At 45.6% G+C, this 72,089-nt stretch overlaps 2 protein-coding genes and 2 long non-coding RNA genes across 5 annotated transcripts; 3 read left to right on the top strand and 1 right to left on the bottom strand.

The window, feature by feature from the left end:
* Positions 1–37,183: 37,183 nt before the first annotated feature.
* On the top strand, positions 37,184–38,838 carry LOC125553518 (uncharacterized). The gene is made up of 3 exons (XR_015603396.1): positions 37,184–37,369; positions 37,475–37,758; positions 37,835–38,838. It is a non-coding gene; the product is annotated as an uncharacterized LOC125553518 (long non-coding RNA).
* Positions 38,839–41,328: 2,490 nt separating this feature from the next.
* On the top strand, positions 41,329–48,643 carry LOC125550609 (uncharacterized). 2 transcript variants are annotated; one of them, XR_007301713.2, is made up of 5 exons: positions 41,329–41,600; positions 41,705–41,762; positions 43,304–43,363; positions 43,451–45,871; positions 48,343–48,643. It is a non-coding gene; the product is annotated as an uncharacterized LOC125550609 (long non-coding RNA). The 2 variants fall into 2 exon arrangements; XR_007301712.2 differs by lacking the exon at positions 48,343–48,643 and adding an exon at positions 46,950–48,329.
* A 704-nt stretch (positions 48,644–49,347) lies between these two features.
* LOC125556397 (dirigent protein 1) lies at positions 49,348–50,179 on the top strand. Its single transcript, XM_048719140.2, has one exon. The coding sequence runs from the start codon at positions 49,542–49,544 to the stop codon at positions 50,070–50,072; it is 531 nt and encodes a 176-aa protein (XP_048575097.1). The 5' UTR covers positions 49,348–49,541; the 3' UTR covers positions 50,073–50,179.
* Positions 50,180–55,273: 5,094 nt separating this feature from the next.
* On the bottom strand, positions 55,274–57,762 carry LOC125556396 (uncharacterized). The gene has a single exon (XM_048719139.2). The coding sequence runs from the start codon at positions 57,662–57,664 to the stop codon at positions 55,559–55,561; it is 2,106 nt and encodes a 701-aa protein (XP_048575096.2). The 5' UTR covers positions 57,665–57,762; the 3' UTR covers positions 55,274–55,558.
* Positions 57,763–72,089: the final 14,327 nt, after the last annotated feature.

Raw genomic sequence — 72,089 nt, 5'->3', positions numbered from 1 at the left:
GGAAAGTCAGCTTTTCGTGACGGAAGTTATCGGCAGAGCCGAAAATAACCTCGAGCCGGAGAAAACCCATGCAATGGGTGTCCGGACCTGGCGTTACTCCTTGAAAGGAGGTTTTGTTGTGGCGAATTCTTTTTGGGTCGATCCCCATGTGGCGGATTGAGTCCTGATATATCAGGTTGAGTCCGCTGCCACCATCCATAAGGACTTTTGAAAACTGGAGTCCGCCAATTATTGGATCGAGTACCAGGGCAGTCCAGTCTGGGTTCCTGATACTTCTAGAATAATCTAGATGATCGAAGATGATTGGTTTTGACAACCAGTGGCGGGATTTCTTTGGGATAGACCGTGGGGCGCGTACCTTTATGGGCGCCGCACATTTTGTTATGTGGAGTAAGTTTACTGTTTTTACTTCTTGTGGGAAATTCTTTTGTTTCCCAGTACTCTGCTTTTGGGGTTCGTCCTCATCTTCGCTTGGTGTATCGAGCCCCTTGTGTTCGGCGTTGAGTCTGCCGGATTGTTTGAAAACCCAACAATCTCTGTGGGTATGGTTAGCAGGCTTTCCGGGAGTACTGTTTATTTGACATATCCTATCCAGGATTTTGTTTAGGTTGGATAGGTCGTCCCTGTTATCTTGGAGGGGCGGCTTTTTCTGATTCTATCGTGAGCTTTTGAATCCGGCGTTAACTGCCGTGCTCTTCGGACTTTTTTCCTTAGTCCGGCGACGATCCTTATTGCGTCGCGGTTTTCCGTTTCCATCCCTAGTTTCGGATGTACTTGGGTCGCTGGTGCTGCATCTTGCCAACCAGCTATCCTCTCCTGCGCAAAAGCAGGTCATGATGCTTGTTAGTGCGGCCATTGTTCTTGGCTTTTCTTGGCCGAGGTGTCTGGCGAGCCATTCATCTCGGACATTATGCCTGAAAGCTGCTAAGGCTTCAGCGTCCGGACAGTCAACTATCTGATTCTTTTTAGTAAGAAATCTATTCCAGAATTGCCGAGCTGACTCTCCGGGCTATTGAGTTATGTGACTAAGATCGTCTGCATCCGGAGGGCGGACATAGGTCCCTTGAAAATTTGCTCAGAAAGCGTCCTCGAGCTCTTCCCAACTTCCGATTGTGTTTTCAGGAAGGCTTTTAAGCCAATGCCGGGCTGGCCCTTTAAGCTTGAGGGGTAAGTATTTTATGGCGTGGAGGTCATCTCCTCGAGCCATATGTATGTGGAGGATATAATCCTCGATCCAGACTCCAGGGTCTGTTGTTCCATCATATGCCTCTATGTTTACGGGTTTGAATCCCGCTGGAAATTCATAATCCAGGACCTCATCGGTGAAACATACGGGGTGTGTGGCACCCCTGTATTTGGGTGTGCCGTATTCTGATAATGGCTTTATTGCATTGCTTACGAGAGCTTGCTTTCTTGGCCCGTAAATGGACCTGGCTGGGCCATGATGTGAATCCTTAAGTGGGTCGCATACCGGCTTAAGTGCGGCGCTGCTTGCCGCTTTAAGCTGGCCCTGGGGTCTTCTATCCGACCGTGTGGCTTTCTTACTTTTTGAATGCGAGGGCTCTAAGGCCTCCTTGTCGAATTCAGGCAGTAGTTTTCTCCTTGGATAGCTTTTAGTGCGGCGGCCGCCGCCGTATTTGTCTGCGGTATTGATTACTTTACTCCATATGATCCTGAGTGCATCTTCCGCAGTCTTTAGCTTCCGCTTTGGCTTTTTCAGGTTGCGTGCAGTTGCAATGAGCCGTTTGTGGAGGTTCTTCTGCTTCATGGGCTTGTCCGGCGTAGGGTCGTCCGGAATGCCATTTTCGCCGGGGGAGGAATGTTCGGTTTCTCTATCCGGGTTGTCTTGTTGGGACGGTTGCTCTAAGGCATGCTCGTCGTCTACTGGCTCATCCTGCTCTATGGCTGGGTCTTTATCGAGGTGGGGCTTAGGTCGGCGTTTACGCCGACGCTTTGATTGTTTTTCGAGAGATCGATCCCCCTCCCCGTTTTCCTCGTTGTTGCTTCCTTTAGGGGTATCCACCATGTACACATCGTGAGATGAGGTGGCTGTCCAATGCCCTATAGGCGTTGGTTCTTGGTTGTCTCCTGCATCGTCGTCCATACCGTCGATGTCTTCGGAGTCAAAGTCGAGCATGTCGGTTAAGTCATCGACAGTGGCTACGAAGTGGGTGGTGGGTGGGTTTTGAATTTCTTCATCGTCCGTATCCCAACCTTGCTGACCATAGTCCGGCCAGGGCTCTCCTGATAAAGAGAGAGACTTTAGAGAATTCAGGATGTCGCCGAAGGGTGAGTGCTGAAAGATGTCTGCGGCGGCGAACTCCATTATCGGCGCCCAATCGGATTTGATCGGCGGGGGCGCGGGTGGCTCGGAGTTCGGAGAGGAATCCGGCTCCTCGGAGTCACGGGCCATGCGGAGTGCGGGGCTGGAGTTCGGCTCGATCGCCTCTGAGATCGCAGCCCCTGAGGCAGCGTCCAACCGCTGATCCTCGATTGGCGCAGTGGGCTCTGAATCAATGGTCGGAACCGATGCGTGTGCGGCCTCCAAGGCGCTGTTCGGCGGCAGAGCTATATCATGCCCATCAAGACAGTGCGGCACGCTTGGCTGTGGCTCGAATCCGTCTAAGATCAAGTCCCCGCGGATGTCAGCCGTGTAGTTTAGGCTTCCAAACCCGACCTGATGGCCAGGGGCATAACTTTCGATCTGCTCAAGGTGACCAAGCGAGTTGGCCCGCAGTGCGAAGCCGCCGAAGACGAAGATCTGTCTAGGGAGAAAAGTCTCATCCTGGACTGCATCGTGGTTGATGATCGAAGAAGCCATCGGGCCTGAAAGCGACGACACAGAGGAACTCTCAATGAAAGCACCAATGTCGGTGTCAAAACCGGCGGATCTTGGGTAGGGGGTCCCGAACTGTGCGTCTAGGCCGGATGGTAACAGGAGACAAGGGACACAATGTTTTACCCAGGTTCGGGCCCTCTTAATGGAGGTAAAACCCTACGTCCTGCTTGATTAATATTGATGATATGGGTAGTACAAGAGTAGATCTACCATGAGATCAAGGAGGCTAAACCCTAAAAGCTAGCCTAAGGTATGATTGTTGTATGATGAAGTTGTCCTACGGACTAAAACCCTCCGGTTTATATAGACACCAGAGTGGGTTAGGGTTACACAAAGTCGGTTACAATGGTAGGAGATCTCGAATATCCGCATCACCAAGCTTGCCTTCCACGCCAAGGAATGTCCCATCCGGACACGGGACGGAGTCTTCAATCTTGTATCTTCATAGTCCTGGAGTCCGGCTGAAGGTATAGTCCGGCTACCCGAACACCCCCTAATCCAGGACTCCCTCATCCATGGTCAGGAAACCGTAACCATCTATTAATCAACGAGCTAGTCAACTAGAGGCTTACTAGGGACATGGTGTTGTCTATGTATCCACACATGTATCTGAGTTTCCTATCAATACAATTCTAGCATGGATAATAAACGATTATCATGAACAATGAAATATAATACTATAATAACTAATTTATTATTGCCTCTAGGGCATATTTCCAATAGTCTGCCACTTGCACTAGAGTCAATAATCTAGTTCACATCGCCATGTGATTAACACTCACATGTCACATCGCCATGTGACCCACATCCAAAGAGTTTACTAGAGTCAATAATCTAGCTCACATCACTATGTGATTAACACTCAATGAGTTCTGGGTTTGATCATGTTATGCTTGTGAGAGAGGTTGTAGTCAACGGGTCTGCAATATTCAGATCCCTATGTATTTTGCAAAACTTTATGTCATATCATAGATGCTGCTACCACGTTCCACTCGGAGCTATTCCAAATTGTTGCTCCATTATACGTATATGGTATCTCTACTCAGAGCTATCCGGATAGGTGTTAAGCTTGCATCGACGTAACTCTTTACGTCAAACTCTTTATCACCTCCATAACCGAGAAACATTTCCTTATTCCCCTAAGGATAATTTTGACCGCTATCTGGTGATCCACTCCTAGATCACCTTTGCACCCTCTTGCCAGACATGTGGCAAGGCACACATCAGGTGCAGTACTCAGCATGGCATACCGTATAGAGCCTATGACAAAAGCATAGGGGACGATCTTCGTCCTTCCTCTTTCTTCTGCCGTGGTCAAGCTTTGAGTCTTACTCAACTTCACACCTTACAACTCAGGTAAGAATCCCTTCTTTGACTGATCTATTTTGAACTCCTTCAAAATCATGTCAAGGTGTGCGTTCTGTGAAAGTATCATCAGGCGTCCTGATCTATCTATATAGATCTTGATGCCCAATATGTAAGCAGCTTTGTCCAGGTCTTCCTTTGAAAATCACTCTTCAAACAACCGTTTATGCTTTCCAGAAATTCTACATTATTTCGGATCAACAATATGTCATCCACATATACTTATCAGAAATGTTGTAGTGCTCCCACTCACTTTGTTGTAAATACAAGTTTCTAGCAAACATTGTATAAACCTAAAAGCTTTGATCACTTCATCAAAGAATATATTCTGACTCCGAGATGCTTGCTCTAGTCCATAGAAGGATCGCTGGAGCCAGCATACCTTTTAGCATCCTTAGGATCGACAAAACTTTGATTGTATCACATACAACTCTTTCTTACGAAAACTGGTAAGAAAACTTGTTTTTGACATCCATCTGTCAGATTTCATAATCAAAAAATACAGCTAATGCTAACATGATTCCGACAGACTTAAGCATCGCTACGGGTGAGAAATTCTCATTGTAGTCAACTCCTTGAACTTGTGAAAAGACTCTTTCCCACAAGTCGAGCTTCATAGACGGTAACATTACCGCCCACGTCTGTCTTCTTCTTAAAGATCCATTTATCTCAATGGCTTGACGATCATCGGGAAAGTCCACCAAAGTCCATACTTTGTTCCCCTGTTCAAGAATTCATCCGATTAACCAGTTAACTTGCCGATTAATCCCTACTCATAGGGTCACCGAGTAGCCGATAAACTAAAAAATCATCCGATTAATTGATTAAATGGCCGATTAACTTGCCGATTAGCCGATTAATCCCCTACTTGCTAGCCAACCGAGCAGCTACCAGTTAATGATTTCCTCAACAATGCTTTGTTCTGGTACATGGATCCTATCTCGGATTTCATGGCTTCTAACCATTTGTCGGAATACGGGCCCACCATCGCTTCTCCATAGCTCGCAGGTTCATTGTTCTCTAACAACATGATATCTAAGACAGGATTACCGTACCACTCAGGAGTAGTACATATCCTTGTCGACCTACGAGGTTCGATAGCAACTTGATCCGAAGCTTCATGATCACTATCATTAACTTCCTATTCAACAGACGTAGGCGCCACAGAAAACATCTTTCTGTGTTCCATCACTCTCTGGTTGAAGTAAAGGTTCGACAACCTCATCAAGTTCTATCTTCCTCCCACTCAATTCTTTCGAGAGAAACTTCTTCTCGAGAAAGGACCCGTTCTTAGCGACAAACAATTTTCCCTCGGATCTGAGATAGAAGGTATACCCAACTGTCACCTTTGGGTATCCTATGAAGATGTGTTTGTCCGCTTTTGGGTTCGAGCTTCTCCGGCTGAAGCCTTAAGCATCGCAACCCCAAACATTAAGAAACAACAACTTTGGTTTCTTGCCAAACCATATTCATACGACGTCGTCTCAACGGACTTAGATGGTGTCCTATCTAAAGTGAATGCAGCTATCTCTAACGCATATCCTCAAAATGAAAACGGTAGATTGGTAAGAGACATCATAGATCGCACCATATCTCATAAGGTTCGATTACGACGTCCGGACACACCATTACCCTATGGTGTTCCAGGTGGCTTCAACTGTGAAACAATTCCACAATGTCTTAAGTGATTGCCAAACTCATAACTCAGAAATTCTCATCGATCAGATCGTAGGAATTTGATCTTCTTGTTATGATGGTTCTTAACTTCACTCTGAAATCGCTTAAACTTTTCAAATGTTTCAGACTTGTGCTTCATTAAGTAAATATACCTATATCTACTCAAATCGTCAGTGAAGATGAGGAAATAGCAATATCCACCGCACGCTTCAATTCTCATTGGATCACACGCATCAACATGTATGATTTCCAACAAGTCACTTGCTCGTTTCATTGTACTTGAAAACGGGATCTTAGTCATCCTGCCCATGAGGCATGGCTGGCATGTGTCAAGCGATTCAAAATCAAGTGACTCCAAACATCCATCGACATGGAGTTTCTTCATGCATCTTATGCCAATATGACCTAAGCGGCAGTGCCACAAGAAAGTGGTACTATCTACATCTTTTGGCGTGAACGTGTGTATTACCACGACCGAGATTCACTGAACCATTCACATAGGGTGCATGACCATGAAAGGTATTATTCATGTAAACAGAATAACCATTATTATCTAACTTAAATGAATAACCGTATTGCAATGAACATGATCTAATCATATGCATGCTCAACGTAGACACTTGATAACATTTATCTAGGTTCAATACTAATCCCGAAGGTAGATGGAGCGTGCGATGGTGATCTCATCAACTTTGGAAACACTTCCAACACACATCGTCACCTCGCCCTTAGCCAGTCTCCGTTTAGTCCGTAGCTTTTGCTTCAAGTCGCCAATGATAGCAACTGAACTGGTATCCAATACCCAGGTGCTACCAGGAGTACTAGTGAGGTACACATTAATAATGTTGGAAATATGCCCTAGAGGCAATAATAAAAGCATTATTATTATATTTCCTTATTCATGATAATTGTCTTTATTCATGCTATAATTGTGTTATCCGGAAATCATAATACATGTGTGAATAACAGACACCAACATGTCCCTAGTAAGCCTCTAGTTGACTAGCTCGTTGATCAACAGATAGTCATGGTTTCCTGACTATGGACATTGGATGTCATTGATAACGAGATCACATCATTAGGAGAATGATGTGATGGACAAGACCCAATCCTAAACATAGCATAAGATCGTATAGTTCGTTTGCTGGAGTTTTTCCAATGTCAAGTATCTTTTCCTTAGACCCAGTTACGTTGTGACGTTTGGCACACCCAAAGCACTCCTACGGTATCCGGGAGTTGCACAATCTCATGGTTTAAGGAAATGATGTTGGGGAACGTAGCAGAATTTTAAATTTTTCTACGCATCACCAAGATCAATCTATGGAGTCATCTAGCAACGAGGGAGAGAGGAGTGCATCTACATACCCTTGTAGATCGCGCGCGGAAGCGTTCAAGAGAACGGGGTTGATGGAGTCGTACTCGTCGTGATCCAAATCACCGATGACCTAGCGCCGAACGGACGGCACCTCCGCATTCAACACACGTACGGTTGGGAAGACGTCTCCTCCAACTTGATCCAGCAAGGGGGAAGGAGAGGTTGATGAAGATCCAGCAGCACGACGGCGTGGTGGTGGAAGCAACGGTGATCTCGGCAGGGCTTCGCCAAGCTCAGGGAGAGGGAGGAGTGTCACGGGAGGGAGAGGGAGGCGCCAGGGGATAGGGTGCGGCTTACCTCCCTCCCCCCACTATATATAGGGTCCCTAGGGGGGGCGCCGGCCCTAGGAGATCCAATCTCCAAGGGGGGGCGGCGGCCAAGGGGGTGGCTTGCCCCCCAAGCCAAGTGGGGCGCCCCCACCCCTAGCGTTTCCAACCCTAGGCGCAGGGGGAGGCCCAAGGGGGGCGCACCAGCCCACTAGGGGCTGGTTCCCCTCCCACTTCAGCCCATGGGGCCCTCCGGGATAGGTGGCCCCATCCGGTGGACCCTCGGGACCCTTCCGGTGGTCCGGGTACAATACCGATTACCCCCGAAACTTTCCCGATGGCCGAAACTTGACTTCCTATATATAAATCTTCACCTCCGGACCATTCCGGAACTCCTTGTGACGTACGGGATCTCATCCGATACTCCAAACAACTTTCGGGTTACCGTATACTAATATCTCAACAACCCTAGCATCACCGAACCTTAAGTGTGTAGACCCTACGGGTTCGGGAGACACGCAGACATGACCGAGACGACTCTCCGGTCAATAACCAACAGCGGGATCTGGATACCCATGTTGTCTCCCACATGCTCCTCGATGATATCATCGGATGAACCACGATGTCGAGGATTCAATCAATCCGTATACAATTCCCTTTGTCAATCGGTACGTTACTTGCCCGAGACTCGATCATTGGTATCCCAATACCTCATTCAATCTCGTTACCATCAAGTCACTTTACTCGTACCGTAATGCATGATCCCGTGATCAACCACTTGGTCACATTGATCTCATTATGATGATGCATTACCGAGTGGGCCTAGAGATACCTCTCCGTCATACGGAGTGACAAATCCCAGTCTCGATTCGTGCCAACCCAACAGACACTTTCGGAGTTACCTGTAGTGTACCTTTATAGTCACCCAGTTACGTTGTGACATTTGGCACACCCAAAGCACCCCTACGGTATCCGGGAGTTGCACAATCTCATGGTCTAAGGAAATGATACTTGACATTCGGAAAAGCTATAGCAAACGAACTACACGATCTTTGAGCTATGCTAAGGATTGGGTCTTGTCCATCACATCATTCTCCTAATGATGTGATCCCATTATCAATGACATCCAATGTCCATAGTCAGGAAACCATGACTATCTTTTGATCAACGAGCTAGTAAACTAGAGGCTCACTAGGGACGTGTTGTGGTCTATGTATTCACACATGTATTACGATTTCCGGATAACACAATTATAGCATGAACAATAGACAATTATCATGAACAAAGAAATATAATAATAACCATTTTATTATTGCCTCTAGGGCATATTTCCAACAGTCTCCCACTTGCACTAGAGTCAATAGTCTAGTTACATTGTGATGAATCGAACACCCATGCAGTTCTGGTGTTGATCATGTTTTGCTCTAGGGAGAGGTTTAGTCAACGGATCTGCTATATTCAGGTCCGTATGTACTTTACAAATATCTATGTCTCCATTTTGAACACTTTCACGAATGGAGTTGAAGCGACACTTGATATGTCTGGTCTTCCTGTGAAACCTGGGCTCCTTGGCAAGGGCAATAGCTCCAGTGTTGTCACAGAAGAGAGTCATCGGGCCCGACGCATTGGGTATGACTCCTAGGTCGGTAATGAACTCCTTCACCTAGATTGCCTCTTGTGCTGCCTCCGAGGCTGCCATGTACTCCGCTTCACATGTAGATCCTGCCACAACGCTTTGCTTACAACTGCACCAGCTTACTGCCCCACCATTCAAAATATACACGTATCCGGTTTGTGACTTAGAGTCATCCAGATCTGTGTCGAAGCTAGCATCGACGTAACCCTTTACGACGAGCTCTTCGTCACCTCCATAAATGAGAAACATATCCTTAGTCCTCTTCAGTTACTTCAGGATATTCTTGACCGTTGTCCAGTGTTCCATGCCGGGATTACTTTGGTACCTTCCTACCAAACTTATGGCAAGGTTTACATCAGGTCTGGTACACAGCATAGCATACATGATAGACCCTATGGCCGAGGCATAGGGGACGACACTCATCTTTTCTCTATCTTCTGCCGTGGTCGGGCATTGAGCCATGCTCAATCTCGTACCTTGCAATACAGGCGAGAACCCCTTCTTTGACTGATCCATTTTGAACTTCTTCAATATCTTGTCAAGGTACGTACTCTGTGAAAGACCATTGAGGCGTCTCGATCTATCTCTATAGATCTTGATGCCTAATATATAAGCAGCTTCTCCAAGATCCTTCATTGAAAAACACTTGTTCAAGTAGGTCTTTATGCTTTCCAAGAATTCTATATCATTTCCCATCAACAGTATGTCATCCACATACAATATGAGAAATGCTACAGAGCTCCCACTCACTTTCTTGTAAATGCAGGCTTCTCCATAAGTCTGCGTAAACCCAAACACTTTGATCATCTCATCAAAACGAATGTTCCAACTCCGAGATGCTTGCACCAGCCCATAAATTGAGCGTTGGAGCTTGCACACCTTGTCAGCATTCTTAGGATCGACAAAACCTTCCGGTTGCATCATATACAATTCTTCCTTAAGGAAACCATTAAGGAATGCCGTTTTGACGTCCATTTGCCATATCTCATAATCATAGAATGCGGCAATTGCTAACATGATTCGGACAGACTTCAGCTTCGCTACGGGTGAGAAAGTCTCATCGTAGTCAACCCCTTGAACTTGTCGATAACCCTTAGCGACAAGCCGAGCTTTATAGATGGTTACATTACCATCCGCGTCTGTCTTCTTCTTAAAGATCCATTTATTTTCTATGGCTCGCCGATCATCGGGCAAGTCAGTCAAAGTCCATACTTCATTTTCATACATGGATCCTATCTCGGATTTCATGGCTTCCAGCCATTTGTCGGAATCCGGGCCCGCCATCGCTTCTTCATAGTTCGAAGGTTCACCATTGTCTAACAACATGATTTCTAAGACAGGGTTGCCGTACCACTCTGGTGCGGAACGTGTCCTCGTGGACCTACGAAGTTCAGTAGCAACTTGATCTGAAGTTTCATGATCATCATCATTAACTTCCTCTCTAGTCGGTGCAGGCACCTCAGGAACATTTTCTTGAGCTGCGCCACTTACCGGTTCAAGAGGTAATACTTCATCAAGTTCTACTTTCCTCCCACTTATTTCTTTCGAGAGAAACTCTTTCTCTAGAAAGGATCCATTCTTGGCAACAAAGATATTGCCTTCCGATCTGAGGTAGAAGGTATACCCAATAGTTTCTTTAGGGTATCCTATGAAGACACATTTTTCCGACTTGGGTTCGAGCTTTTCAAGTTGAAGTTTCTTGACATAAGCATCGCATCCCCAAACTTTTAGAAACGACAGCTTAGGTTTCTTCTCAAACCATAATTCACTCGGTGTTGTCTCAACGGATTTTGACGGAGCCCTATTTAAAGTGAATGCGGCAGTCTCTAAAGCATAGCCCCAAAATGACAGTGGTAGATCGGTAAGAGACATCATAGATCGCACCATATCCAATAGAGTGCGATTACGACGTTCGGACACACCATTACGCTGAGGTGTTCCAGGCGGCGTGAGTTGTGAAACTATTCCACATTTCCTTAAGTGTGTGCCAAATTCGTGAGTCAAGTATTCTCCCCCACGATCTGATTGCAAGAACTTGATGTTCCTGTCACATTGATTCTTGACCTCACTCTGAAATTCCTTGAACTTTTCAAAGGTCTCAGACTTGTGTTTCATTAAGTAGACATATCCATATCTACTCAAGTCATCAGTGAGGGTGAGAACATAACGATAGCCACCACGAGCCTCAACACTCATTGGACCGCACACATCAGTATGTATGATTTCCAATAAGTTGGTTGCTCGCTCCATTGTTCCTGAGAACGGAGTCTTGGTCATTTTACCCATGAGGCATGGTTCGCACGTGTCAAATGATTCGTAATCAAGAGACTCCAAAAGTTCATCTGCATGGAGCTTCTTCATGCGTTTGACACCTATGTGACCAAGACGGCAGTGCCACAAGTATGTGGGACTATCATTATCAACCTTACATCTTTTGGTATTCACACTATGAATATGTGTAACATTACGCTCGAGATTCATTAAGAATAAACCATTCACCAGCGGAGCATGACCATAAAACATATCTCTCATATAAATAGAACAACCATTATTCTCGGATTTAAATGAGTAGCCATCTCGAATTAAACGAGATCCTGATACAATGTTCATGCTCAAAGCTGGCACTAAATAACAATTATTGAGGTTTAAAACTAATCCCGTAGGTAAATGTAGAGGTAGCGTGCCGACGGCGATCACATCGACCTTGGAACCATTCCCGACGCGCATCGTCACCTTGTCCTTCGTCAGTCTCCGCTTATTCCGCAGCTCCTGCTTTGAGTTACAAATGTGAGCAACCGCACCGGTATCAAATACCCAGGAGCTACTACGAGTACTGGTAAGGTACACATCAATTACATGTATATCACATATACCTTTAGTGTTGCCGGCCTTCTTGTCTGCTAAGTATTTGGGGCAGTTCCGCTTCCAGTGACCACTTCCCTTGCAATAAAAACACTCAGTCTCGGGCTTGGGTCCATTCTTTGGCTTCTTCCCGGTAGCTTGCTTACCGGGCGCGGCAACTCCCTTGCCGTCCTTCTTGAAGTTCTTTTTACCCTTGCCTTTCTTGAACTTAGTGGTTTTATTCACCATCAACACTTGATGTTCCTTTTTGATTTCCACCCCCGCTGATTTCAGCATTGAATATACCTCAGGAATGGTCTTTTCCATCCCCTACATATTGAAGTTCATCACAAAGCTCTTGTAGCTTGGTTGAAGTGACTGAAGGATTCTATCAATGACCGCGTCATCCGGGAGATTAACTCCCAGCTGAGTCAAGCGGTTATGCAACCCAGACATTTTGAGTATGTGCTCACTGACAGAACTATTTTCCTCCATCTTACAACTGAAGAACTTGTCGGAGACTTCATATCTCTCGACCCGGGCATGAGCTTGGAAAACCATCTTCAGCTCTTCGAACATCTCATATGCTCCGTGTCGCTCAAAACGCTTTTGGAGCCCCGGTTCTAAGCTGTAAAGCATGCCGCACTGAACGAGGGAGTAATCATCAGCACGTGACTGCCAAGCATTCATAACGTCTTGGTTCTCTGGGATGGGTGCGTCACCTAGCGGTGCTTCTAGGACATAATCTTTCTTGGCAGCTATGAGGATGATCCTCAGATTCCGGACCCAGTCCGTATAGTTGTTGCCATCATCATTCAGCTTGGTTTTCTCTAGGAACGCGTTGAAGTTGAGGGCAACATTAGCGTGGGCCATTTGATCTACAAGACATAGTGTAAAGATTTTAGACTAAGTTCATGATAATTAAGTTCATTTAATCAAATTATTCAATGAACTCCCACTCAGATAGACATCCCTCTAGTCATCTAAGCGAAACATGATCCGAGTCAACTAGGCCGTGTCTGATCATCACGTGAGACGGACTAGTCAACATCGGTGAACATCTTCATATTGATCGTATCTTCTATACGACTCATGCTCGACCTTTCGGTCTTCCGTGTTCCGAGGCCATGTCTGTACATGCTAGGCTCGTCAAGTCAACCTAAGTGTATTGCATGTGTAAATCTGGCTTACACCCGTTGTATTCGAACGTTAGAATCTATCACACCCGATCATCACGTGGTGCTTCGAAACAACGAACCTTCGCAACGGTGCACAGTTAGGGGGAACACTTTCTTGAAATTATTACGAGGGATCATCTTATTTAAGCTACCGTCGTTCTAAGCAAATAAGATGTAAAACATGATAAACATCACATGCAATCAAATAGTGACATGATATGGCCAATATCATTTGCTCCTTTTGATCTCCATCTTCGGGGCTCCATGATCATCGTTGTCACCGGCATATGACACCATGATCTCCATCATCATGATCTCCATCATCGTGTCTTCTTGAAGTTATCTCGTCATCTATTACTTCTACTACTATGGCTAACGCTTTAGCAATAAAGTAAAGTAATTACATGACATTTATGTTGACACGCGGGTCATAAAAAAATAAAGACAACTCCTATGGCTCCTGCCGGTTGTCATACTCATCGACATGCAAGTCGTGATTCCTATTACAAGAACATGATCAATCTCATACATCACATATATCATTCATCACATACTTTTGGCCATATCACATCACACGGCACATGCTGCAAAAACAAGTTAGACGTCCTCTAATTGTTGTTGCAAATTTTTACGTGGCTGCTATAGGTTTCTAGCAAGAACGTTTCTTACCTACGCCAAAACCACAATGTGATATGCCAATTTCTATTTACCCTTCATAAGGACCGTTTTCATCGAATCCGATCCGACTAAAGTGGGAGAGACAGACACCCGCCAGCCACCTTATGCAACTAGTGCATGTCAGTCAGTGGAACTAGTCTCATGTAAGCGTATGTGTAAGGTCGGTCCGGGCCGCTTCATCCCACGGTGCCGCTGAATCAAGATAAGACTAGTAACGGCAAGCAAATTGACAATATCCACGCCCACAACTGCTTTGTGTTCTACTCGTGCATAGAAAGTATGCATAGACCTAGCTCTGATACCACTTTTGGGGAACGTAGCAGAATTTTAAAATTTTCTACGCATCACCAAGATCAATCTATGGAGTCATATAGCAACGAGGGAGAGAGGAGTGCATCTACATACCCTTGTAGATCGCACGCGGAAGCGTTCAAGAGAACAGGGTTGATGGAGTCGTACTCGTCGTGATCCAAATCACCGATGACCTAGCGCCGAACGGACGGCACCTCCGCGTTCAACACACGTACGGTTGGGAAGACGTCTCCTCCAACTTGATCCAGCAAGGGGGAAGGAGAGGTTGATGAAGATCCAGCAGCACGGCGGCGTTGTGGTGGAAGCAACGGTGATCTCGGCAGGGCTTCGCCAAGCTTAGGGAGAGGGAGGAGTGTCACGGGAGGGAGAGGGAGGCGCCAGGGGCTAGGGTGCGGCTGCCCTCCCTCCCCCCACTATATATAGGGTCCCTAGGGGGGCGCCGACCCTAGGAGATCCAATCTCCAAGGGGGGCGGCGGCCAAGGGGGTGGCTTGCCCCCCAAGCCAAGTGGGGCGCCCCCCACCCCTAGGGTTTCCAACCCTAGGCGCAGGGAGAGGCCCAAGGGGGGCGCACCAGCCCACTAGGGGCTGGTTCCCCTCCCACTTCAGCCCATGGGGCCCTTCGGGATAGGTGGCCCCACACGGTGGACCCCCGGGACCCTTTCGGTGGTCCCGGTACAATACCGATTACCCCCGAAACTTTCCCGATGGCCGAAACTTGACTTCCTATATATAAATCTTCACCTCGGACCATTCCGGAACTCCTTGTGATGTCCGGGATCTCATCCGGGACTCCGAACAACTTTCGGGTTACCGTATACTAATATCTCAACAACCCTAGCGTCACCGAACCTTAAGTGTGTAGACCCTACGGGTTCGGGAGACACGCAGACATTACCGAGACGACTCTCCAGTCAATAACCAATAGCGGGATCTGGATACCCATGTTGGCTCCCACATGCTCCTCGATGATTTAATCGGATGAACCACGATATCGAGGATTCAATCAATCCGTATAAAATTCCCTTTGTCAATCGGTACGTTACTTGCCCGAGACTCGATCGTTGGTATCCCAATACCTCGTTCAATCTCGTTACCGGCAAGTCACTTTACTCGTACCGTAATGCATGATCCCGTGATCAACCACTTGGTCACATTGAGCTCATTATGATGATGCATTACCGAGTGGGCCCAGAGATACCTCTCCGTCATACGAAGTGACAAATCCCAGTCTCGATTCGTGCCAACCCAACAGACACTTTCAGAGTTACCTGTAGTGTACCTTTATAGTCACCCAGTTACGTTGTGACATTTGGCACACCCAAAGCACCCCTACGGTATCCGGGAGTTGCACAATCTCATGGTCTAAGGAAATGATACTTGACATTCGGAAAAGCTATAGCAAACGAACTACACGATCTTTGAGCTATGCTTAGGATTGGGTCTTGTCCATCACATCATTCTCCTAATGATGTGATCCCGTTATCAATGACATCCAATGTCCATAGTGAGGAAACCATGACTATCTTTTGATCAACGAGCTAGTCAACTAGAGGCTCACTAGGGACGTGTTGTGGTCTATGTATTCACACATGTATTACGATTTCCGGATAACACAATTATAGCATGAACAATAGACAATTATCATAAACAAAGAAATATAATAATAACCATTTTATTATTGCCTCTAGGGCATATTTCCAACAAATGATACTTGACATTAGAAAAGCTTTAGCATACAAACTACATGATCTTGTGCTAGGCTTAGGATTGGGTCTTGTCCATCACATCATTCTCCTAATGATGTGATCCCGTTATCAATGACATCCAATGTCCATGGTCAGGAAACCGTAACCATCTATTGATCAACGAGCTAGTCAACTAGAGGCTTACTAGGGACATGGTGTTGTCTATGTATCCACACATGTATCTGAGTTTCCTATCAATACAATTCTAGCATGGATAATAAACGATTATCATGAACAATGAAATATAATATAATAATAACTAATTTATTATTGCCTCTAGGGCATATTTCCAACATGACTCACCATGGGCCTTGGACCGATTGAAAAGGAGGCTGCAGGAGGGGCGCACTGGGCCTTGGCATGCTGGACGCGACCCAAGCACGGGTCAACGCGCGGGCAAACCAAGCGAGCGGAGGCAGGGGAGGCCGATGCGGTCAACGGGTGCGGGCGAGGCACTCATTTCCCTCGCATACAGAGACGAGCAGGCGAGGCAGAAGCAGGGCGCAACGGCGACATCGGGTACTTGGCGCACGGCGGTGACGCAGGGGCTTGAGGCGCGACTGGCTCCCAGGATGCAGGGCACGGCGGCTCGGTTCTCCGGCGGCATCACTTTTCTTGAAGGTGGCCATGGCGGATCATGGCGGCGGCTGCGGGGTCAATGCTTGTTGCAGAGGAGGCAGCAGGCGGCGACGCTCCTCGAGGTAGCCGACGGTGGCGAACGCATGGATCCAGGCGGTAGGGACGGGATCCGGCGACGTGCTGCTCTGGCGGCTCGAAGCAGGGGCACGGGGGCGCCTCCCAGCGAAGTGGCGGAGGTTGGAGAAGGCGCGAGGTGGCGAGGTTCGATGAAGGCGGCGGAGGCAAGGTGTCACGCGCGAGGAGGGCGCCGGTCGCTGCGTTCGTCGGTAGCAAGGGCGGGAGGTGAGGCGGATACACAGCTCCGGGCAGGACCGTCCATGGCGGCAGCGCGGGCGTAGCTCCTGTAGGCACACCGAAAGGAAGGAAGTGGGTGAGAGAGAGATGGGAGAAATCACGAGGAAGGAGGGGACCAAGGCGAGGTGCAGTGGCCTGGTTGCTGCTGCTGCTTGCCGGCATCGCGCCGGATGCACGGAACAGGCACGGGGAGGACGGGGCTCTGCTGGGATGAGCGGGACGGCGACGGAGCGCGAGGAAGCAGGGGCTCGTGAGGGGTGTTCGGGGTTGCGGAGGAGAAGTGGCGATGTTGCTGAAGAGCGGCGACGAGGTGGTGGCTCGGGGTTCCGGTGGCGCGTGCTGCCGGAGTGGAGGCAAGGCGGCGGCTGGATGGGCAAAGAGTGGAGGCGGAGGGGATTGGATCGGGGGGAAACAGTGGAGGCGCTGGGTTGGTTCGATCAGATCTGGGAGGATCCCGAGGTGGATGCGGGAGTGTGGCGGCGGTGGATGAGGGAATGATGGGACAACTCGCCTAAAATTTAGGGTTGCTCTCTTATATACATTATTGGATTATAGGTTAGGGGGGTATACGGTCCGTCCGGTCGTAATCGGGCGGTCGAGAAAGATAAGCTAGGGAGTCCAAATAAGAAAACGGTGATGTTTTATAGATGTTTGGGGATGATCCGAATCCAACGGTGACGACTGCCCGGGTCGGGTCCGGGACAGCTTTGGGACGCGCGCGCGAGGCGGTCCGCAGGCTGACGAGAGAGCTTAGGTTAGGCTTGGTGGTAGGTAGTGGACTGTATAGACGGTCTAGGGCGGAAATAGAGGAAAAGCCCGGCAACAGTTTTCGGAGACCGAAAACATCCGACGTATGACCGGCTATTATGCCGCTATATATATAACGGTTGGGCTATCAAACGAGCTCCGAATGCGATGAAATTTGACAGGCGGCCTACTGACAACATAACAACACCGCATATCAACTTTAAACCCATTCCGAGAACATTTCCGGCTACTTATAAAATATTATTTCGGAGGTGCCGCGGGCGCGTGCAAGTGTGTTTGGGCTCAGAACGGACAACGGACGGAACTGGGGGAACCCGGATGGATGCAAGTTTTGAAAACATGAGGATGCAATGCACATGACATGGCAAGATGCAACACGCAAGCAAATGACATGGCAAAGACAACGAATAACTGGAAGACACCTGACGCATCGGTCTCGGGGCGTCACACTTATGTAGCAAGATGGGGTTGTATGATGCATTTGCCCCATCTTGAGGGGGAGTGTTGGGCTATATGTAACTAAGTAAATATGTAATTCATAGAGGACTGGAGTGTAAAAATCACAATATTAAGAGAAGAGGGGCTGCTCAAACAGAGGAGAAAGCCCCAGAGTTTTTCCCCATGTTCTTCCTGTCAAATCCCTAGAACTCAAATCCTAATATCTCCAAATCTCAACACTCTCACATGGACAAATCCACCACGTGGTGTCACCGCGAATGTCTCTGTAATGCAGCAGACGAGAGGTGGCCTGAACCTATATGAGCATCGTTGTCTTCAGCCAAGGGAACCACCTAATGTGTTCACAACATCCGATGCTCTAAATACATCCTTGAGAAAGCAAGGGAAAGGAAGAATATGCTAGAGCCAATCCTCGTAGGCGGCAATCGTGTAGCCTGATCACGGCATTGGATCCATCGCTTTGCGTCTTGCTGCCTTGACCATGTCAGTGGTGGTGACCAAGCAAGAAGAGGACCTCTGGTGATGAGCTAGCAATGCAAGGACCCCATAAAGAGTTCGGCTCAGTGTCAGGTTGGGTAAGTTGGATGCATATATCACGCGCCCTGCATGTATCGAGGGCCGGGTGTGTATGGCTGTGGTATTATGTATGTCATTTGTAACTGAATCTATGTGTACCTCTCATCTCTCTTCTCCGATCTCTCCTCCCGGGTTTATCAATCCTCACCCAATCTCTTGATCCAGTTTTTAAGGATACCGCTGGGGCCTTGGAAAGACAGAATGTTCCTGTGCCACTTAACGTGGGCCGCTGGTGATGTTCGCCTGACTGACGTTGAAACCATGGGAGAAGATGTGGGTGAGCTAACCCTTTAAAATTGTACCTACAGTATATATATATTGTCAACTTCACGATACATGTAGATGCCAGAACATGACCACGACTCAGCAAAGTGATTGGTTTGTGTTAGAGCTAGCTGTTTGGCATTGTGTGGAGAAACCCGTACGTCTGGTACTATCATGGCACGTGTCTTTTCATGGCTCCCGTGCCTCTATGCTGCACGCCAGCAGGAGCAGTTCCATATGTATACTACTTCACTCTCAAAATATTTGTCACATTTGATTATACATACTAGCCAGTGTTAAGCTTTTGACTTTTTTTGGTAATAACAAAATGACTTAAGGGTGTGATTGCTATGTCCATGGTACATCTTTTTTTGAAACATTACGTACGTGGCAACCGCATCGCTCTCGTGCGGCGGCTCGGGCGAAAACCATAGCCATCGCCGCAGCCATCACCGCCTCTCCTCATACCTTCTATTGCCGCTGGAGGACACTGGTTGGCGAAGCTTGCTCGGCCAACGGTGGCAGCGGGGCATCTCCCCCATGCATCATCTCTTACGGCGAGGAGAGCTCCTGTTGTTGCCGCATGGCGGCCATGAACAGGGCGATGTTGGCGGCAGAGTAAGGGTGTCAGGGCAGCGGGCCCGGGACCTCACTGTGGTATTCGTCCTGTGGTGGTTGCTTGAGCAGTGCGACAACCAACATCTATTGGCTCCAGTCGCACAATTGGACCTTCCACGACCAGATCTGCGGCTGCGGGGCGGCATCGAGCCGTCAGACTGCAGCGAGGCTGCTCCTCGCATGGCGGCATTGGCAGCACGAGCAGCTGTGGGCTCCCTCTATGTGGCGTCTCCGACTGTTTAGGCTTAGTAGCATGTCTTCCTCATGTGCCTGCGGAGGCTCCTTCCTCGCGGCATGGTGGATTTTTCTTTCGTGCTTCAGTTCCGGACACCCCTGAGCTAATGGGCCTAGGTAGGACTCTCCAGCGAGGTGGCAGTCGGCGGCGGTGTGCTCCGTCATCGGTGTTGGTCCATGTGTTGACCTCTCTGGCTTGCATTGGCGGGCTCGCTCTGGATTACGGTGACCACCAAAAGGTTTTGCATGAGGGTTCCTCTCTCCAGATCCAGTGGTTGCCTCCAGCGATGAGATGCAATCTAAGAATGATGGCTTGACACAAATGGATGGTTGTGCAGCAACGGCGATCGCACATCGCATATAGATGATGGGATAGTGGAAAAATGGTGGTGACACACATGCTTGACGTTGATGGTGGTGCTTCTTGAGCACCCAGTTTTGAGCTCCGGGTGAAAACCTAGGGCTGGCCTAAGTTGATAATACGTAGCAATGAGCCAATAATAATATTTTTGTGGCATTACCTTGTTGAAAGCATTGCTCGGATATGCTCAGACTGGTTCTTGTAGGTGAAATTCTAGATTCTGGTCATTGGTGGTCGGATTTGGTGATGAAGATGATTGAGCGTTGCTCCCTTCCTCAAGGCATTTTTGAAGAACCTCATTGTCCTTGTGGTGTGGTCTTTGTTGTAATTTGTCGACCGTGGATTTGATCGCTTCAGTTTTTTTCTTTTTCCTCGCTTAGGCACAGTTTTGGTCGGTCTTATATGATTTTGCTATTTGCTGACGTATTTGTGTGTGTGTGTGCGCGCGCATTGGTGTTGATTGTGGACATAATAGTTATGCAAAAGTCGGTTGTGTGCTAATTGTGTTTGTATACTCTTTATACTTCATTTCGAGTCCATAAAATTCACCATTTTGTCAAAAAATTAGACTGATTTTTTTGTAGTACACAAAATTAGTTACCATATCATTTTAACAAAACAATAATATAACTAAAAAAGATAACAACCAAGCCATCATGTTCTTGCTTTTGGTTTATGCGAGGGCGGGAGACATGCAGCATTGTAGTATCGCTCGCAACATCATGCATCTAGAATACATGAGAGCAACAATTTCTTCTATTCATTCTAGCCAAGTCCATACTGACAGAGGGTAATCTATATTGTTGAAACGAAGTCATATTAAAGAACTCAACTATCAATGGCACAAAGTTGCTGGCTTGAAATGATTATATTCATGAGAACATGCTTTTTATTTTTGTTTACCAAGTGCTGAGCATATCATGAAAGGAAGCCTCGGAAACGTACAACACATAAATACGTACAACATACATATTCTGTACTACAACTAATCATAAGGCAGTTAATACCATTTTATATGTCCTGTCATGTAATTAATTAACCTCTCAATGATGCGTATCAGTGGACAGAGTGGTCGCAAGTATTACCTATGTGCATATCTTGTTGGGAACGTAGTAATTTCAAAAAAATTCCTACGCACACGCAAGATCATGGTGATGCATAGTAACGAGTGAGGAGAGTGTGATCTACATACCTAGTAGATCGACAACGGAAGCGTTTGGTTGATGTAGTCGTACGTCTTCACGGCCCGACCGATCAAGCACCGAAACTACGGCACCTCCGAGTTTTAGCACACGTTCAGCTCGATGACGATCCCCGGACTCCGATCCAGCAAAGTGTCGGGGAAGAGTTCCGTCAGCACGACGGCGTGGTGACGATCTTGATGTACTACTGCAGCAGGGCTTCGCCTAAACTCCGCTACAATATTATCGAGAGGACTATGGTGGAAGGGGGCACCGCACACGGCTAAGAATATGATCACGTGGACCAACTTGTGTCTTTCTGGGGTGCCTCTGCCTCCGTATATAAAGGACTAAAGGGGGGGTGCGGCCGGCCATGGAGAGGCGCGCCAGGAGAGTCCTACTCCCTCTGGGAGTAGGATCCCCCCCCCCCAATCCTAGTTGGAATAGGATTCGCGGAGGGGGGAAAGGAGAGAGAGGGGGCGGCCTCCTCTCCTTGTCCTATTCGGACCAAGGGAGGGGAGGGGCGGGCGGCCCATGTTGGGCTGCCTCTTCTCTTTTCCACTAGGACCCATTAAGGCCCATATAGCTCCCGGGGGGTTCCGGTAACCTCCCGGTACTCCGGTAAAATCCCGATTTCACCCGAAACACTTCCGATATCCAAACATAGGCTTCCAATATATCAATCTTTATGTCTCGACCATTTCGAGACTCCTCGTCATGTCCGTGATCACATCCGGGACTCCGAACAACCTTCGGTACATCAAAATGCATAAACTCATAATATAACTGTCATCGTAACCTTAAGCGTGCGGACCCTACGGGTTCGAGAACAATGTAGACATGACCGAGACACGTCTCCGGTCAATAACCAATAGCGGAACCTGGATGCTCATATTGGCTCCTACATATTCTACGAAGATCTTTATTGGTCAGACCGCATAACAAAATACGTTGTTCCATTTGTCATCGGTATGTTACTTGCCCGAGATTCGATCGTCGGTATTCCAATACCTAGTTCAATCTCGTTACAGGTAAGTCTCTTTACTCGTTCTATAATACATCATCCCGCAACTAACTCATTAGTTGCAATGCTTGCAAGGCTTAAGTGATGTGCATTACCGAGAGGGCCCAGAGATACCTCTCCGACAATCGGAGTGACAAATCCTAATCTCGAAATACGCCAACCCAACATGTACCTTTGGAGACACCTGTAGAGCTCCTTTATAATCACCCAGTTACGTTGTGACGTTTGGTAGCACACAAAGTGTTCCTCCGGCAAACGGGAGTTGCATAATCTCATAGTCATAGGAACATGTATAAGTCATGAAGAAAGCAATAGCAACATACTAAACGATCGGGTGCTAAGCTAATGGAATGGGTCATGTCAATCAGATCATTCACTTAATGATGTGATCCCGTTAATCAAATAACAACTCATTGTTCATGGTTAGGAAACATAACCATCTTTGATTAATGAGCTAGTCAAGTAGAGGCATACTAGTGACACTTTGTTTGTCTATGTATTCACACATATATTATGTTTCCGGTTAATACAATTCTAGCATGAATAATAAACATTTATCATGATATAAGGAAATAAAAAATAACTTTATTATTGCCTCTAGGGCATATTTCCTTCAGTCTCCCACTTGCACTAGAGTCAATAATCTAGATTACATAGTAATGATTCTAACACCCATGGAGCCTTGGTGATGATCATGTTTTGCTCGTGGAAGAGGCTTAGTCAACGGGTCTGCAACATTCAGATCCGTATGTATCTTGCAAATCTCTATGTCTCCCACCTGGACTAGATCCCGGATGGAATTGAAGCGTCTCTTGATGTGCTTGGTTCTCTTGTGAAATCTGGATTCCTTTGCCAAGGCAATTGCACCAGTATTGTCACAAAAGATTTTCATTGGACCCGATGCACTAGGTATGACACCTAAATCGGATATGAACTCCTTCATCCAGACTCCTTCATTTACTGCTTCCGAAGCAGCTATGTACTCCGCTTCACATGTAGATCCCGCTACAACGCTTTGTTTAGAACTGCACCAACTGACAGCTCCACCGTTTAATGTAAACACGTATCCGGTTTGCGATTTAGAATCGTCCGGATCAGTGTCAAAGCTTGCATCAACGTAACCTTTTATGATGAGCTCTTTGTCACCTCCATATATGAGAAACATATCCTTAGTCCTTTTCAGGTATTTCAGGATGTGCTTAACCGCTGTCCAGTGATCCACTCCTGGATTACTTTGGTACCTCCCTGCTAGACTTATAGCAAGGCACACATCAGGTCTGGTACACAACATTGCATACATGATAGATCCTATGGCTGAAGCATAGGGAACATCTTTCATTTTCTCTCTATCTTCTACAGTGGTCGGGCATTGAGTCTTACTCAACTTCACACCTTGTAACACAGGCAAGAACCCTTTCTTTGCTTGATCCATCTTGAACTTCTTCAAAACTTTGTCAAGGTATGTGTTTTGTGAAATCCAATTAAGCGTCTTGATCTATCTCTATAGATCTCAATGCCTAATATGTAAGCAGCTTCACCAAGGTCTTTCATTGAAAAACTCTTATTCAAGTATCCCTTTATGCTATCCAGAAATTCTACATCATCTCCAATTAGTAATATGTCATCCACATATAATATCAGAAATGCTACAGAGCTCCCACTCACTTTCTTGTAAATACAGGCCTCTCCAAAGGTCTGTATAAAACTAAATGCTTTGATCACACTATCAAAACGTTTATTCCAACTCCGAGAGGCTTGCACCAGTCCATAAATGGATCGCTGAAGCTTGCACACTTTGTTAGCTCCCTTTGGATCGACAAAACCTTCTGGCTGCATCATATACAACTCTTCTTCCAGAAATCCATTCAGGAATGCAGTTTTGACATCCATCTACCAAATTTCATAATCATAAAATGCGGCAATTGCTAACATGAGTCGGACAGACTTAAGTATCGCTACGGGTGAGAAGGTCTCATTGTAGTCAATCCCTTGAACTTGCCGAAAACCTTTTGCGACAAGTCGAGCTTTGTAGACAGTAATATTACCGTCAGCGTCAGTCTTCTTCTTGAAGATCCATTTATTCTCAATTGCTTGCCGATCATCGGGCAAGTCAACCAAAGTCCATACTTTGTTCTCATACATGGATCCCATCTCAGATTTCATGGCTTCAAGCCACTATGCGGAATCTGGGCTCACCATCGCTTCTTCATAGTTCATAGGTTCATCATGATCTAGTAGCATGACTTCCAGAACAGGATTATCGTACCACTCTGGCGCGGATCTTACTCTGGTTGATCTACGAGGTTCAGTAGTATCTTGTTCTTTCATGATCATCATCATTAGCTTCCTCACTAACTGGTGTAGGTGTCACAGAAACAGTTTTCTGTGATGTACTACTTTCCAATAAGGGAGCAGGTACAGTTACCTCGTCAAGTTCTACTTTCCTCCCACTCACTTCTTTCGAGAGAAACTCCTTCTCTAGAAAGTTTCCGAACTTAGCAACAAAAGTCTTGCCTTCGGATCTGTGATAGAAGGTGTATCCAATAGTCTCCTTTGGATATCCTATGAAGACACATTTCTCCGATTTGGGTTCGAGCTTATCAGGTTGAAGCTTTTTCACATAAGCATCGCAGCCCCAAACTTTTAGAAACGACAACTTTGGTTTCTTGCCAAACCATAGTTCATAAGGCGTCGTCTCAACGGATTTTGATGGTGCCCTATTTAACGTGAATGCGGCCGTCTCTATAGCGTATCCCCAAAACGATAGCGGTAAATCAGTAAGAGACATCATAGATCGCACCATATCTAGTAAAGTACGATTACGACGTTCTGACACACCATTACGCTATGGTGTTCCGGGTGGCGTGAGTTGCGAAACTATTCCACAATTTTTCAAATGTACACCAAACTCGTAACTCAAATATTCTCCTCCACGATGAGATCGTAGAAACTTTATTATCTTGTTACGGTGATTTTCAACTTCACTCTGAAATTCTTTGAACTTTTCAAATGTTTCAGACTTATGTTTCATTAAGTAGATATACCCATATCTGCTTAAATCATCTGTGAAGGTGAGAAAATAACGATATCCGCCACGAGCCTCAATATTCATCGGACCACATACATCTGTATGTATGATTTCCAACAAATCTATTGCTCTCTCCATAGTACCGAAGAACGGTGTTTTGGTCATCTTGCCCATGAGGCACGGTTCGCAAGTACCAAGTGATTCATAATCAAGTGGTTCCAAAAGTCCATCAGTATGGAGTTTCTTCATGCGCTTTACACCGATATGACCTAAACGGCAGTGCCACAAATATGTTGCACTATCATTATCAACTCTGCATCTTTTGGCTTCAACATTATGAATATGTGTGTTACTACTATCGAGATTCAACAAGAATAGACCACTCTTCAAGGGTGCATGACCATAAAAGATATTACTCATATAAATAGAACAACCATTATTCTCTGATTTAAATGAATAACCGTCTCGCATCAAACAAGATCCAGATATAATGTTCATGCTTAACGTTGGCACCAAATAACAATTATTTAGGTCTAATATTAATCCCGAAGGTAGATGTAGAGGTAGCGTGCCGACTGTGATCACAGCGACTTTGGAACCGTTTCCCACGCGCATCGTCACCTCGTCCTTAGCCAATCTTCTCTTAATCTGTAGTCCCTGTTTCGAGTTGTAAATATTAGCAACAGAACCAGTATCAAATACCCAGGTGCTACTGCGAGCATTAGTAAGGTAACATCAATAACATGTATATCACCTATACCTTTGTTCACCTTGCCATCCTTCTTATCCGCCAAATACTTGGGGCAGTTCCGCTTCCATTGACCAGTCTGCTCGCAATAGAAGCACTCAGTTTCAGGCTTAGGTCCAGGTTTGGGTTTCTTCTCTTGAGTAGCAACTTGCTTGCCGTTCTTTTTGAAGTTCCCCTTCTTCTTCCCTTTGCCCTTTTTCTTGAAACTAGTGGTCTTGTTGACCATCAACACTTGATGCTCCTTCTTGATTTCTACCTCCGCAGCTTTCAGCATTGCGAAGAGCTCGGGAATAGTCTTATTCATCCCTTGCATATTATAGTTCATCACGAAGCTCTTGTAGCTTGGTGGTAGTGATTGGAGAATTCTGTCAATGACGCAATCATCTTGAAGATTAACTCCCAATTGAATCAAGTGATTATTATACCCAGACATTTTGAGTATATGCTCACTGACAGAACTGTTCTCCTCCATCTTGCAGCTGTAGAACTTATTGGAGACTTCATATCTCTCAATCCGGGCATTTGCTTGAAATATTAACTTCAACTCCTGGAACATCTTATATGCTCCATGACGTTCAAAACGTCGTTGAAGTCCCGATTCTAAGCCGTAAAGCATGGCACACTGAACTATCGAGTAGTCATCAGCTTTGCTCTGTCAGACGTTCATAACATCCGGCGTTGCTCCTGCAGCAGGCCTGGCACCCAGCGGTGCTTCTAGGACGTAATTCTTCTGTGCAGCAATGAGGATAATCCTCAAGTTACGGACCCAGTTCGTGTAATTGCTACCATCATCTTTCAACTTTGCTTTCTCAAGGAACGCATTAAAATTCAACGGAACAACAGCACGAGCCATCTATCTACAAACAAGCATAAACAAGCAAGATACTTATCAGGTACTAAGTTTCATGATAAATTTAAGTTCAGTTAATTTACTTAAAGAACTCCCACTTAGATAGACATCCCTCTAATCCTCTAAGTGATTACGTGATCCAAATCAACTAAACCATGTCCGATCATCACGTGAGATGGAGTAGTTTCATTGGTGAACATCATTATGTTGATCATATCTACTATATGATTCACGCTCGACCTTTCGGTCTCTGTGTTCCGAGGCCATATCTGTATATGCTTGGCTTGTCAAGTATAACCTGAGTATTCTGCGTGTGCAACTGTTTTGCACCCGTTGTATTTGAACGTAGAGTCTATCACACCCGATCATCACGTGGTGTCTCAGCACGAAGAACTTTCGCAACGGTGCATACTCAGGGAGAACACTTCTTGATAATTAGTGAGAGATCATCTTATAATGCTACCGTCAATCAAAGCAAGATAAGATGCATAAAAGATAAACATCACATGCAATCAATAAAAGTGATATGATATGGCCATCATCATCTTGTGCTTGTGATCTCCATCTCCGAAGCACCGTCGTGATCACCATTGTCACCGGCGCGACACCTTGATCTCCATCATAGCATCGTTGTCGTCTCGCCAAGTTTGTGCTTCCACGACTATCTCTACCGTTTAGTGATAAAGTAAAGCATTACATCGCGATTGCATTGCATACAATAAAGCGGCAACCATATGGCTCCTGCCAGTTGCCAATAACTCGGTTACAAAACATGATCATCTCATACAATAAAATCAGCATCATGTCTTGACCATATCACATCACAACATGCCCTGCAAAAACAAGTTAGACGTCCTCTACTTTGTTGTTGCAAGTTTTACGTGGCTGCTACGGGCTTAAGCAAGAACCAATCTTACCTACGCATCAAAACCACAACGATAGTTTGTCAAGTTGGTGCTGTTTTAACCTTCACAAGGACCGGGCGTAGCCACACTCGATTCAACTAAAGTTGGAGAAACTGTCACCCGCAAGCCACCTATGTGCAAAGCACGTCGGGAGAACCGGTCTCGCGTAAGCGTACGCGTAATGTCGGTCCGGGCCGCTTCGTCCAACAATACCACCGAACCAAAGTATGACATGCTGGTAAGCAGTATGACTTATATCGCCCACAACTCACTTGTGTTCTACTCGTGCATATAACATCAACATATAAAACCTAGGCTCTGATACCACTGTTGGGGAACGTAGTAATTTCAAAAAATTTCCTACGCACACGCAAGATCATGGTGATGCATAGCAACGAGTGGGGAAAGTGTGATCTACATACCTAGTAGATCAACAACGGAAGCGTTTGGTTGATGTAGTCGTACGTCTTCATGGCCCGACCGATCAAGCACCGAAACTACGGCACCTCCGAGTTTTAGCACACGTTCAGCTCGATGACGATCCCCGAACTCCGATCCAGCAAAGTGTCGGGGAAGAGTTCCGTCAGCACGATGGCGTGGTGACGATCTTGATGTACTACTGCAGCAGGGCTTCGCCTAAACTCCGCTACAATATTATCGAGGACTATGGTGGAAGGGGGCACCGCACACGGCTAAGAATATGATCACGTGGATCAACTTGTGTCTTTCTGGGGTGCCCCTGCCTCCGTATATAAAGGACTAAAGGGGGGGTGCGGCCGGCCATGGAGAGGCGCGCCAGGAGAGTCCTACTCCCTCTGGGAGTAGGATTCCCCCCCCCCAATCCTAGTTGGAATAGGATTCGCGGAGGGGGGAAAGGAGAGAGAGGGGCCGGCCTCCTCTCCTTGTCCTATTCGGACCAAGGGAGGGGAGGGGCGCGCGGCCCATGTTGGGCTGCCTCTTCTCTTTTCCACTAGGGCCCATTAAGGCCCATATAGCTCCCGGGGGGTTCCGGTAACCTTCCGGTACTCCGGTAAAATCCTGATTTCACCCGGAACACTTCCAATATCCAAACATAGGCTTCTAATATATCAATCTTTATGTCTCGACCATTTCGAGACTCCTCGTCATGTCCGTGATCACATCCGGGACTCCGAACAACCTTCGGTACATCAAAATGCATAAACTCATAATATAACTGTCATCGTAACCTTAAGCGTGCGGACCTTACGGGTTCGAGAACAATGTAGACATGACCGAGACACGTCTCCGGTCAATAACCAATAGCGGAACCTGGATGCTCATATTGGCTCCTACATATTCTATAAAGATCTTTATCGGTCAGACCGCATAACAACATACGTTGTTCCCTTTGTCATCGGTATGTTACTTGCCCGAGATTCGATCGTCGGTATTCCAATACCTAGTTCAATCTCGTTACAGGTAAGTCTCGTTACTCGTTCTGTAATACATCATCCCGCAACTAACTCATTAGTTCCAATGCTTGCAAGGCTTAAGTGATGTGCATTACCGAGAGGGCCCAGAGATACCTCTCCGACAATCAGAGTGACAAATCCTAATCTCAAAATACGCCAACCCAACATGTACCTTTGGAGACACCTGTAGAGCTCCTTTATAATCACCCAGTTACGTTGTGACGTTTGGTAGCACACAAAGTGTTCCTCCGGCAAACGGGAGTTGCATAATCTCATAGTCATAGGAACATGTATAAGTCATGAAGAAAGCAATAGCAACATACTAAACGATCGGGTGCTAAGCTAATGGAATGGGTCATGTCAATCAGATCATTCACTTAATGATGTGATCCCGTTAATCAAATAACAACTCATTGTTCATGGTTAGGAAACATAACCATGTTTGATTAATGAGCTAGTCAAGTAGCGGCATACTAGTGACACTTTGTTTGTCTATGTATTCACACATGTATTATGTTTCCGGTTAATACAATTCTAGCATGAATAATAAACATTTATCATGATATAAGGAAATAAATAATAACTTTATTATTGCCTCTAGGGCATATTTCCTTCATATCTTACTATATATGGAACTCGCAAGAACTTTCAATCATGACACATCGATCTCCTTTTGATTTGTGCAACTTGTACATGTATGATGTATCATGCCATACCCACATAAGATATTTCAATTGTTTAGGCCAATTGGAACAAGACCAATTGTTTTGTTTCTTCATGACGTCATGCATTTATATTTCGAGGCATGCTTATCTGGTCTATTTTCTCTTGCCTCTCAAGAAAACATGAAGTATTGGATGAAGCAAGAGAAATAACAAAGGGTAATATGTATGCCGCAAAGCTGTGATGACTAATTTCTTAGAATTAATCACGCTAGCTTTTGTGGAAAACAATTGTGTCATGTGCTCACACAGTTTAGACATTATCATGCATTTCTAGTTCCTACGTACTCATGCTTATGTCTGTACCATTCATTGTTGCAAGGGCGGGCACTTCTATTTATACCTTCGACTGGTTTCATTTTTCAGTTGAGTGTGTGTCAATGAGCCAGTAGTTGTGTAGCCACCATCCAACATTTGTGCTTATTTACTTACTCTCCACCCTGTTATTATTCATTAGTATTAGTGCATTTACAATGTTTAATATGTTTTTTAGAATCTATGTTTAAAATGTGAGAGATTGGAGGACACCAACATGCAAGCAAACAGGCTTCTCTTACAAAGGCGTAAAAAGCTACACCTCCCTCGGTGACACAATAGATGAGAGCCGACATGAAGCTATAGGAGCACCGTTGTTTTCAGTGAGGAGAACTTGCTTGAAAAATGAGGGAAGAAAGAGAATGTATTGGTGCCAAGTCCTGTAGCTGAGGGTCAAGTAGCCAAGAATAGGTTAAACAAGACCCGCTGCGCCGTTGCTGCAACAGAAATACATAGCATGTGGCTAACTAACTTTAGGAAAAATGTTGGGCTGTTCGTTTTGGGTTGAATCCATTTCCTTATCTATTGTATTATTTTTTAGACTATTGTCGAAACATGATTTTGCTCCATTTTATATATAAAGCGTCACAACCAAGTTACAAGGCCGAACGATATATGATAGTGAGGTAGCCCTCTTACAAAAGCAAAATCTGGGATAATCAGACACAACAAACACACGCGACTATGATGCCGAAAGAAAACATAGAACGACCAGAATACAAATCCACGACATGCCCTAGGACACCTAAACTCCACGACAACACGCTTAGGAGGGGGAGCGCCGCCAACCGTCGCCGCCGTCGAGCTCGAATCGAACGAGGGTTTTCACCCGGAACTTTGGCCTAGAGAGGAGAACCACAACGACGTCCTCAAGAGGATAGCGGCACGTGCAGGTGTCGCCGCCGTTGGCGCTAAAAGCGCGGAGCATTCGCTTGGCAGCTCACTAGTGCCACTATGAGGCTCCCAGGACGCCCGCATTGTGCACCAGCCTCCAAATCCGCATCTGGCCACACCCTTTGCCAAAGACAAATAGTGTGCCCAAGCTACCCGCCGCTACACCCTTACCGTTCTAGTGACCAAGAAGCATAGCCACCGCCGCCGCATGGCACTCGTCGAGGAGCCATTCATGCGGACCACCATCTTGGGTCGCCACCCTAGCGTCCATGTCCTGACTCCTGAGACACCACCAACCATCCTCATCCCAACGCACCAACCACAATAGGAAGAGTGGAAGACACCCTCTTCCACTCCTAGCCCGACATCAGCCACCAGGTCTGGGTCAACACCACCACCATAGGAGGTGTCCATGCCTTAGTCCCCAACCCATCTAGGTGGACCGGAGCAATTTTTAAAAGAATCTCACCGTAGGAGGGTTAAAGTGTTCATGCAATATTTTTTTAAAAAATCACTCATTTTTAAAAAGTATCCATTCATTTTTCTTAAATGCATCATTTTTAAAATAGTCATTTAATTTTCAAAATGTTTTCAGTTGTTTTAGAAAATATATTCGTATGTAAGAACAAGAAACTACTGAAAAAACTCAGGAGAAGGAGCAGAAGAAGAACTTCTTTAGAGAACTACTTCCTATTCTTTTTACCACCCATATTGTTTTTGTCTTAAGTAAATATAATTAAATTATATCGAGCTTATAGAAAAGAATATCGACATTCATGATGCCATTTTTTCCTTTTCTTTCTCCTTCAAGGTAATACCAATGCCTGTAATTTATTCTACCTTAGAAAATTCTTGTTTCGGTTTTTATTTTGTTAGTTCTTATTTGTTTAAATTTAAGTCTTTCTTATACTGAAGCTAATTTTGTAACTAGGTCACGAATTCTGTTTAGCAAGGTCGTTGTGTTGTTCTTAATTCCACACCTTAAAGCCTGTAGTGTCAGAATACTGTGGAAATCCCATATGACCAATGTAATTTATTGTGTGATTTTAATTAAAAAAATAGCATAATGGTTGCTAAAAAAGAAAACTAGAATCAATATTTTAATTTCCTCTTTTCACCTCCCATTTTTTTTGAAACGGGGGCCAAAGATTGCTTCATCTCATTAATTAAGAAGAGTTTTGAATTACATGACCCATCGTCCATAGATGGCCCGAACCCGATTAGCCTACTCTCGCGGCATAAGAGAACTCAATCGCTTGGCCGCTGCCAAACCCCAAAGTCTAGTCTCGGTCTTAATTCTACACGTGATTACATTTGGCATGGAGGGACACGTCATAAGCACTCTTGCATTCCGTTCATTCCAAATCTCCCATGAAACCAACATGACTAGAGATGCGAGGCCCTTTCTCACATTGGCGTTGACGCCCACCATGTGGTGCCACCAATCCTAGATGTTGTCGAAGCTACTCCAGTCAGTTATGTCCACACTATTCAACCCCATCCAAGTCTTGATCTCTGCCCAAATGCGCGTCGTGAATCGATAGCGAAAGATGATGTGCGCCGCCGTCTTCGGCTCCCTCTTGCATAATTGGCATAGGCCACAGTTTGGCCATCCTCTCCGTTGGAGCCTGTCGGCCGTCTAGACACGATCCTGGATGATAAGCCAAGCAAAGAATTTATGCTTTGGCGGCGCCCAATTATTCCACATAGCCGGCTTCATTTGCGATGCAGTGGAGTCGTCAAGCTGAGCTCTGTAAGCCGATGATGATGTCTATTCACCGGAAGGTGAAAGCTTCCAAACAATCTCATCGCCCACCCCTTCATCAAGGAAGACCTCTCGTAATCCAACCGAAAGCTCATAGTATTCAAGGATGTGTTGAATTTTGAGCCCAGAATTTGTGTTGATGTTCGCAATCCACCGGTTGAGATCCAAAGTCGTATGGATGTTGTCATTCTTGTGTTTGAAAATTGCAAAAATGGAGGGAGCAATTTATTTCGGCTTGTGACCTCCAAGCAAGGGGAGTGCCAGAAGGAGGCCCTCTGCCCGTTGCCAACAGTGATGGAAGTACTCATAAAACAATGTCATGTACTTTTCATTGCACGGGTGCCCCAGATCAACCCAAACTCTGTTCGGGTCCTTCCAAACCAACCAAGGCCATCTCAGCCTCAGGGCACGGGCAAATTTTTCCATGTCCAGGATGCCTAGGCCGTCCATGTCTTTGGGCGTACAAACCTTCTACCATTTTATCTTACATTTTCCCTCAGAAATCTTATCTGTGCCTCCCCATAGAAAAGCCCGCTGCAGCTTGACAATGGAGGTACCTCCCATTATTTTGCATAAGTACAGTGTATGTGTGTGCAAGAAAATATACTTGTTAAGAAAATTTGTGTACATCATGATGTTTATACAGTGATTTACAAGCATAGTGTGTCTGTACGCATAAAGGAGAAATTTTAGCAAGTTCATTGGATAACGTATAATACTACTTGTATAGGCTGCTGCGCCATACATAAAACTGACGGGAAGGAAAAGAATCACAACGATCTTGGTTTTCAGCCTTTGGATGCAAATCCAATGGACAGAGGACAATTTGACTGAAACGTGAAATATTTTTAGGCACCTGTCATGTAGGTGCTCCCATATTTATTGGCCCCTTAATGTCCCTTATCCAGCAGCCACTAGACCTAGCACAAGCAACCGTTCCGACGGATTTAATATTGTTTGGTACCGAATTGGCTATGTCCGGGGCAATGGCATCCAGAGGAGTGTCGTTGAGCCAACCATCAAACGAAAAAAGAATGGACTCACCATTTCCAGGTTCCTCTTTGGCAAATGAGTTGAAGATTGGACGATCCTCAGCCCCAAGCAGCACACCTAGGTGACGCCAAGGGACATCAAGATTAGTTTGAGCAAGTCATGCCCTTCTCAACTTCATCGTAGAACACATGGCGTCAAGACAAGAGTCCGGGACCTCCCTCATCTTTAGGGCGACAAACGACCTTCCATTTAACTAGCCAAAGTCCCCCAACAACTTCTGATCTCCTCCAAAGAAAAGCTTGTCTAATTTTGTCAACTTCTTTTAGCACCCAAGGTAGAGGGTCAAGGGAGAGCATATGAAAAATTGCCATAGAGGTGAGAACCGATTGCACAAGGATAAGGCGACCACTTTGTGTCGGCACGGAAGCGCGCCATGTCGCTAACCTTGTTTTGATTATATCCAACAACCTTTGAAAATCCACTTTACGGGCCTTCTTAGAATTTAGTGGTAGACCCAGGTAAATGATGGGCAGATGGGATATTTGGCACTTGAGCATACTGCAGCAGTCCAGTGCCACATTCAAAATATTGTTACACTTCTCTTGATATGTATAACTTGTACATGTATCATACAATATTCACGTGAGATATTTCAATTGTTTAGGACAATGAGAATGGGGTTATTTATTTTGTTTCGTCATATGCATTGTACATTACCCATGCTTATCCGGCGTATTTCCTCTCTTGCAATTGAAAGCAACATGAAGTACTAGAAAAAGCAAATGGGAAATAAGAGAGGGTGACACGCATGCTGCAAAATTGTGATGACTAATTTCTCCAAAATGGCCATGTTGGCTTTTGTGGGGAACAATCGTGTGATGTTCTCACGCACGTTAGACTTTAATTATCATGCAAATATGCACCAGAGTTCCCATGTACTCATGCTTATATGTGTGTATCATTCCTTGATGCAGGAACCAAAGCTTCTATATATACAGTATATACCTTCCACTGATTACACTTCCCAGCTGAGAGTGTGTGTCAATGAGCTAGCTAATATAGCTAGCAACCAATCTTTGTGCTTGGTTACTTATTCTCGGCCATGCTGTTATTCAGTAGTACTAGCATGTCTATAATGTTTGGTTATGTGAGGGATTGGAGGATACCAAGATGATAGCAAGCAGACTGCTGTCATGGAGCAATGTGAAATATCTGTCCACCCAGTGCGTTCTCACAGCTCAACCAGCGACATCCACTTCTCACCGGCTGTAGCCCAAGCGAATACCTCGTGGTTCATGTTGGCTTGACAGAAACCCTTCCCAAAAGCGCTTCTCAATTAATCGGGCGTTGTTTGGACACGAGTAGAATCACAAACAAACTCAGCATAAAGCCCAATCTCGCCCATCCCCTCTCCCGAAAGACCTAAAGCCTGCTGACCTCCTGACTTGGCTGGGCTTCAGTGTGCTATGGCGAACAAGAAGTGTCGGTGCAGCTTGGCTCACTGGAAAACAACTGAACATGATTTGAGCCGTTTACCCCTTCTTTAACTTATACTAGCAAAAAAGCTCGTGCGTTGCAACGGGTATAAAATAAATATGAGAGTTCGTGTGGTATTCAATAGTTTACCTACCATGGTGAATAATGTGAATTTCCAATTAAATTGGTTGTAGGACTTATAAGGGTCCCATTTATGAAGACCCCATTGTACCCCAAAAGCTCGTAATCTTCTTCTCTGCTAATAAAACCTACCCCTTCAAATCGCCCTAAAGAAATTGGAATATGTGTAATAAATTGTTAATATTCAAAAATCATGTGTAAAAATAGTAACAAAAATCTAAACATTTATTGGTTCAGTAGATCAAAAGACTACTCCTTTGATGCGAAAATAATTGTGTATCATTTGTATACGTGTAGCAGATTCAAATAGATCATATATTAATTCCTATATCTCTCAATCCCTATTAACATTTATTCATATTTATACTTTCCCACTTGAAAAAAATGATGGCTAGAAAATAAAGAGTTTACAATGCTTGGCGCTCTTTTGTTGACACATTGCCGACGATAGTAGGAGCACACCCTTCACGTCAACATGACCATTTACCAAGACATTATCACCTAGCCTCATTGGGGACCATGATTGGGATATGCAGGCCGCGGGATCAATAGATGGTACAACGGAGGGGAGTGCTTCCCTCCCAGCTGTCGTGCAGGGTGAAACAGGACACGATCAAGATGCGCCGTCCGTTGTCATACTCTCGCTATCATCACTCCCTCTCTCCTCCCTATCTCACCAAGACATAGGTGACATCCAGAGTTGAGAAATATCTTGATGGTCAACATGTACCGGTGAGCCCCAAATATCTTCCCTGCTCTGTATGTAGTACATATTATAATCTCTAAAAGGAATCTTATTTTTTATTGAAGTAATTATTATATCAGATAATGTATTTGTATCAACAAATAACAGCAAGTTGTAATCGGCGCACGTCTAGCAACTTCGGGTCTGTGCAGCACAACATCTAGCACCCACTACTGTCTACTACCCACCGCCCACTACACATTGTGCTGCGTGCCCCTTATCCACAAGGACACATACATCGCGCCATTCGTCCCCTCATGTTCTCCATCCACCGGACGCTTGCTCCCTCGGCCCCCTCTCTATCCGGCGCACGCCGAACGGCTTGGCACGAACATTAAACTCATCAGTAACAACAAACAACGGCATGTAATTATAAATCAATGCTCATATAGAACATTTTCTTTGCAATTGGTAGCACACAAAAATTATATGGCCAACATAAAACAATTCAAATTCATCAAATCGCGCCAATCTGATGTAAATCCTACAAATCAAATTGATAATTAAGAATAAGCAGATCCTGAGATCAAGGAGACCATGGACGGGAGTATGTGCTCAAGAAAAAGAAGCATCCAAAAACATTTAATATCAGTATAACGGATGCTACATTTTTAGAACGTTGGCAGAGGCTAGAGCTACCATCCCGACAGTCTGTTGCTACATATACTAATATCAACATTTAAATACAGCAATAATATAACTTATGTGGCATCACCCAAAAAAAATACTACAACAAAAGGGCATGGGGTAAAAAAAATATGGTCCACAATCATCGACTGGAAATATAAATCAATCCAGCAGCTTCTGATCGGTGTGCAATCAATAAAAAATAGACAAAAATCCCCACCGGAGAGCTCCCTTATCCACACAGCACTGCTCGTGCTCGTCATCAATCCACGCCCCCATCAGCGCTGCTCTCTCCTCTTCTCCGCCCCGCCCCCAGTTCCGTCCGTGCCACACCCCCCATCTCTCTTCCCTTCTCCTGTCCTCCGCACGCCCTAGGGACCGTGGCGCCAGATCGAGGTAAGGGCCCTGCCTCCTCCAACCGCGCGCAAGCAGGCCAAGCCGATGCCCGCCCCTCCCTCTCTTCCCCTTCTCTCTCTAATCTCTCTCACACGTTTTCTTCAGGGAGCCCGGCAACGGAGGTCGCCGCCTCTCCGTCTCGATCCGTCGGCTGCTAGATCCGACCGCGTGGCCCGCTGGTGCCCTCCAGGGACCACCCCCCCGCCCCCCGCGTCGGTGAGGACAGCCATGGATGGGCCCCCTGGAGCACTTCTGCCGTCGCCCGATCTGGCCGCCCGCCCAGTAGCCGGACCGTGCTCCGGATCCGGCCAACAGCCTCGCCTCCGACTCGATTCAGACGCCCACAGCCTTCCTCCGCCACCTGCGCCATGCATGATGCATGCCCCCAGGTCCGACCGATCCTGCGCCGCTCATCCTCACTGCTTTTCTTTTGAGTGAACCTCACTACTTCTTTTTGGCTCGCAGCTCGCAAGGAGGCCAGGCACCTCGTCCAACTAATGCACCGGCGGCGCGTATCGGCGTGGGGTGGGCCGGCGACACACAACGGCATATTTCTTTTTCTCTCTTGTCAGTACCGCTTCGGGTTGACTTATAATAGTACTGCGGGTTGAATACCCAAAACAGCAGGGGGTTTTCTGTAAAAATGCCGACGACGTACGACCAGAAGCGTTCCGTGCTTTATTAGTAGGTACAGATAGAGATTTATACTGGTTTACTTTTTGGTTTCGTTTCAATGGAATGAAGACGGAGGAGACCCTGTTGGTCAGAAAAGAAATATTGGATTTACTAGTCCAAATGCTCGTGCGTTGCAACGGGTAAAAAAAAATCTACACCGTGTGGCATTATGTGCCATTTTTTATATCCAACTCCAACAAACATGACAAATACGATTACTGTCATCTCTAGTCACATTATTATGAATATAAAGTTGCTTCACTAAAATATAAAAAAAATACAAATATTTAGATTCAAAAATGGAGGAAAATAATACATTTTCTTTCTTTTAGCAACTTGTGTGATGTCTAGATGATCTGAAATCTACGACTCCAATGACCTGAAGATATAGAAAAAGTTTGATTATTCAAATATGAAGAAAACTTCTGCCAAATTTGGAGGACATGTGGTGTGTCCACTTAGAAGTGTGCAAGGTAGGCATCCCGTTACTATGCATGCGAGATTAGGGTGTGGGGGCAGCAGGAAGGAAATACATAAACAATACTTGCATGCCAGAATTTCGGGTCCGGTTAATCGATTTCCTTTCTTTTCAGGGCCTTCTTAATTCTTCCATTAAAGCACGCAGCTGACCGCTTCCTTTCCAAGTCTCTTGGTTCTTTCCAGAGAAGAACGGTCCCATTGTTTACCCTCTTCTCCTTTTTAATCCTCAAGGCTGTTTATTGATTTGAATTCACAGATGTATATAAACTGGTGTTATTGCAGGTAAAGACGCGAGGTGGTACTATATATAAAGAACTTTTTTTTTAGGGGTATCACCAAGTTTTATTGATCAAACTCCACATGAAGTGCATTACAATCGGATCATGGGGTTGCAACAACCAAACATGTCTTCCCTGATCTAAAAAGTTTGAAAACTTGGCTAACCTATCGGCGTCGCGATTAACCGCTCGGCCTTCAAAAGTAAAAGTGCAGTTAAACAAAAGAGCCCTATTCTTTATCTCTGATAAAATGGCTCCGTGTACACCATTGGCGCCATTATTGATCTCACCCACAATCTGCTTCGAGTCGGACGCTACAACAAAGTTCTGTAGCATCAGATCATCTGCCAAGGAGAGAGCCTCCCTGCAAGCAATTGCTTCCATAGTTGTAGCATTGCTTAATCCCTCAATGACCAGCGAGGAGCTTCCAACATAATTCCCATTAGCATCTTTGCACACGGCCGAGGCAGCTCCTCTGCTCTGGTTTCTTGCAATGCTAGCATCAACATGAATTTTCATGAAGCCTGGTGGGGGTGCTTTGGGTCGCTGTGCACCCGCCCCATTGACTTCCTGCTGAATGACCTTTTTAACTGAAAGGATATCAAGTTCTCTAATAAAACTGCATATAAACAAGTGAGTAGCTGAAGGACTCTGGAAAATTTCATCATGTATTGCTTTCCTCCTCGCCCACCAAATTGCCCACAGGGTTACCGATAGCTTCACGAATGTTGCATGCGATAGCGTGTCTTTCATTGTGAATAACCAATGCTTAGCGCTAGGCTCGGTCGTTTCGCATAGATGTTCCGCCAGCTCCCCATCAACCAAAGCCCATACGCATCTTGCCATCGAGCACTCGAGTAACGAGTGTCGCCATGAGTCCTTCGCACCGCAAAAGCTGCAAGCACTCGTTGTTGCCATATTCCTCTTCGCCCTCACATCTTCAATTGGGATGGAGTGGTGTGCTAATCTTCACAAAAACATACGTATCTTCCCAGGTACTTGAGTTCCCCAGAGGAGTTTCCAAGATTGCTCATCTCTGTCAGTGCTTGATGAGCCCGCACTCCCATGCATCCACATGCATCTTCTGTATTTTGTGATCACCAACATCCTGTAGGCCGACCTAACGGTAAAACTTCCATTTCTTCCAAAGTTCCAAGCCCAGCTATCCGGGATATTTAAAGTGCAGATTGAAATTTGGACAATAGCCTGGATATATATTGGTATGCAAACTTCCTCCAACCTCTCCCAATTCCATGTAGCTGTTGTGCGGTCGATCAAGGCAGAAACAAGATCGAGGGGGGGGGGGGGGGGTTGGTAGATCTCCTCCCGTATGGCCTCATCATCCCATCCCTGGGGATCCAATTGTCCACCCAGATATTGGTTGTCTCACCATTTCCTATGCGTCTAATCAGCCCAAGTTTGAGTATGTCCCGTCCCTCGATAATAGAGCGCCAAATTTGGCTGGGGTGACTTCCAAGTTCTGCTGATAAGATACACCCATTGGGAAAATAAATGCTCTTCAAGATCCTTGCACTCAAAGATTCCGGCGTCTGTAGTATACGCCATGCTTGTTTCGCAAGCAGAGCAAGGTTAAAAAGCTCAAAATCCTTAAAACCTAGACCACCCATGCTCTTAGGTTGTGTCATTGTTTCCCAAGAGACCCAACTTGGTTTTCTCTTTCCATCCTTGCTCCCCCACCAGAATTTCCTGATCAACATATCTAAGTGCTCGCATAGTCCCCGTGGCAACCTGAAACAAGACATTGAATATACAGGAACTGCTTGGGCTACAGCCTTGATCAAAACCTCTTTTCCAGCACTTGATATGGTTTGTTCAATCCACCCTTGGACCTTACTCCACAAATAATCCTTTAGGTATTTGAAAGCTCCATTTTTGGAGCCCCCCACCGCATATATAAAGAACTGAGACTGTTGTTTTCAACAACCATGAGATAGGTCTGTTGGACCATGTAATTTTATCCAAACGCAGGTTGCGATTTCGATTCTTGCTGCCGCATCTTTCTTTTTGGCAACAACTTAGTCCTCGAGCGACGGCCCAACTTGGCCCATATGTGTGAGACGTGAAAAGAAGAGGCCTGAATTACTTGATTTCATGGACAGGTCAAGGTGGGCCGGACGTATGAGACGGGAGGATGCTCGATCGCTTGCTCGATCAGGCGACGCACGAAGCTCAAAATTTAGTACCACCTCAAATATATTTTAAAATCAAACTGAAAACATAAAATCAGGGAAAGAAACGTATTGTGACGGTGAACTCATGAAGTCAACCGTGCTTTATTATCAGGGAAAAGACTTTCCCAAAAACATCATTGGGCCGCTCCTCCTCGTGTATCTTCTCAGCGGATATATTTGCCACTCTTATGACTCAACACAATTTCCTTCTTGTACAGTATATTCTGTGCATCTTCATTCGAACAAATAAATAAACGGTTTTGCTATTTTTCAGTCGAGTGTTTTGCAATTGGCTTTCATTTAAATCTGTGTCCGTTCGATCTCGTGTTAAGATTCGCGCTGAGAGTTGTCGTTTTGGGTCTGTTTTTCTTATCGGGCGCACGTTTCGTTTGGCTCCAGCCCGTTTTTCCGCCGCTCGCCAGGTGTGGTTTTCTGTCTGGTTTTTTCTGCGCATTTCCCTTGCCCATTTCATTTGGGCGGTAGTGTTCGATAGTTTTCGATTTGATAGAGAGAGAGCTAGACGTAGAGCGGTGGAGAAGAGGAGGCGATTCCGTCCCCTTTCCCCCTGCTGGAGCTTAATTTTCTCTTTGATTCACGGTTGCCATGGTTCGTTGTTCTCATCTCCCCCTCCCCCTGTGTGATTTCGCATGTTTTTGCCCCTTAGCTTCTAGATCTAACTCTGTTTTTGCTTGGCTTCCTGGTGTGTGTAGGTTCCAGGGTGTTGTTGTGGAAAGCTCTTGTAGACGCAGCTATTTGTTCAGCTTCGGGGTATGTGTAGATTCCGTTGGTTCCTCCTCTGCTTTTTTTTGTAGATGTATGAATTAGTCTGTTGTTCTGGGTTGTGGTTCCGCTGTTAGGTTTTAGGTCTCCATGTTTTGATCCCATCGGTTATAGGCGGTGGTAGGTGTCATCAGAGGGTTGTTCTTGTGGTTAGGGTTCAGTAATTTCTGCTGGATAGGTAGGCTCTATATTTTCTTGGTCTGGTTGGTTCATGGCAGTTCTACTCCAACCCTCCTGATTTTGGTTGTAGTTGTTTATATTTTGGTAGTATTAATTGTTTCCCTGTGTTAGGCTTTTCCAGTGCTTATTCCCGTGTGAGATGTTTGCAGAGTGAGCAGTGTAGTCTCAAGGGTAATCCCATGTATTTCTCTGTGCACTATCATTGTAATTCCTCGGCATTTACTTTGTAATTCCATGTGTAGTAGCACTGTAATTTGTTCTGTTTTTTTAGTGTTAGATTTTGCAGTGTGGTATATCCAGTGTAGCCTTTTAATCTCCAAATATTAGGTAGGCAGTGTAATATGCCTAGTATGTCCCAGATATGCACTGTAGTATGCCACAGAGTTTCTTTGTAAATGTGAGCTTCTTTTACACTATAATATGCCCGAGATTTGCACTGTAATCCCCTAGATTTACACTGCAATATGCCGTAGATTTACTATGTATGTTTCAGCTTCTTTTACTCCGTAATTTGACCGAGATTTACACTGCAATCCCCTAGATTTTACACTGTTATATGCCCTCCGTTTTCTGTGTATATTTCAGCTACTTTTACTCTGTAATTTGACCAAAATTTACAATGTAATCCCCTAGATTTGCACTGTAATATGTCTCAGATATTACACTGTAATTTGACCGAGATTTACACTGGAATTTGCCTAGATTTACTATGTAAGTTGACTGCGTTCACTGTAATTCCCCATATTTGCACTGTAATATGTCGCACATATTACACTGTAGTTTGACTGAGATTTCCACTGAATTTGCCTCAGATTTACTATGTAATTTTACTGAGTTTTACACTGTAATTCCCCAGATTTGCATTGTGATATGTCCCAGATATTACACTGTAATTTGATCGAGATTTACATTGGAATTTGCGTCAGATTTACTCTGTAATTTGACTGAGATTTACACTGTAATTCCCTAGTTTTTCACTGTAATTTGATTGTAAATTTCAGCTGCATTTCTCTGTAATTTTATTTCATTCTCCGCAATTTTTGAGCTACATTCCTATGCCATATTCATGTGTTTAGAGCTAGCTCTCGGATATGTTTCTCATTTTTTTTATGATTTGTTTTGCTTTTTATTCTAATGGGTAGGCTACGGAAAGTCTCTCACCAGGACATTCCATTAGTATCATCTATTGAGAGTGCATATTCTTTGAATGTTCCATTTGTGCTTAATGACTTCGCGCACGATGGTTCTAATGCTATGTCATTGGTACTTATTTGTTTCTTCTTCTTTAGTTTTTATTTTCTTCTTTCTTCTCTATTTCAGATTTTTAATTGTCTGTTGACTTTTTTCAGGGACTTCTTGGTGATAATGGAGGCTTTGACAACGCTCTATTCAAGTTATATATGAATCATGTGTGTTCTTTTTCTTGAAGTAGTTGATTGTGTTTTTTATGATCTTTGTTTGGATTGACCCTTGTCTTTTTTTGTTTTTGCATAAAGTGAATCATTGAAGAGGAAATTATCATGTGCTTGAAGAAGGAATGTTGTCAGCCCCCATTGTTATACTAAACTCTCTGATGGCTTTAGTCTGTTCCTCTCTTTACTGTTGCACTGCAGTTTCCCAGTGTCGTAGTTCTGTATTTAGGCCATAATTAATCTTTTTTGCTTATGTATCTTATTGTTTGTTTGCACATCTCATGGAATTTCAGTGCTTTTCCTCTGCAAATTAAATGTAATTATCAGAGTATTTCCTCCCCTGTTTTTTTTGTATTATATATGTGCTCATGAAGTCATAGAGCTGGGTTTGCTGTAATGTATGTACTGTATTGTAGTTTTGATTTCTTCACGCTTTGCTTTTGCTAGTTCCATCATGTAGATAACTAGGTCTTTTGCGTTGTATATAATGTCAGATTGTAGGGGAGCAGTAAATGAAAATGTTTCCTGCAATAGATTGCCAACTTTTCATTATTATGTACATAGCATTTTTCTTCAAGTTTCTGAGATCATTATTTGCTATTTTATCTCACATTTAGAACGAGTTCTTGTGTCATTGTGAGTATATCAAGTTCAGTTATTGTTCTTTGCTTGCTTCCCATCTGCAATTTTGAAAAAGTAAATGTCAATATTTGCAATAATATGAACAAGAAACTCTTGTGACATTGTCAATACATGTTCCCACAAGGTGCTTACTGTAATTTGCCAGAATGCCCTGATTTGCTTCTGGTTAATTTCTGCGTTCTTAGATTGTATTTTGCTGTACTTATTTTATAGTAATTCATGTGTATTTAGACTGTAAATTTTCCTTGTGAAGCACTATAATTCATGTGGTCCTTCACTGTGCTTTACTTTCAGAGTAATTCCTTAGAATGTATACTGTAATTCCAGAGCTTTAGTCACTGTAAATCCTTGGTGTTCACATTGTAATTTCCTGTGATTTTTCATTGTTGTCATTCCTTGGTGTTTGCACTGCAATTTCTACTTATTTACTCAGTGAATTTTCTCTGATGTGTCTAAAATGTTGTCTTTGTGCCTACTTCATTGTTGTCATTCCTGCAGTGTGCTTTTTCAGTTTGATTTCAATGTAATTTTTTATGTGTAATTTACAGAATAGTCACTGTAAAAGTTGTAGGTATTACAGTGCAATACCTAAGATTATTTTAGGGAATTACACTCTGTAAACACCCCACTTTTTACATTGTATATACTGTAGGTATTTACAGTGGAGCTCCTCTGATTTTTTTCACTGCATATCCTCAGTTGTCTTAATGCAATATCCCACATTTATCATAGTCCATGCTTTATCTCTAATTTCCTGGATTTCTGACAATGTAAATTGCAGCTACATTACACTGTAATGCAGCACATATTTTCATGTGTATTTAGAATGCTTTTTTTAACTCTGTATTTCCTGTTTGGTTCACTGTTTTTACCCTGATCTAAATAAATTTCAGTGTTGCTTTCAGTCAGTTAGTGTGACGCCCGGATAATTAGGCTACAGTAATCCCCTGCTAATGACTGGCAAGTCATCACAATTAGTTTCCCAATCATCACTTTGTTCCAAATCAAACTCAAATTCAAATTCAAATTGCATGTCAAATTGTTTTCTTCAAAATTTAAAAGACAAAATGTTCGTTGGGTTGCAAATATTCTCTAAGTAATTAACATATAATAACCAACATTTTATAAGGTATTTAAATGCCCCCAAAAAATAATTAAAACAGGGTCAAAACAGTAACTTAAAATGCCTTTCTAAATTGTAAAATTCCAAAACATTTATGTAACTCCGAAACCTTTTTGTGGCAGATTCTAAATTAGCAACACTATTTATGGACCAAGTTTCACATTTTATAAAACTAGTTTACTATTAAAATTAAAGTCAAAACAGAAAGAATAAAAGTTATAGAACAATAAGAAAAGAACAAGAGCTAAAGTGCACTGTGCACTTGAGCCCACTAGCTACAGTACCGGCCCAACCCACCACAGCGGTCATCTCCTTCCTGTGTTCACCAGAGGCGCCGTGGACGCAGCACGCACGTCAACGCCGCCGATGCACACGCGTCGTTGATCCTGCGGTTCCACGGAGGGGATAAGAGCAAGCCCCTGCACCCCCTCACTCTTCCCCTGTAACCCTAGCACGCCCGTTCCCCTCGCTCGTCTCTCTCCCCCTCGAGTTCGTCCGCGCCCAAAGACGCAATCGCCGCCGCCCCATCGTTACAATGGCCACCGAGTTCCCCGCGGGCTGACACCTTGCCAGGAGACGCGCCGGGCTCCTCTACTTCGACTACAACCACTAGTTCGAGCCGGGGCGCCGTCAATCGTCGGGATCGAGCCTTCTTCCCCATCGTCCACCGCATGCCTCTCGCCGTCGTGCCGCCCCTCCGGTTCGCCCCCGACCTCCTCGAGCTCACCATTAACTCCGGGGTGAGCACCTCCACCGATTCCCACTCTTTTCCCCGTTGAATTCGTCGCCGTAGAACCTGTACGCCGTCGCGCCGGAGCTCGCGCTCACGCGTGCCTCTGGCCACCCGTGGCTGCGCTCCCGCACGCAGGCACAGCCGCTCCTGCTGCCGCAGCTGACGCTCGCTTGCCGCTGCTCCTGCAGCTGCTACTTACTCGCGACGCCCGCAGCCACTGCTGCCCGTTGCTACTTCTGCTGCTGTCGCCGCCCCCTGTTGCTTCTGCAGCGCCATCGCTGTTGCTGCCCCGCATCCGCTTGCCACCCCGCGCGCTGTAGCTTCCCTCTGCTGCACGCTCAGCCTGTCATCGCTGTTGTACGCACCTGCCAGGGCCGCGCCCTGCTTTCCTCCGCACGCCGGCGCTGGCCTCGCTGGCTGGAACGAGCGCCCAGCGTTGGCCTTGGGCTGCTAGACGTAGGGGCCGGCCTGGTTCGGTGGGATTAGCCCTGTTAATTAGTAGATTAGTTAGATGGCCCAATGACCAGTGGCCCCCCTTGTTTAATTTTTTTACTAGTTTAGTTGAGTCTTTTAGCACATGTGTCAATTACATGTGGGCCCTTGGGCCCTGTTGACTAGTCAACATTGAATGGTCAACTACTGCTGACTAGACCCTGTAGCCCCACTGTCATACACCCTGGCTAGGACAGCCCCATGTGACAAAAGTATTTAGACGCTTAATTTTGAATTAAGACAATTTAGAAAACCCTTTAAAACTTTGTAAATTCATAGATATTAAACCGTAACTCGGATCAAAATATTCTATAAATGAAAAATGCTCAGAAAAATGAGACGAATCCGAATACGCCATCTACCTACCTGCCACATGCCCCATCACAGCGAACCTGCAACCTTCCCCCTTCGGTTCGTTTGTCCGAATATGCCAAACACCGGGAATACTTTTCCGGATGTTTTCCTTTTCGCCGGTATCACCTATCCCTGCGTTAGGTCACCCCTAGCACAACGTATTGCTGCGTCTTGCTTTGTGTTACATTTGATTGCTCTGTTATTTATTGTATTCCCCCTCCGTACCTTCTTTCCGGTAGACTCTGAGACCGCTGCCGATGTTCGTGTGTTCGACTACATCGAAGACGACCCCTCCTACTTGCCAGAACAACCAGGCAAGCCCCCCCCCCTTGATCACCAGATATCGCATACTCTCCTCTATACTGCTTGCATTAGAGTAGTGTAGCATGTTACTGCTTTCCGTTATCCTATCCTGATGCATAGCCTGTCCTTGCTACTACTGTTGTTACCTTTACCTGCAATCCTAATGCTTAGTATAGGATGCTAGTTTATCATCAGTGGCCCTACACTCTTGTCCGTCGCCATGCTATACTACTGGGCCGTGATCACTTCGGGAGGTGATCACGGGCATATACTTTATACTTTACACTGTTCCATTATCGGTGATACTGTTTGGAGATGGGGGCTGAAGGGGCAGGTGGCTCCATCCAGGTAGTGGTGGGCCTGAGTTCCCGACGGCCCCCGACTGTTACTTTGAGGCGGAGCGACAGGGCAGGTTGAGACCACCTAGGAGAGAGGTGGGCCTAGCCCTGGTCGGCGTTCGCGGTTACTTCAAAATAACACGCTTAACGAGATCTGGGTATTTGATCTGAGTCTGGCTACTGGCCTATACTCACTAACCATCTACGCGGGGACAGTTATGGGCACTCGACGTCGTGGTATCAGCCGAAGCCTTCGTGACGTCAGCGACTGAGCGGCGCGCGCCGGGTTAGACCGCGTAACGCAACTTCCTTTGTAATGGAGGTTGTTAGGTCTGCTCATCGGCCGCGTACGCAACGTGCAGGTGTGCAATGGGCGATGGGCCCAGACCCCTGCGCCATAGGATTTAGACCGGCGTGCTGACCTCTCTGTTGTGCCTAGATAGGGCTGCGACGTGTTGATCTTCCGAGGCCGGGCATGACCCAGGAAAGTGTGTCCGGCCAAATGGGATTGAGCGTATTGGGTTATGTGGTGCACCCCTGCAGGGAAGTTAATCCATTCGAATAGCCGTGATCTTCGGTAACAGGACGACTTGGAGTTGTACCTTGACCTTATGACAACTAGAACCGGATACTTAATAAAACACACCCTTCCAAGTGCCAGATACAACTGGTGATCGCTCTCTCACAGGGCGACGAGGGGAGGATCATCGGTTAGGATTATGCTATGCGATGCTACTTGGTGAACTTACCATCTACTCTCTTCTCCTGCTGCAAGATGGAGGTTACCAGAAGCGTAGTCTTCGAAAGAACTAGCTATCCCCCTCTTATTCCGGCATTCTGCAGTTCAGTCCACATATGATACCCTTATTCCATTTGATACCAATGCATACGTATGTAGTGTAGTTCCTTGCTTGCGAGTACCTTGGATGAGTACTCACGGTTGCTTTTCTTCCAATTTTTCCCCTTTCCTATATCCGATTGCTGCAACCAGACGTTGGAGTCCAGGAGCCAGACGCCACCGTTGATGACGACTACTACTACTCGGGAGGTGCCTACTACTACGTGCAGCCCGCTAACGGCGACCAGGAGTAGTTTAGGTGGATCCCAGGCAGGAGGCATGCGCCTCTTTCGATCTGTATCCCAGTTTGTGCTAGCCTTCTTAAAGCAAACTTGTTTAACTTATGTCTGTACTCAGATATTGTTGCTTCCGCTGACTCGTCTATGATCGAGCTCTTGTATTCGAGCCCTCGAGGCCCTTGGATTGTAATATGATGCTTGTATGACTTATTTTATTTGTAGAGTTGTGTTGTGATATCTTCCCGTAAGTCCCTGATCTTGATCGTACACGTTTGCGTGTATGATTAGTGTACGATTGAATCGGGGACGTCACAGTTAGAACCTAATGATTCTATTTTTTCACTAGATTCTTTGATGTTTTCTGCAGACAAGTTCACGTAAAAGATGTTTGTATATTATAAGGGTGAGCAAAAAAGAGTAGGAGAGTGTTGGTGTTCTGTAAAACCTGATAATCCTACTTTTATTCTCTTTTTGTTAGGCGTGTTTTGTGGTCCAGGAGGGCCTGGTTGGTTGCGTAGTTGAGCAGAAATGAATCGGATTATGTTTTGGTTCGGTGAGAACCGGGTAAGAACTTTTAGTCCGGCCCGTTTTGTTGGACATACAAACATACAAGTATCGTCTGTGTTTTGGACATACAGATGTCATCTCTTTACTTATCAGAAAATTTGAATGAAAGTCAATTGGAAATCAGTCGAATGTTAAATAGACAGTCCCGTAAACACATTAAATAAAATCTACAAAAAATATATCCCGATATCTAAATAAAACACTAACTTCATGATGGTTGCAAAGGTGGTCAACCAGATGGTCAGAGAAGTAGATAACACTGCTAGCTAAAAAATACTTGTTTTTTTTTGAAACTATATAAAATGAATGTCTTAATTAATTTGTTAGTTGTGACAGCTACATATACGGGCATGCAGATGCAGGTCTATTGTTAGCCTGCAGGTCATACTCAGGCTCGGTCCCTCAACGAGCCGATGAAGGCATGAAGCCTACGGAGCGTTATGAGCAAGCTGAATCCATCGGCAGGAACGTTGCACACCCTCAGCTGAAACTGAAATATCAGTTGCTACTTGCTACACGCCCTACACGTTCTGAATTCTGATCACCATGACCCCCTCCTTGCCGTCGCTGTTGCTCGTCCTCCTGCTGGCCTTGTGGACGGCGCCCTACCTCCCAGCGCGCGCCGGCGGCCTCACGCACATCCACCTGTACATGCACGAGACCTTCGCCGGCCCGAACGCCACGACGCTCACGGCGGTGCCGTCCCCTCTGGGCGCCGACGCGACGTTCGGGGCGGTCGGCGTGCTCGACGACGAGCTGCGCTACGGGCCGGACGCGAGGAACTCGTCGCTCGTCCGCCGGTACCAGGGCCTCTTCGTCAGCGCGGGGCTCGTGAGCCCGCCGGGCGCGCAATCGGCGATCAACCTCGTCTTCACGGCCGGCGAGCGCCGCGGGAGCACTCTGGCCATGCTGGGCCCCGTGCTGAGCTTCACGAGCGCCATCGAGCGCGCCGTGGTGGGCGGCACCGGCACCTTCAGGATGGCGCGCGGGTACTGCGTCATGACGCGCGCCGGCAGCCCCACGCCGGAGTCCCTCGTCTACGAGGTCGACCTGTTCCTGGACATGTACCATGCCTGATCGATGGTTGTGCTTGTTGGTTTGTGTTCGTACAGTGCTATTGTGTAGGAGTACGTTGCAAATATATTTTCAATTGGTGTTCAAATGTTCTTGAAACCCCAACAAAATGCATTCAACTACTGAGCATATATGCTGTACATGGAAGCAAAGCCTCGCAAACGTGCAGCGTGTACGTATGTACAATCTACATGCTCTAGATAGCAAACGGACTTTATGCAGAGCAGTTGTGAATTGTGATGACTAAATTCTCAGAACTAATAGTTGTGGCTTCTATGCAGAACAGTTGCGTGATGTGTTCATGCAATTTAGACATTATCATGCATTTCGAGTTCCTATGTACACATCAGCCCATATGTGGGCATCGTTCATTATTGCATAGATGAAAGCTTCTATATATACCTTCCACTGGTTCCATTTGCTAGCTGAATGTGCGTCAATGAGCTAGCTATCTAGGTAGTAACCAATCTTTGTGCTTTACCAAGTTATTCTCCCCCATATTTCATTAGTATTATATGTTCAAAATGTTTAATATGTGAGAGATTGGAGAATACCAACTTGTTAGCAAGCATGCTTCTCTAGGATAGGCCTAGCCAACATGCCATGTTTCCGCACCTCCCTCTGCAACGCAGTAGGCAAGAGATGACCTCAACCTATCAGAGCGCCACTATTTTCAGCGAGGGGAACCACCTATATTTGTAATGAATTCAGATCATGCACCAACAAAAATGAATGCTTGCGAAAAGAAGTGGCAAGAGATAATGTACTGGGTGCTAATTCCGTTGGTGGGAGTCATGTACCCCAAGGACATTGCCAATAGCCATCCATGTTGAAACAATAGTCGGGACAACATTCGAGCCATGGTTCGCCGTGCCATGATGTGCGTCCCCATTACTACCGCTCAAGTCCAAATAAACTGATTTTGCATCCCTATTACTACCGCTCAGTTCTGATAATGACTTTTTTATTGCAGGGTTCGGAGGTGGACTAATCAATATAACCAACATTTGCAACGAAAAAAGCTTGCTGAAATTTATGAGGGCCAAACTGAGCTTCTTGCTCAACCCGGTGAACCCCAAATAACACAAACAGTTGCAGAGGCCCTATCGGGGGTGACCGCCAAGTTGAGAAGACGACCGAGATACTTGCTGGAAATAAGGATGGCATGGTCCACATGTGGGCCCAACACCGTAGGTGAGTAGAAATCTCAAATCATGCCAAAGTTGGCCTTTTTTCTCACCTTTTCTGGAACCTGACTGCATGGTCAATGCCAAGTCCAGATGTTGTAAGAATGCAAGATTTGGGAAATCATAGGCTTATCAATTGCATATTTTCTAAGGAACTTGAGATGAGTTCCGTGAACTTCTGTTAATTTTCCTCAAGGATTCCCTTACGGCTTTCTACAGGCACCTGATCACACTTCAGTAAATGCATGCTCCAGAATTACTGTCTACTTTTGCAAATTAGTTTGCTGGTTTTGCAGTGTTTGAATGCATAGTCCAGGAGGCAATAAACGAATATCACACAGAACACTTAAGACGTAAATAGCAAACAGACGAGGCAATATGTTGGTACACAAGAAGCACAAGCAAGGCCAACTAATTTGTTAGCATCCTAGGATGGAAGTCCTTTATTTCTGATCTTTGCAGAAATGCTATATGGTAGGGGCCAACCAGCAATAAAACAAGATTCTTTACAATATTATATAGAAGAAATGTCAATACTTAGTACTATAACGTAATTTTTTAAAATGTAATGAAATTTTATCTACCTGTAAAATATGAGTTAAACAATTAAATATATTTGTTTGTGCTCTTGGACATACCGAAATACGAATGCTACTGATAGTGTATTAGGTAGGTAAAATTGCCACCGGCACAACTGGATGCAATCACCATTTGATTGTGAAAGTTTAGCACATAGAAAAGGAAGGGACTGACTACTGTTAAAATCAACCCACACTGCAACTCCAGAAATAATTAGAAACAACTTATGTTAGTTCATGTTCTAACTCAAATTTTAGTTATATGATACCACACAGAGAAAAATCAAGGATTTAAGGCTATGAGTAACGTGTTTCTCTGTGAAGCAGTGGGAATTGAGCAACGATCTTACGTTCTTAACAATTTGTGTTTGTTGAAAATAGAGACTGACAAGGCACTCTCTCTTCCCTTTTCTGCATGTTTCCTTCAAAAAATGAACCAAAATGATATGCATACTGTTTTACAGTAGATGTTCTATATGTCACTCTTTCTCCATACAGATATTAACGTCGGTCTAACTTTGGGAGGTCTTTAGCTCAATTGCTTAAGCTGAACCTTGTAGGGCATTAACCGATGGCGAAGAAGATGTTCTTCTTTTGCATATACTAATATTGTACCACTATTTGCAGACGGAAAGTCATGGATGAAGATGCTGCAATCGCAGCTGTGATTGATGCAGTTGAACTCAAATGGTTAGAATACAACATTTCCTTCTCTCGCATATATCAGCGGCTAGATTTTTTGGCACCCTCTCTAATGATCATATTTAATGGTGCATTGCATGTAGGGAAGAGCAGTCATCTAAGAGAGGACAAGCTGCTGGAAGGTTTACATCAGGACGCCATAATGGTAATGCAGAAATTTTGTGTCTTCAGTGTCAAGTCCTTTTGAGTTATGATTATGCTAGCAGATAGTCTGAAAAGGTTCTCTTAAAAGATCAAAGCCATTGTTATGATGAAAAAGAGCGTGTAGGTGTTCATGCTTTGCTAAGACCAGGTTTCTTTTCTTTTTGGTATTCTTGAACTTTTTTGACAATCAAACTAGAAGATTGTTTCCAGCCTTTGAACTCCTAGGAGATTTCAATACAAATTGTAACAGATCATTTACCTTGTGTTTGTGAATATGTGAACTATACTATTCCACTATAATTTTTGCATTGTTCTGTGAATTTGTTTAGAATATAATTTAACATGTTCTTTCAGATTGAAGGTGAGGCACCTCCACCCGGCTATGTGTGCCGCAGCTGCGGAGTTGCAGGCCATGTACCCCAAGGACATTGCCAATAGCCGTCCATGTTGAAACAATAGTCGGGACGACATTAGAGCCATGGTTCGCCGTGCCATGATGTTTTCCGTCCCCATTACTACCGCTCAGGTCCAGATAAACTGATTCTGCATCCCTACAACTACCACATCAGTTCAGGATCAATATCAGGTTGTTCTGATAATGGCATTGTTATTGCAGAGTTCGGAGATGGACTAATCAATGTAACCAACATTTGCAATGGTAAAAAGCTTGCTGAAATCTATGAGGACCAAACTGATCTTCTTGCTCAAATTCGGTGAACCCCAAATAACACAAACAGTTGCAGAGGCCCTATCGGGGCTGACCGCCAAGTTGAGAAGACAACCGAGATATCTGCAGGAAATAAGGATGGCACGGTCCACGTGTGGGCCCGACACCATAGGTGAATAGAAATGTCAAATCATGGCAATGTTGGCCGTTTTTTTGTTACCTTTTCTGGAACATGACTGCATGGTCCATGCCAAGTCCAGAGGCTGTAAGAATGAAGTTTTGGGTAATCATAGGCTTATGAATTGCATGTTTTGTAAAGAACCTGAGATGAGTTTCTTAAACTTCTGTTAATTTTCCTCGATGATTCCCTTACGGCTTATGGTACAATCTACAGGCACCTGATTACACTTCAGTAAAAGCATGCTCCAGAATTATTATCTACTTTTGAAATTTAGTTTGTTGGTTTTGCAGTGTTTGAATGCATAATCCAGGAGGCAATAAACGAATATCACACAGAACACTTAAGACGTGAATAGCAAACAGACGAGGCAATATGTTGGTACACAAGAAGCACAAGCAAGGCCAACTAATTTGTTAGCATCCTAGAATGCAAGTCCTTTATTTCCGCCAACCAACAATGAAACGAGATGTGTTATGATATTATATAGAAGAAATTTCAATACTTAGTACAACCTCCGTCCCAAATTATACATCTGTCTCTAGATAAATCTAAAATAAGTAATTTGGAGCGGAATGAGTACTAACGTAATTTTTTAAGTGTAAAGAAATTTCATCTACCTGTAGAATATGAGTGAAATAGTTAAATATGTGTGGTCAACATTGTTGCCGCTCGTCGCGGAGACGTGTACCAAGTGTTTGACAAAATGCATAAGCCAATTGTAAGTTTTACTCCCCTGTATTTAGGGAATCGGTTAGGTCCGGCCAAAACTAGTGGAGTAAATTACTCCACTAAGGCCTCCTTTGTTGGTTCATATGATAGGAAAATCATAGCAATAGAAAAGTCATAGGAAATAAGATGACATGCATCTGAAATACTATAAATAGAAATATGAAAGAAGATGCCCTTTGGTTAACATCATAGGATTTTTTCATTGAGTCTAGACTAACGTTTATTTTCCTATGAAATATAAAGGATAGAAAGGGCTCTAAAGAAATTTTGTCTATAGAAATCCTATCCTACGAGATACCCACAAAATTCTTACAAACCAAAGGAGGTCTAAAGGCTAAAGCTAACTCGGTGGTTTACTCCTCTACTTTTTAGGGGATTGGCTAGAGATGCTCTTAGGCAGGTAAAATTGCCACTACCACAACTGGGTGCAATCACCATTTGATTGTGAAGCAACTGACTACAGTTAAAATCAACTAACACAGTAACTCCAAAAAAAATTAGAAACAACTTATGTTAGTTCATGTTCTAACTCAATTTTTAGTTATATGATGTAGTACCACCCATGAAAAAAAAATCAAGGATTTAAGGCTATGAATAATGTATTTTCTGTGAAGTAGTAGGAATTGAGCAATTCCCCATTCAAAGCCATTTTATTCATTCTCTGTTTCCTGCACTCTTGTCCTGCAGAAACAGAGAATTTCAAGGTAAACTGGCCCTGAACTGAATTCAGTTCATACCTACGACACTAATCAAAGAGACTCACTACATTCCTATCCTAGTACCAACTAAAGCAACATGTTCAACAGAAGCTAATCAAAACACCATGACAAACTAAACCGAGATAACTGGTAAAGGGCAGGAACACCACAACAATTGTATTTCAGCAGTATATATACGCTAGCCAAATGAACTGGCAAATTAACAGCAGCAAGCTGCCATGGCATGCAGGAGCAAAGAAGCATGATGTTGGATCAGCAATACAACTACCTACAGTATATGTCAGTGGACGTACAGTATTAAGCACTAGAAATCCGTTCTTCCAGTCCAATCATCATACCACGAACAGTACACTGTCCGGAATACAGAAGTTCATTCATGCACTCCAAATCAAGGACGATTCATCACTAAAACTGGATAAAGCTAAACCATGCCAATCATCCTACCAGCACAACCATAATGTTCAACGACGGAAACCTATTGCATTTGCAGGCATGGATTTGGTTCGAATTCTGAGAATCAACACCAGCTGCCAATTCTGAAAAGAACTGATCAGACTAAGCTCATGACAACTGACAATCGATCTAATCGAACACCTCCAGCTTCTGGTACTCCTCGCCGGCGATGGCCTCCATCATGATGGCCTCGGGGTTCACCACGCCGTCGTTCTTCAGGAAGATCTTGAGCAAGTTCTTGGAGAAGCCGCTCACCATGGCCACCCCAGGCTGGGTCGACGTCACCGGCGTCGACTTCGAGTCACGCAGGTTCCAGAAGATGATCTGGGGCACCACGTCGCCATACCCGGCAGCCCTGAACTTCTTGCAGATCACCTCGTAGTCCGTGTCCCACGACCTGCTGCGAGCATAGTACCCGCCGGTCGCCGACGCCTGGTCGAACTCCATGTCGCTGTACACGAAAATGGTCCTGATCATCTTCTCGGGCGCCAGCCGGGCCTCCACCGCAGTGGAGAGGATCTGGTCGAACACCGCCTGGAAGTTGGTGTTCATGTCCCACTGCATACTCTCCACGAAACTCATCTTCTCCCGAAGGGTCTTGCCCTTGATCAGGTGGATCTCGGGCCTCTCGCTGAAGGTGATCACCTTGCCTGCCCAGGGCTCCTCGCTGAGCTCCGATGTGAGCACGCCCAGCGCGATGCACACATGCATCGGGGTGCCGTGCATGCTGCCGGACACGTCGCAGACGGAGATGCAGTTGCTCAGCGCCCCCTTGGAGCGCAGGTCGTCTACCATGCGGCGCCACTGCAGCTCCGACACGTCGTCCTCCACGCCACTTAAGGCGGACGCGGCGATCTCGTGCGGCAGGAGCGCGCCCGCCGAGATCTTGGCCTTGCCGGCCTCCACGTCCTCCAGGTACTTGTCGAAGCGCTCCTCGTCGTGCTTCTTGAAGAGGAACTTGTACCGCCGCATGGCCACCGAGGCCACGCGGGTGTAGGGGAGCTCCGACCACCGCTGGGCGCTCATGTACACCTCCGGGAGTTCCAGCACTTTGCGCAGCGGCACGAGCACCTCGCGGCGGAGGCGGTGGAGGGCGCGGTACGTGTAGTGCTCGTCCGTGAGCTGGGCGTACTCGGGGTCCGAGTCGCGCGGGAAGAGGCGACGGGCGATGGCCTCGCAGAGCAGCGTGGTGCGGTCGAAGGACGAGCCCGGCGTGGGGCACCACTTCGCGGCGAGGCCGATCTTCCTCTTCTTGCCACCTGCGGCCAGCTGCTCGAGGTCCGAAGCGAGGAGGGCGGCGAAGAAGTCCGCGACGGCCTCGAACAGGAAGCGGTACGCGCTGTCGCCGTAGTACGTCTCCAGCGACTGCACGGCGAGCTTGGCCACCTTCCGGACCTTCTTGGACATCCGCCGGGGCTTCTTCTTCTGGTCCACGTCCACCTCCATCTCCTCGGGCTTCTGCTCGGCCGGCTCCTGGACCGTGACAGACACAGGGACGGTCTCCACCTCCATGGGCTTCCTGCCGGCCTTGGAGAGGGCGGCGGAGAGGAAGTCGCCGAAGGTGGCCTTGGGCGGCACAGGGGCCAGCTCGCGGGCGCGCTTGCGGCTGGCCAGGCTAGCCCGCAAGGCCTCCCGCTGCTTGGCGAAGTCCTTCTCCTTCCTCCTCACCTTCTCGGCGGCGGCGCCCTCCCTGGCGACCTTGCGCACGTCGGGGCCGTGGATGAGGCGGAAGAGCAGCTCGGGGAAGTCCTTGAGGTAGCCGAACTCGGCGAGCGCGGCGACGTTGCAGGCGAGTGTGCGCGGGTGGTTGTCGTGCAGCCAGAGCGCGGCCGCGTAGAAGCCCTCCTTGTCCGACTTGCCGGTGCCGCGGACGCCGCGGAGGTTGCAGGCGAGCTTGAGCGCCGTGAGCGCGTCGTGCGCCCACGCCGCGGCGAGCAGCGCGCGCACGCGCTCGGGCGGCGTGTCGGGCACCACCTGGAAGAAGAGGTCGAGGCAGGGGTTGCCCGAGTTGGCGTACGTGGCGGAGCAGTTCTCCGTGAGCGCCCTCCGCGGCTTGAGCGCGGCCTTGGCCTCCGCGGCGGACGGCGCGTTGAAGGCCGCGTCGAGGAGGTCGAGGAAGGGGTGCGACGCGGGCGCGGCGACGTCGGCGGGGCCGGGCGAGGGGCGGGCGGCGCGGATGACGGGAGGGCCGAGGAGGCGGCGCGGCGGCGCAGCGGGCTCCGTCTGCGTCGCCATGGCGGTCAGCGCGCTAGGGTTTTGGGGGGATCGAGGGAGCGGGCTAGGCTGGGGAGGAAGAATTGAGATCTGATGGGATTGATTTGATCTGGAGGAGGGAGGCGTTGGTTGGTTATATGGATCGGGAGAGGAAGGAGGAACCGACTTGGCTGGTCGACGGCAGATCCGGCTGATCGGCGTCGCGTGGGCCCTCCCTCGTGCTTCGAACCGACATAGTAGCAGCAGCCATTCTGCGTGGTTCAATTTTGCTTAATTTTTCTTTGAAATTCAAGTTGGAGTGCTTGAAAATCAGACATCAGATTTTAGACACGGCAAATCGAACATTTTTAAGTAGATTATATGTTGTTGCGAGGATGACAATTTTCTTAGCAATCACGGCAATTCCTGGCAAAAAACTGAACACGGTAAGGATTTGCCATGTGCTTGCTAAGAAAATTACTAAGGAGTATAATTTGCCATCTCGGGAGTTTGACCTGCCATGCCTAAAAAATTTAGGTACATTTGTAGTAGAATCATGTTTTTAACACATTACAATTGAAGACGCTCGCATACACTCATTTTTTTTAATACACGCATACAATCCAATCCCTATGAGCACCTTCGAGAGAGACTGAACCGACATAACATCTTCAGATTGATAAAGTGATCACATGCACATCGTAATTGATGGAAACACCTCTTTCCACTAAACCAAAATTGCAGGAAAGCTTGGAAATAAAATACAAGCACCAATGCGACTTGGAACTCTCGTGAGTTGGTTCCACCATAAAGTTAGCATACCTAGTTTGAACTAATTAAACCTATGAATCCTCCTCACTTTCCATGTCCCCCATTGCATTTCAGGTGCCCCATCTTCCCCAAATAATCTTGCCAACGTCATTATGTTCGTTCTCATCAGGACAATAATAGTCGTCGGGCAACCGACCTGGGACCAGAATGTTCACTCCTGGAACCGTTCCATAGGTTGTTTCTGTCGTTCGATAGCCACCTCCTACCTCCCATTTTCACCCTCGCGCAACGTCACGCAACACTACTGCCAGCTTGTAGCCGCGTGCCCTCCCCTAGTTGTGGCGTAGCCTCGCTTCCTCTCACCCACACCGACTCACGGATGTAGTGCCCAGGACTGACACTACGCAAATCTAGCCGGCTCCACCAGCTTCCGCATAGTATCGATCCAATACCACTAAAGCTTCACATGACGAACACGCCAAAACGTGCCCGCCATGTGGAAGAGTTGATATCACAACACAAATTAAAAAGTATTCCGCGTACAACAAGAATAAGTCATATACAATATATCATACAACGAGGGCCTTATGACAGAAATCTAACTCATACAATGGAAATGAATAAACCTTATACATGTAAGAATGCAAATTTCCTTAAGAAGGCTCAAGGTAAAGCAAATGGCGCCCAAAACCCTGCCCAAACCGTTGTTTGAAAGGCGACCAAGCAAACGTCGTCCATCACCATACCTGTAAGATGCATCTATGCCTGTTGTTATTGTGGCAAAGGTGAGTATGGTGATACTTAGCAAGTCTCATTACCAAGGGTACCCGCACTAACACAACTATAAGTATGAAAGGGATAATGAAGGAAATATGCCCTAGAGGCAATAATAAAGTTATTATTTATTTCCTTATATCATGATAAATGTTTATTATTCATGCTAGAATTGTATTAACCAGAAACATAATACATGTGTGAATACATAGACAAACAGAGTGTCACTAGTATACCTCTACTTGACTAGCTCGTTAATCAAAGATGGTTATGTTTCCTAACCATGAACAAGGAGTTGTTATTTGATTAACGGGATCACATCATTAGGTGAATGATCTGATTGACATGACCCATTCCATTAGCTTAGCACCCGATCGTTTAGTATGTTGCTATTGCTTTCTTCATGACTTATACATGTTCCTATGACTATGAGATTATGCAACTCCCGTTTGCCGGAGGAACACTTTGTGTGCTACCAAACGTCACAACGTAAATGGGTGATTATAAAGGTGCTCTACATGTGTCTCCAAAGGTACATGTTGGGTTGGCGTATTTCGAAATTAGGATTTGTCACTCCGATTGTCGGAGAGGTACCTCTGGGCCCTCTCGGTAATGCACATCACATAAGCCTTGCAAGCATTGCAACTAATGAGTTGGTTGCGAGATGATGTATTACGTAACGAGTAAAGAGACTTGCCGGTAACGAGATTGAACTAGGTATTGAGATACCGACGATCAAATCTCGGGCAAGTAACATACCGATGACAAAGGGAACAACGTATGTTGTTATGCGGTCTGACCGATAAAGATCTTCGTAGAATATGTGGGAGCCAATATGAGCATCCAGGTTCCGCTATTGGTTATTGACCAGAGACGTATCTCGGTCATGTCTACATTGTTCTCGAACCCATAGGGTCCGCACGCTTAAGGTTTCAATGATAATTATATTATGAGTTTATGAGTTTTGATGTACCGAAGATAGTTCGGAGTCCCGGATGTGATCACGGACATGACGAGGAATCTCGAAATGGTCGAGACATAAAGATTGATATATTGGACGGCTATATTCGGACACCGGAAGTGTTCCGGGTGATTTCGGAGAAAACCGGAGAGCCGGAGGGTTACCGGAACCCCCCCGGAGAAGTAATGGGCCATATGGGCCTTAGTGGAGAGAGAGAGGGGCTGCCAGAGGTGGGCCGCGCGCCTCCTCCCCCCTGGTCCGAATTGGACTAGGAGAGGGGGGCGGCGCCCCCCTTTCCCTCTCCCTCCCCACTTCTTTCCCCCTCCTAGTAGGAGTCCTACTCCTACTAGGAGGAGGACTCCTCCTTGGCGCGCCATAGAGGGCCGGCCGGCCTCCTCCCCTTGATCCTTTATATACGGGGGCAGGGGGCACCCCTTGACACACAAGTTGATCCACGTGATCATATTCTTAGCCGTGTGCGGTGCCCCCTTCCACCATAGTCCTCGATAATATTGTAGCGGTGCTTAGGCGAAACCCTCCGACGGTAGTACATCAAGATCGTCACCACGCCGTCGTGCTGACGGAACTCTTCCCCGACACTTTGCTGGATCGGAGTCCGGGGATCGTCATCGAGCTGAACGTGTGCTAGAACTCGGAGGTGCCGTAGTTTCGGTGCTTGATCGGTCGGGCCGTGGAGACGTACGACTACATCAACCAAGTTAACGCTTCCGTTGCCGATCTACAAGTGTACGTAGATCACACTCTCCCCCTCTCGTTGCTATGCATCACCATGATCTTGCGTGTGCGTAGGAATTTTTTTGAAATTACTACGAAACCCAACAGTGGCATCCGAGCCTAGGTTTTATATGTTGATGTTATATGCACGAGTAGAACACAAGTGAGTTGTGGGCGATATAAGTCATACGGCTTACCAGCATGTCATACTTTGGTTCGGCGGTATTGTTGGACGAAGCGGCCCGGACCGACATTACGCGTACGCTTACGCGAGACCGGTTCTCCCGACGTGCTTTGCACATAGGTGGCTTGCGGGTGACAGTTTCTCCAACTTTAGTTGAACCGAGTGTGGCTACGCCCGGTCCTTGCGAAGGTTAAAACAGCACCAACTTGACAAACTATCGTTGTGGTTTTAATGCGTAGGTAAGATTGGTTCTTGCTTAAGCCCGTAGCAGCCACGCAAAACTTGCAACAACAAAGTAGAGGACGTCTAACTTGTTTTTGCAGGGCATGTTGTGATGTGATATGGTCAAGACATGATGCTAAATTTTATTGTATGAGATGATCATGTTTTGTAACCGAGTTATCGGCAACTGGCAGGAGCCATATGGTTATCGCTTTATTGTATGCAATGCAATTGCGCTGTAATACTTTACTTTATCACTAAGCGGTAGCGATAGTCGTGGAAGCATAAGATTGGCGAGACGACAACGATGCTACGATGGAGATCAAGGTGTCGCGCCGGTGACGATGATGATCACGACGGTGCTTCGAAGATGGAGATCACAAGCACAAGATGATGATGGCCATATCATATCACTTATATTGATTGCATGTGATGTTTATCTTTTATGCATCTTATCTTGCTTTGATTGACGGTAGCATTATAAGATGATCTCTCACTAATTATCAAGAAGTGTTCTCCCTGAGTATGCACCTTTGTGAAAGTTCTTCGTGCTGAGACACCACGTGATGATCGGGTGTGATAGGCTCTACGTTCAAATACAACGGGTGCAAAACAGTTGCACACGCGGAATACTCAGGTTATACTTGATGAGCCAAGCATATACAGATATGGCCTCGGAACACGGAGACCGAAAGGTCGAGCTGTTGGGTTTCGTAGTAATTTCAAAAAAATTCCTACGCACACGCAAGATCATGTGATGCATAGCAACAAGGGGGGAGTGTGATCTACATACCTAGTAGATCGACAACGGAAGCGTTTGGTTGTTGTAGTCGTACGTCTTCACGATCCGACCGATCAAGCACCGAAACTACGGCACCTCCGAGTTCGAGCACACGTTCAGCTCGATGACGATCCCCAGACTCCGATCCAGCAAAGTGTCGGGGAAGAGTTCCGTCAGCACGACGGCGTGGTGACGATCTTGATGTACTACTGCAGCAGGGCTTCGCCTAAACTCCACTACAATATTATCGAGGACTATGGTGGCTGGGGGCGCCGCACACGGCTAAGGAATAGATCACGTGGATCAACTTGTGTCTATCTGGGGTGCCCCTTGCCTCAGTATATAAAGGAGCCAGGGAGAGGGGGCGGCCGGCCAAGGTGGGCGCGCCAAGGGGGAGTCCTACTCCCATCGGGAGTAGGACTCCTAGTTGGACAAGGAGAGAGGGGAAAGAGGTGGAAGAGAGGAAGGAAAGGGGGGGGCGCCGCCCCCCTTCCCTTGTCCTATTCGGACTAGGAAGGGGAGAGGCGCGCGGCCACCTCTTGCCTCCTTCTCTCTTCTTCCTCAAGGCCCATGTAGGCCCAATAAACCCCCCCGGGGGGGGGTCCGGTAACCCCCCGGTACTCTGGGAAAATGCCGATTTCACCCGGAACGATTCCGATGTCCAAATATAGGCTTCCAATATATCAATCTTTACGTCTCGACCATTTCGAGACTCCTCGTCATGTCCGTGATCACATCCGGGACTCCGAACAACCTTCGGTACATCAAAATGCATAAACTCATAATATAACTGTCATCGTAACCTTAAGCGTGCGGACCCTACGGGTTCGAGAATAATGTAGACATGACCGAGACACGTCTCCGGTCAATAACCAATAGCGGGACCTGGATGCCCATATTGGCTCCTACATATTCTATGAAGATCTTTATCGGTCAGACCGCATAACAACATACGTCGTTCCCTTTGTCATCAGTATGTTACTTGCCCGAGATTCGATCGTCGGTATCCCATACCTAGTTCGATCTCGTTTCCGGCAAGTCTCTTTACTCGTTCTGTAATACATCATCCTCAACTAACTCATTTAGTTGCAATGCTTGCAAGGCTTAAGTGATGTGCATTACCGAGAGGGCCCAGAGATACCTCTCCGATAATCGGAGTGACAAAACCTAATCTCGAAATACGCCAACCCAACATGTACCTTTGGAGACACCTGTAGTACTCCTTTATAATCACCCAGTTACGTTGTGACGTTTGGTAGTACCCAAAGTGCTCCTCCGGTAAACGGGAGTTGCATAATCTCATAGTTATAGGAACATGTATAAGTCATGAAGAAAGCAATAGCAACACACTAAACGATCGGGTGCTAAGCTAATGGAATGGGTCATGTCAATCAGATCATTCACTTAATGATGTGATCCCGTTAATCAAATAACAACTCATTGTTTATGGTTAGGAAACATAACCATCTTTGATTAACGAGCTAGTCAAGTAGGGGCATACTAGTGACACTTTGTTTGTCTATGTATTCACACATGTATTATGTTTCCGGTTAATACAATTCTAGCATGAATAATAAACATTTATCATGATTATAAGGAAATAAATAATAACTTTATTATTGCCTCTAGGGCATATTTCCTTCAGTCTCCCACTTGCACTAGAGTCAATAATCTAGATTACACAGTACTGATTCTAACACCCATGGAGCCTTGGTGCTTATCATGTTTTGCTCGTGGAAGAGGTTTAGTCAACGGGTCTGCAATATTCAGATCCGTATGTATCTTGCAAATCTCTATGTCTCCCACCTGGACTAGATCCCGGATGGAATTGAAGCGTCTCTTGATGTGCTTGGTTCTCTTGTGAAATCTGGATTCCTTTGCCAAGGCAATTGCACCAGTATTGTCACAGTAGATTTTCATTGGACCCGATGCACTAGGTATGACACCTAGATCGGATATGAACTCCTTCATCCAGACTCCTTCATTTGCTGCTTCCAAAGCAGCTATGTACTCCGCTTCACATGTAGATCCTACTACAACGCTTTGTTTAGAACGGCACCAACTTACAGCCCCACCGTTTAATGTAAACACGTATCCGGTTCGCGATTTAGAATCGTCCGGATCAGTGTCAAAGCTTGCATCAACGTAACCTTTTACGACGAGCTCTTTGTCACCTCCATATACGAGAAGCATATCCTTAGTCCTTTTCAGGTATTTCAGGATGTTCTTGACCGCTGTCCAGTGATCCACTCCTGGATTACTTTGGTACCTCCCTGCTAGACTTATAGCAAGGCACACATCAGGTCTGGTACACAGCATTGCATACATGATAGATCCTATCGCTGATGCATAGGGAACATCTTTCATATTCTCTCTATCTTCTGCAATGGTCGGGCATTGAGTCTTACTCAATTTCACACCTTGTAACACAGGCAAGAATCCTTTCTTTGCTTGATCCATTTTGAACTTCTTCAAAACCTTGTCAAGGTATGTGGTTTGTGAAAGTCCAATTAAGCGTCTTGATCTATCTCTATAGATCTTAATGCCTAATATGTAAGCAGCCACCGAGGTCTTTCATTGAAAAACTTTTATTCAAGTATCCCTTTATGCTATTCAGAAATTCTATATCATTTCCGATTAGTAATATGTCATCCACATATAATATCAGAAATGCTACAGAGCTCCCACTCACTTTCTTGTAAATACAGGCTTCTCCAAAAGTCTGTATAAAACCAAATGCTTTGATCACACTATCAAAACGTTTATTCCAACTCCGAGAGGCTTGCACCAGTCCATAAATGGATCGCTGGAGCTTGCACACTTTGTTAGCTCCCTTTGGATCGACAAAACCTTCTGGTTGCATCATATACAACTCTTCTTCCAGAAATCCATTCAGGAATGCATTTTTGACATCCATCTACCAAATTTCATAATCATAAAATGCAGCAATTGCTAACATGATTCGGACAGACTTAAGCATCGCTACGGGTGAGAAGGTCTCATCGTAGTCAATCCCTTGAACTTGCCGAAAACCTTTTTTGACAAGTCGAGCTTTGTAGACAGTAATATTACCGTCAGCGTCAGTCTTCTTCTTGAAGATCCATTTATTCTCAATTGCTTGCCGATCATCGGGCAAGTCAACCAAAGTCCATACTTTGTTCTCATACATGGATCCCATCTCAGATTTCATGGCTTCAAGCCACTTTGCGGAATCTGGGCTCACCATCGCTTCTTCATAGTTCGTAGGTTCATCATGATCTAGTAGCATGACTTCCAGAACGGGATTACCGTACCACTCTGGTGCGGATCTTACTCTGGTTCATCTACGAGGTTCAATAGTATCTTGTTCTGAAGTTTCATGATCATCATCATTAGCTTCCTCACTAACTGGTGTAGGTGTCACAGAAACAGTTTTCTGTGATGTACTACTTTCCAATAAGGGAGCAGGTACAGTTACCTCGTCAAGTTCTACTTTCCTCCCACTCACTTCTTTCGAGAGAAACTCCTTCTCCAGAAAGTTTCTGAACTTAGCAACAAAAGTCTTGCCTTCGGATCTCTGATAGAAGGTGTATCCAATAGTTTCCTTTGGATATCCTATGAAGACACATTTTTCCGATTTGGGTTCGAGCTTATCAGGTTGAAGCTTTTTCACATAAGCATCGCATCCCCAAACTTTTAAAAACGAAAACTTTGGTTTCTTGCCAAACCACAGTTCATAAGGCGTCGTCTCAACGGATTTTGATGGTGCCCTATTAAACGTGAATGCGGCTGTCTCTAGAGCGTACCCCCAAAACGATAGCGGTAAATCAGTAAGAGACATCATAGATCGCACCATATCTAGTAAAGTGCGATTACGAGGTTCGGACACACCATTACGCTGTGGTGTTCCGGGTGGCGTGAGTTGCGAAACTATTCCACAATTTTTCAAATGTACACCAAACTCGTAACTCAAATATTCTCCTCTACGATCAGATCGTAGAAACTTTATTTTCTTGTTACGATGATTTTCAACTTCACTCTGAAATTCTTTGAACTTTTCAAATGTTTCAGACTTATGTTTCATTAAGTAGATATACCCATATCTGCTCAAATCATCTGTGAAGGTGAGAAAATAACGATATCCGCCACGAGCCTCAATATTCATCGGACCACATACATCTGTATGTATGATTTCCAACAAATCTCTTGCTCTCTCCATAGTACCGGAGAACGGCGTTTTGGTCATCTTGCCCATTAGGCACGGTTCGCAAGTACCAAGTGATTCATAATCAAGTGGTTCCAAAAGCACATCAGTATGGAGTTTCTTCATGCGCTTTACACCGATATGACCTAAACGGCAGTGCCACAAATAAGTTGCATTTTCATTATCAACTCTGCATCTTTTGGCTTCAACATTATGAATATGTGTATTACTACTCTCGAGATTCAATAAGAATAGACCACTCTTCAAGGGTGCATGACCATAAAAGATATTACTCATATAAATAGAACAACCATTATTCTCTGATTTAAATGAATAACCGTCTCGCATTAAACAAGATCCAGATATAATGTTCATGCTTAACGCTGGCACCAAATAACAATTATTTAGGTCTAATACTAATCCCGAAGGTAGATGTAGAGGTAGCGTGCCGACCGCGATCACATCGACTTTGGAACCGTTTCCCACGCGCATCGTCACCTCGTCCTTAGCCAATCTTTGCTTAATCCGTAGTTCCTGTTTCGAGTTGCAAATATTAGCAACAGAACCAGTATCAAATACCCAGGTGCTACTTCGAGCATTGGTAAGGTACACATCAATAACATGTATATCACATATACCTTTGTTCACCTTGCCATCCTTCTTATCCGCCAAATACTTGGGGCAGTTCCGCTTCCAGTGACCAGTCTGCTTGCAATAGAAGCACTCAGTTTCAGGCTTAGGTCCAGGTTTGGGTTTCTTCTCTTGAGTAGCAACTTGCTTGCCGTTCTTTTTGAAGTTCCCCTTCTTCTTCCTTTGCCCTTTTTCTTGAAACTAGTGGTCTTGTTGACCATCAACACTTGATGCTCCTTCTTGATTTCTACCTCCGCAGCTTTTAGCATCGCGAAGAGCTTAGGAATAGTCTTGTTCATCCCTTGCATATTATAGTTCATCACGAAGCTCTTGTAGCTTGGTGGCAGTGATTGGAGAATTCTGTGAATGGCGCAATCATCTGGAAGATTAACTCCCAATTGAATCAAGTGATTATTATACCCAGACATTTTGAGTATATGCTCACTGACAGAACTGTTCTCCTCCATCTTGCAGCTATAGAACTTATTGGAGACTTCATATCTCTCAATCCGGGCATTTGCTTGAAATATTAACTTCAACTCTTGAAACATCTCATATGCTCCATGACGTTCAAAACGTCGTTGAAGTCCCGATTCTAAGCCGTAAAGCATGGCACACTGAACTATCGAGTAGTCATCAGCTTTGCTCTGCCAGGCGTTCATAACATCTGGTGTTGCTCCAGCAGCAGGCCTAGCACCTAGTGGCGTTTCCAGGACGTAATTCTTCTGTCCAGCAATGAGGATAATCCTCAAGTTACGGACCCAGTCCGTGTAATTGCTACCATCATCTTTCAACTTTGCTTTCTCAAGGAACGCATTAAAATTCAACGGAACAACAGCACGAGCCATCTATCTACAATCAACATAAACAAGCAAGATACTATCAGGGACTAAGTTCATGATAAATTTAAGTTCAATTAATCATATTATTTAAGAACTCCCACTTAGATAGACATCCCTCTAATCCTCTAAGTGATCACGTGATCCAAATCAACTAAACCATGTCCGATCATCACGTGAGATGGAGTAGTTTCATTGGTGAACATCATTATGTTGATCATATCTACTATATGATTCACACTCGACCTTTCGGTCTCCGTGTTCCGAGGCCATATCTGTATATGCTTGGCTCGTCAAGTATAACCTGAGTATTCCGCGTGTGCAACTGTTTTGCACCCGTTGTATTTGAACGTAGAACCTATCACACCCGATCATCACGTGGTGTCTCAGCACGAAGAACTTTCACAACGGTGCATACTCAGGGAGAACACTTCTTGATAATTTAGTGAGAGATCATCTTATAATGCTACCGTCAATTAAAGCAAGATAAGGTGCATAAAAGATAAACATCACATGCACTCAATATAAGTGATATGATATGGCCATCATCATCTTGTGCTTGTGATCTCCATCTCCGAAGCACCGTCGTGATCACCATCGTCATCGGCGTGACACCTTGATCTCCATCGTAGCATCGTTGTCGTCTCGCCAAGCTTGTGCTTCTACGACTATCGCTACCGTTTAGTGATAAAGTAAAGCATTACATCGCGATTGCATTGCATACAATAAAGCGACAACCATATGGCTCTTGCCGGTTGCCGATAACTCGGTTACAAAACATGATCATCTCATACAATAAAATTCAGCATCATGTCTTGACCATATCACATCACATCATGCCCTGCAAAAAGAAGTTAGACGTCCTCTACTTTGTTGTTGCAAGTTTTACGTGGCTGCTACGGGCTTAAGTAAGAACCAATCTCACCTACGCATCAAAACCACAACGATAGTTTGTCAATTTGACTCCGTTTTAACCTTCGCAAGGACCGGGCGTAGCCATACTTGGTTCAACTAAAGTTGGAGAAACTGTCACCCACAAGCCACCTCTGTGCAAAGCACGTCGGGAGAACCGGTCTCGCGTAAGCGTACGCGTAATGTTGGTCTGGGCCGCTTCATCCAACAATACCGCCGAACCAAAGTATGACATGCTGGTAGGCAGTATGACTTATATCGCCCACAACTTACTTGTCTTCTACTCGTGCATATAACATCAACATATAAAACCTAGGCTCGGATGCCACTGTTGGGTTTCGTAGTAATTTCAAAAAATTTCCTACGCACACGCAAGATCATGTGATGCATAGCAACGAGGGGGGAGTGTGATCTATATACCTAGTAGATCGACAACGGAAACGTTTGGTTGATGTAGTCGTATGTCTTCACGATCCGACCGATCAAGCACCGAAACTACGGCACCTCCGAGTTCGAGCACACGTTCAGCTCGATGACGATCCCCGGACTCCGATCCAGCAAAGTGTCGGGAAGAGTTCCGTCAGCACGATGGCGTGGTGACGATCTTGATGTACTACTGCAGCAGGGCTTCGCCTAAACTCCGCTACAATATTATCGAGGACTATGGTGGCTGGGGGCGCCACACACGGCTAAGGAATAGATCACGTGGATCAACTTGTGTCTATCTGGGGTGCCCCTTGCCTCAGTATATAAAGGAGCCAGGGAGAGGGGGCGGCCGGCCAAGGTGGGCGCGCCAAGGGGGTGTCCTACTCCCATCAGGAGTAGGACTCCTAGTTGGACAAGGAGAGAGGGGAAAGAGGTGGAAGAGAGGAAGGAAAGGGGGGGGGGGCGCCCCCCTTCCCTTGTCCTATTCGGACTAGGAAGGGGAGAGGCGCGCGGCCACCTCTTGCCTCCTTCTCTCTTCTTCCTCAAGGCCCATGTAGGCCCAATAAACCCCCGGGGGGGGGTCCGGTAACCCCCCGGTACTCTGGGAAAATGCCGATTTCACCCGGAACGATTCCGATGTCCAAATATAGGCTTCCAATATATCAATCTTTACGTCTCGACCATTTCGAGACTCCTCGTCATGTCTGTGATCACATCCCGGACTCCGAACAACCTTCGATACATCAAAATGCATAAACTCATAATATAACTGTCATCGTAACCTTAAGCGTGCGGACCCTACGGGTTCGAGAATAATGTAGACATGACCGAGAAACGTCTCCGGTCAATAACCAATAGCGGGACCTGGATGCCCATATTGGCTCCTACATATTCTATGAAGATCTTTATCGGTCAGACCGCATAACAACATACGTCGTTCCCTTTGTCATCGGTATGTTACTTGCCCGAGATTCGATCGTCGGTATCCCATACCTAGTTCAATCTCGTTGCCGGCAAGTCTCTTTACTCGTTCTGTAATACATCATCCGCAACTAACTCATTTAGTTGCAATGCTTGCAAGGCTTAAGTGATGTGCATTACCGAGAGGGCCCAGAGATACCTCTCCGATAATCGGAGTGACAAAACCTAATCTCGAAATACGCCAACCCAACATGTACCTTTGGAGACACCTGTAGTACTCCTTTATAATCACCCAGTTACGTTGTGACGTTTGGTAGTACCCAAAGTGTTCCTCCGGTAAACGGGAGTTGCATAATCTCATAGTTATAGGGACATGTATAAGTCATGAAGAAAGCAATAGCAACACACTAAACGATCGGGTGCTAAGCTACTGGAATGGGTCATGTCAATCAGATCATTCACTTAATGATGTGATCCCGTTAATCAAATAACAACTCATTGTTTATGGTTAGGAAACATAACCATCCTTGATTAACGAGCTAGTCAAGTAGAGGCATACTAGTGACACTTTGTTTGTCTATGTATTCACACATGTATTATGTTTCCGGTTAATACAATTCTAGCATGAATAATAAACATTTATCATGATTATAAGGAAATAAATAATAACTTTATTATTGTCTCTAGGGCATATTTCCTTCACGAGCGTGAATCATATGGTAGATATGATCAACATAGCGATGTTCACCAATGAAACTACTCCATCTCACGTGATGATCGGACATGGTTTAGTTGATTTGGATCACGTAATCACTTAGAGGATTAGAGGGATGTCTATCTAAGTGGGAGTTCTTTAAGTAAATTAATTGAACCTAAATTTATCATGAAACTTAGTACCTGATAGTATCTTGCTTGTTTATGCTTGATTGTAGATAGATGGCTCGTGCTGTTGTTCCGTTGAATTTTAATGCGTTCCTTGAGAAAGCAAAGTTGAAAGATGATGGTAGTGTTGGGTTTCGTAGTAATTTCAAAAAAAAATCCTACGCACATGCAAGATCATGGTGATGCATAGCAACGAGAGGGGAGAGTGTGATCTACGTACCATTGTAGATCGACAACGGAAGCGTTTGGTTGATGTAGTCGTACGTCTCCACGGCCCGACCGATCAAGCACCGAAACTATGGCACCTCCAAGTTCTAGTACACGTTCAGCTCGATGACGATCCACGGACTCCGATCCAGCAAAGTGTCGGGGAAGAGTTCCGTCAGCACGTCGGCGTGGTGACGATCTTGATGTTCTACCGTCGCAGGGCTTCGCCTAAGCACCTCTACAATATTATCGAGCACTATGGTGGAAGGGGGCACCGCACACATGCACCTTTATAATCACCCATTTACGTTGTGACGTTTGGTAGCACACAAAGTCAACACCTCCGGCAAACGGGAGTTGCATAATCTCATAGTCATAGGAACATGTATAAGTCATGAAGAAAGCAATAGCAACATACTAAACGATCGGGTGCTAAGCTAATGGAATGGGTCATGTCAATCAGATCATTCACCTAATGATGTGATCCCGTTAATCAAATAACAACTCCTTGTTCATGGTTAGGAAACATAACCATCGTTGATTAACGAGCTAGTCAAGTAGAGGCATACTAGTGACACTCTGTTTGTCTATGTATTCACACATGTATTATGTTTCCGGTTAATACAATTCTAGCATGAATAATAAACATTTACCATGATATAAGGAAATAAATAATAACTTTATTATTGCCTCTAGGGCATATTTCCTTCAGTCTCCCACTTGCACTAGAGTCAATAATCTAGATTACACAGTAATGATTCTAACACCCATGGAGCCTTGGTGCTGATCATGTTTTGCTCGTGGAAGAGGCTTAGTCAACGGGTCTGCAACATTCAGATCCATATGTATCTTGCAAATCTCTATGTCTCCCACCTGGACTAGATCCCGGATGGAATTGAAGCGTCTCTTGATGTGCTTGGTTCTCTTGTGAAATCTGGATTCCTTTGCCAAGGCAATTGCACCAGTATTGTCACAAAAGATTTTCATTGGGCCCGATGCACTAGGTATGACACCTAGATCGGATATGAACTCCTTCATC

Source organism: Triticum urartu, chromosome 5A (genome assembly GCF_056163025.1).
Source record: "Triticum urartu cultivar PI428250 chromosome 5A, HENAU_Tu73, whole genome shotgun sequence".
Taxonomy (NCBI): Eukaryota; Viridiplantae; Streptophyta; class Magnoliopsida; order Poales; family Poaceae; genus Triticum; species Triticum urartu.
The sequence above is the reverse complement of the archived record's forward strand: the minus strand, read 5'-3'. Positions and strand labels throughout refer to the sequence as shown.

Coding starts and splice junctions, on each gene's coding strand:
- LOC125556397 (XM_048719140.2), top strand. CDS start 49,542: ATGACCCCCTCCTTGCCGTCGCTGTTGCTCGTCCTCCTGCTGGCCTTG.
- LOC125556396 (XM_048719139.2), bottom strand. CDS start 57,664: ATGGCGACGCAGACGGAGCCCGCTGCGCCGCCGCGCCGCCTCCTCGGC.